Source organism: Lontra canadensis, unplaced genomic scaffold (genome assembly GCF_010015895.1).
Source record: "Lontra canadensis isolate GAN:19392208 unplaced genomic scaffold, GSC_riverotter_1.0 scaffold93, whole genome shotgun sequence".
Classification (NCBI taxonomy): domain Eukaryota; kingdom Metazoa; phylum Chordata; class Mammalia; order Carnivora; family Mustelidae; genus Lontra; species Lontra canadensis.
In genome coordinates, this window is record NW_022631087.1 from 2,375,956 (window position 1) to 2,430,655 (window position 54,700).

At 39.2% G+C, this 54,700-nt stretch overlaps 2 protein-coding genes and 1 pseudogene across 3 annotated transcripts; 1 reads left to right on the forward strand and 2 right to left on the reverse strand.

Moving 5' to 3' along the window:
* Nucleotides 1–15,814: 15,814 nt before the first annotated feature.
* Nucleotides 15,815–32,754, reverse strand: LOC116854548 (annotated as a pseudogene).
* Nucleotides 32,755–32,808: 54 nt separating this feature from the next.
* TMEM263 (transmembrane protein 263) lies at nt 32,809–48,785 on the forward strand. Of its 2 annotated transcripts, XM_032836508.1 has the most exons (4): nt 33,091–33,115; nt 34,457–34,590; nt 41,782–41,848; nt 45,896–48,785. In XM_032836508.1, the coding sequence occupies exons 2-4, from the start codon at nt 34,588–34,590 to the stop codon at nt 46,180–46,182; spliced, it is 357 nt and encodes a 118-aa protein (XP_032692399.1). In that variant the 5' UTR covers nt 33,091–33,115; nt 34,457–34,587; the 3' UTR covers nt 46,183–48,785. The 2 variants fall into 2 exon arrangements, with proteins under 2 accessions (XP_032692400.1, XP_032692399.1); XM_032836509.1 differs by lacking the exon at nt 34,457–34,590 and having other exon boundaries at nt 32,809–33,115.
* Nucleotides 48,786–52,384: 3,599 nt separating this feature from the next.
* Nucleotides 52,385–53,898, reverse strand: MTERF2 (mitochondrial transcription termination factor 2). Its single transcript, XM_032836714.1, has one exon. The coding sequence runs from the start codon at nt 53,755–53,757 to the stop codon at nt 52,600–52,602; it is 1,158 nt and encodes a 385-aa protein (XP_032692605.1). The 5' UTR covers nt 53,758–53,898; the 3' UTR covers nt 52,385–52,599.
* Nucleotides 53,899–54,700: the final 802 nt, after the last annotated feature.

Here is a 54,700-nt window from a genome sequence, read left to right on the forward strand (position 1 = left end):
TTAATAATTCTGAGCCTGTAATATCTGACCAACAGTAAAACCCTCATTGCAATTCCGTGGTCTCAAGGGCCTTTGGGGATGTTCCCAGGCTGCTCCACGTAACAGATATTTGTTGGGTACCTACTCAGTGTGGAGATCCCCGTGCAGATGTGGCAGGGAAAGGCAGGAATTTGGTTTCGTGCAGTTTAGACAGTGTAACTCTATTGGGATGAAGGCTAAGATCTTTTGGAAGCGTATTCCTGGTTAGCCTAAGCAGCTCCAGCAGCTAGCACATACTGGTACGTACCAGGAACTTCATAAATTCTCGCTTTCAGTGAATGAACTATGGAACGAATGAATGGCCTGGAGTTGAATTTGTGTTCCCCGCATAAAACAGTATTTTCTTCCCTGAACTTCTATTTTTCTGGTCTGTAAAATAGAAATGATAACCCTTACCCCAGATTGTGAGGATCCACTGATATAACAAAGGGTGATGTTTCTGTCAACTGGATAAAACTTAAAAAAAAAAAAAAAAAAAAAAAGAGGAGGGGGGGGAGGGGAATCTCTATTTTTTTAAGGCTCACCAAACTATTTACGTTGCATAACTAGGAAATATACTCTCTATTCCCCAAAGTGAGGTTTCCATTTAAGAACTAGAAAATGAGAATGTTTTCTAAGTTTAGCTAAAAGGGATATTGTGGAAATAACCCAAATTCATTCAATGTGAAGTACACAGACTGTTTTTACCACCTCTTCTCCCAAACCCACGCTTTCCTGGAAAATAAGTAGGTTGTGATCTTTGGGTTTTTGTTTTTTGTTGTTGTTGTTTTTTTAAACTTCATTTCCAGGTTTCCATAGGTCAATTGAAGGAGATAAATTAGATAAATTCTAAAGTTTCTTCCTTTTAAAAGAGACTGTTATAGGGACAGTTGGCCAGCCAGGACACCACAGCAGGCCCATCCTTGTGGAAAAACTGTGATATGCTGCCACCTGTTGGTGATGCATTGAATTATTTTTTGATCTTTTTTTTTTGTCACAGCTGAAGTTTAGCATTTAAATATTATTAACTACAACCTAATGAATTTACACAAATATTTACAGTAGAAACTCACTACAGTGCCAAGGGAAAGAGACATTTCCCCCCAGGTATTAACAACACTCGACTCTCAAGCATCCAGTACTAAATGCTACAGGTGATCTCCCACTTCACTAGTCATTGTCACCTAACGCTGAGATTCTTTGACTGTTCCCACTTTACAGATGAGGAAAGGGATGTCACTAGGTAATAGCTTGCCCAGGTCACAGGGGCGGTAAGGAGCAGAGGCAGAACTCAAGCCCAGTCCTCTCTGACAGGGCTCAGGGCCCAGCATTAACAGATACTCCCACAGGTGTATTTTATAGTATTGATTTCCTTGCTTCTGATTAGAAAAGTATTCAACATCTTTGTAGGAATTTTTATAAATCACAAAGAAAATAAAAATAACTTGAAGTCCTAGGACTAAAGTGAAATCAATGCTAACATGTTGTATGTATCTACCCATTTTTAAAAAGTTTATTTACTTATTTTAAAGTAATTGCTACACTTGACGTTGAGCTCAAACTCATGACCCCAAGACCAGGGTCACATGCTCTTCTGACTGAGCCAGCCAGGCACCCCTCTAGTCAGTATTTTTAAGGCTTACATTGTATACCTATTTGTACTTTAATATGTAATTGTTGTCAAAAAATCCCTTTTTCCTTTTAAAAATTCATTCAATTATCCAATTAAATTTAGCAAATGTTTACTTTGTGCCAGGCGGAGATAAACGGAGGAGATTAAAAAACAAAAATATAACCCCCCACCCTTGTGAAGCTGACAGTCTCAAAGAAGTAGACAAATAATCACACTAAAAGAAATACTCAGAAGTATTCCGTTCTGAAAACTGTTTCAGAACAGGTGACAAGGGAAGCTACTGGGAGACGGACACTGGGAGACCAGAGATGCTTTTTGGTGGAGGTGTTTAGAAAGATATGGACAATGTATGTAACGTTTTGACTGCCCTCCCCACTCCCCACCCTTGCCCCCACCACGCACTTATGCTCCCACAACCAACTTTCCAAGCAATTCTTGGCTTCGCAGAGAGGAAACCTGGCCTCTCCATTCTCTCCCCACTGCTCGGGTAGGCACAGGGACAGATGGGTAAGTCCTTCTCTAAGCAGATGAAAGAGTGGAAATAAGATATTAACCTTCTACTCCAGGCACCCTGATATTTACAAATGATTTGGGGGGACCTCCCCTCTCCTGGGTTCAGAGAGAGGAAAGCTTCTCCCCACATAAATTCCCCATTTCTACTTCCACCACTGAAGGAATCTAGCCCCCATGGCTGGTGCCTCTCTTGGGGGAGAGCCAGGAGCCTACAGTTTGCAGCGGAGGTCCTAGTGTCAATGCCTGGGTGACAGAAAAGGCCCACTTCACAATTCCACCACTGGTTCTCAACCCTAACTGCACAGTGAAATCACCTGGGTTCTGGTTCTCAGCCTCAGAGATTGATTTAAGTAGTCTGGGGTCTGGGGGCACTGCCTGGGTCTCTCGGGGGGTTTGTTGTTGTTGTTTTAAGCCATCAACGTGCAAAGTAAGCAGACAACTGTGTCATTTTGGTATTTCTGTAACATTTAAAACTGTTATCGACTTCCTTCTCCCACGTTCTCAAAGGCTTTTCTTTCCTTGGTTTCTGAGGTTGTGCGGTTCTAATGGACTTGTCCCTGCCTCTGCACATCTTCCTACTTTAATGGCTCCTTTCTCCTTCTGGCCCCCAAATGTAGGTATTCTTGTGGTTTTTCCTTCACCTTCTCTGTTTTTACACTTGTTTCTTTGGCATCACATAAACTTCTGGAGATGCAGCTGTCTCTCTCCAGTTCTGGTCTCTTCCCCTAAACCCAGACTCACTTTATATTTTCCTCCTAGACACTGATACCTGGACATCTGATAAGACCCACAGAATCATTACTCCCATTAAATGTCTTTGCCACATTTTAGTTTCCCAACACTGATACAACAAATAACTGCAAATTTTTGCCCCAAACAATATATGTTATCTTACAGTGCTACAGGTCAGGAGTTGAAAACTGGTCTCACTGAATTAAAATTAAGATAAGTCAGCAGGGCTGCATTCCTTGCAGAGGCTTTAAGAGAGAATTTGTTTCTTACCTTGTCCAGTTCCTCAAGCCTGAGTCTGCTGCATTCCTTGGGTTTGGGGTCCCTTCCATCTAAAACCAGCAACAACGTGTTGAATCTTCTGCCTCCCTCTCCCCCATCTAAGGATCCTTGTGATTACATTGGTCTTACCCACGTAATCCAGGATAACCTCCCTAATTGAAGGTCAGCTGATTCATATCTCAGTTCCATCTGCAACTTGAACTCCACGGGTTATGTAACAGAACACATTCACAGTTTCTGGCAGCTGGGATGTGGACATTTTTAGAGGTCACTGTTTTTCCTACCATAGTCATATCTTCACTCCTTCCCGACACCATTGCTTTCAATCACTTTTTTAGATGGGGGAGGGGCAGACAGAGCAAGAGAGAATCCAGCAGGCTCCACACCCAGTGCTGAGCCAAATGTGGGACTAAATCCCACAACCCTGAGATCATGATCTGAGCCAAAATCAAGAGTCAGACGTTCAGCCAACTGAGCCACACAGGCGCCCCCACTGCTTTCATTCTAATGCAGTCCTTCACTTTTTCTCATCTAAATTACTGATTCTAACTTCCTAACTGGTCTTAGTTTCTCCTCACTTAATCTATCCAATAGTGGACTATAAAATCATTCTTCCCAAGGACATTTCAAGTAATACTATCACCTTGCTCAAAAACATTCAGCCTATCCTTAGAGAATTGCTTCACCGATACCTTGTAAAACAATAACATTTGCTAATACCTTCCCTTTGTTTTCTTCTTCAGTTTCAACTTCGTCCCTTCCTTTCCAGGGACAGCCTCACCAAGAATCTTGTGTGACCTTTTGGGTGCATGAATTTCTATATTTCCCACACAAATACATAAATACAGCAATATATAGAATGTTTTGGATACGTTTAAGATTTTTTATATAAATGATACCCACTGTTTGTATCTTTTTGCAAGTTGCTTTCTTCACCATGCTTTTTTTTGTTTTTTAAAGACTTTATTTATTTATTTGACAGAGAGAGAGATCACAAGTAGGCAGAGAGGCAGGCAGAGAGAGAGGAGGAAGCAGGCTCCCTGCTGAGCAGAGAGCCCGATGTAGGGCTCAATCCCAGGACCCTGAGATCGCAACCCTAGCCAAAGGCAGAGGCTTAACCCACTGAGCCACCCAGGCACCACTTCACCTTGCTTTTGAAGTCTCCACTTGTTCATATGTATAGATCTAGTTAGTTATTTTAACTAGAAATAATTAACTTATAAAACTTAATAATTAAAAATAATTGTTATTTTAAATAATAATTTAAAATTATAAAATATTAAAATATAAAAATAAAAAAATAAAAATATTAAAAATAATTAACTTAGAAAACTAATACATAGATTCAATTGGATGAATATGCTACATTTTAGTTTTTGAATATTTTTAAAAAGATTTTATTTATTTATTTATTTGACAGAGACAGCACAGAAGGAGAGTGAGACCCGACTCCCTGCTGAGTAGAAAGCCAGTTGTAGGGCTTGATTCCAGGACCCTGAGATATTGACCTGAGCCAAACTACACCACCAGGTGTCCCAAGGTTTTTTAATGCTTTTGAATGGATAATTCATTTGAATGGTTCAGAAGTGAAAATTATACCAAATGGTACACACTGAGGTCTTGTTCTGCCTTTGCTCCTGTCTACCCACTTTGACCCTATCACTTAAGAGTTTCTTTTATATCATTCCAGCATCTCATTATGAAAATACAAGTGATTTTCATAAATCATTTATTTTCAACTCCTTTGTTTTACGAGAGATGACTACAATATATTCACCCTTTTGTATTTTGCTTTTCATGTAACAGATTATTCTGGAATCACTAATGGGTCTTCTATGGGAGGTACAGGAACCCAAGCTTCTTCACACATAAGACTCAGGGGCAGCAAGACCTTAACAGAAATGGTTTTGTACCCACCTAAGAGCCTTGACATTGGTCCACATGGATGATCTTGTCATGGTGAAAGATGGAGCAATGGCAATGGACCCCACAAAGCAAGCACCTTCCACATTGCCCTGGACTGTTGAATTTGAGAAACCGTCCATGAGTAAGGAAAAGGACACAGAACAGCAAGCAAAGGTAGCAACATGTAGAAATCAGCCATGTCCACACCTACTGTTTGATAAAAGCAGCCCTGACAGCAGGCCCTCAAAGATCACCCCTGAACACAAAAATAACATCCAGAAGATTGTGTACGTCAAAGACCAGAACCCCTACCAGGAAGATGTTTACACCAAGCAACCAATTTAGCCAACAAAGAATTCAAATCATGTTTGAGAACTCGAAAACGGTATCTATGGTCTTGGGATGATCAAGAAAGATTTGATTCTGAGTCAATGAGTTGGTAACATCCACTTTTGCCTCTTAGATAAAAGGACTACAGACAATTTACTACATTCATGCTTCTGGAAATATCATCTACCAGCATGTACTGTTATCAACAAAACAAAAAGAAGCCCAGCTCTACAGATAATATAAAAACTCCTCCAACCACCTGCCCTAGGCATGTGGGGTGGGTGTCTTTATGATAATCACTTGTGACCAACAAAGAACAACCAGACCCTAAAAAGGAAGTAAGCCACGGAAGATGTTATCAATAGATATTAAAAGGATTTAAGTTCCCTGGTTAGCTTTCTATAAAAGACCAACCCTACAGGCCCTCACCGGCAACCTTCTCAAGACCTCTCTTACTCTTGAGAGCTTTTTCTGTATCTTCATTTAATAAACTTCTATTGCTTTGCTCAAATAAATAAATAAATAAATAAATAAAGTAAAATAAAAACTCCTACACTGAACACATCAGCTTTACATTTCTGGCTAGTTGCTTTTTTTGTTCTTTAACTTAACTCTAATTCAGTGGTCTAACTTTTTTCCTTCTTTATGTTAGTTTGTAGCTGCAAATTTGATGTAGTATGCTAATGAAGAACTCCAAAGAAAGTTTAAATTCTACATAACTACCTCTGTAAGTCTAAAGCCAATATTAACTAACAAAACAAAAACAATAAAAAAAAAAACAAACCTAGCGATACATCTTAGAAATCTTTCCAAACAAGTTCAGAGAGTTTGCTCATTCTTTTTTATCTTTTTTTTTTTTTTTTAACAACTTCATAGTATTCCATTGTGTGGGATTTACCATAGTTTAATTATTTCTCTACTGAAATAATTCTGTAATGAATAATCTTGTACATTCAATATTTCATACATTTGCAAGTGGATCTTAAGGATAAATTCCCAAAAGTGGGATTGCTGAGTTGAAGGGTAAATGTATTTGTAATTGTGTTAGATGTTGCCAAATTGCCCTTTACAGGAGTTTATCATTTGGCATTCAACGAGTAGAGAGCAAGACAGTATATATTTCCACAAACGTCTCCAAGAGAAGGTGTTGTTGCGCAACTAGTCTGATAGAGCAGAAAGTATCTTAGTATAGTTTACATTTGCATTTCTCTTACTATGAATGAGGAGTGAAGGTCAACATTGTTTCATGATTAAGAGGCATTTGTCTTCTTCCTTCCTTCCTTGTGTCTTCTTTCTTTTGGAACTCTTCTTATATTTTGCCCATTTTTTCCTATTCTTATTGTGTTGATGTTTCATTTCATCTTAATTTCTAGTAGCTCTTTACATAGTAAGTTGATAGGTAGAGTGATTAACTCCTCTGTCTGTAATTTGGGTTGCAAATATTTTTCCCAGTTTACTATTTATCCTTGACCATGGTTTCTTTTACTTGAAGAGGTTTTTTCTTTTACTTGAAGAGGCTAGATTTTTAGATAGCCATTATTTATCAAATTTTAAATGATATCTGAATTTTGAGTCACAATTAGAAAAACCTTCTTAGGGGCACCTGGTGGCTCAGTGGGTTAGATCCTCTGCCTTCTGCTCAGGTCATGATCTCGGGGTCCTGGAATCAAGCCCTGCCTCAGGCTCTCTGCTCAGCAGGAAGCCTGCTTCCCCTTCTCTCTCTGCCTGCCTCTCTGCCTACTTGTGATCTCTATCTGTCAAATAAATAAATAAAATCTTAAAGGAAAGAAAGAAAGAAAGAAAGAAAGAAAGAAAGAAAGAAAGAAAGAAAGAAAGGAAGGAAGGAAGAAAGGAAAAGAAAAGAAAGAAACACCTTCCTAACTCCAAGGTGATAAAAATTTCACTCATTTTCCCTCTGGTACTTTTGTGAAGAAGGGATCCATTTTTCCCCCAAATGATTACCCAGTTGTCATAACATATTTACTTTACAAAAACATTATTACTCCACAAAATGGAGATGTACCTCTATCATACAGAAAATTTCCATATATATTTGGATCTTCTGAATTTCCCATTATATTCCATTGGTTTGTTGTCCATTAGTGCACACTGTTTTAATCATTTATAGCATGTGTAATATTTGATAGGATTAGTTTCTCCTCATTGTTTTATTTTTTCAGAGTTTTATTGGCAACTATTGCTTATTTTTTTTTTTTAAAGATTTTATTTATTTATGAGAGAGAGAGAGCGAGCACAGGCAGACAGAATGGCAGGCAGAGGCAGAGGGAGAAGCAGGCTCCCCGCAGAGCAAGGAGCCCGATGTGGGACTCGATCCCAGGACGCTGGGATCATGACCTGAGCCGAAGGCAGCTGCTTAACCAACTGAGCCACCCAGGCGTCCCCTATTGCTTATTTTTAAATATTAACTTCAGATTTAACTTGCCTAGATTTTTTTAAATGGTTGCTATTTTGATTGGAATCATGTTAGATAAACATATGAACAGTTACAATCTTTTTAATGTTCAAATTGTCCATCTTTACAAGTGAGAATCACTTCAAGTTGGCTTCAAGTTTTTTTTTTTAAATAAAATAAAAATGGTTAACATGTCATCCAGGTTTAATGATTATCAGCTAACGGCCAGTCTTGTATCATCCATATTCATTTTCAATCTACCCCACCTACAGATTACTTTTAGGCAAATCCCAGACATTATATGTATTATTTAATTCATAAAATATTACATTTGGTACTAAATTATAAAGACTCTTTTTTCCCTTGAAAAAAGAGTCTTTTGAGATGTAATTATCATGTAATATTATTCAAGTTTAAAGGTATACAACGTGATGATTTGATACACAAATATATGAGAAGCGATTAAGAATTTTTTTAGTTTATTTGTTTTAAAGATTGTATTTATTTATTTGAGAGGGAGAGAGAGTGCACACATCCACACAAGCAGGGGGAGGTGCAGAGGGAGAGAGAGAAGCAGACACCCTGCTGGACAGGGAGCCTGCCATGGCCTTGAGGGGCTCAATCCCAGGGATTGAGCTGAGATCATGACCTGAGCCAAAGGCAGATGCTTACTTGCACATGTAATTTTGCTAGATATGATTAAATTCTCCTCCATGGGCTTGTGCCATTTTGCATTCCTAGTGGCAATGTATGGAAGTGTGTATTGATATAATCTAATTGTCAAACTCCTGGATTTTTGCCTATCTGATAGGTGGAAAAGGAGATTTTATTATGAGACAGGTTGAGATATTTTCAAATGCCTTTGTATTTCTTTTTCTGTGAAGAATCTATTCAATATCTCTCATTCATTTTTTCATATGACCCTTGGTCTTTATTTTTTCTACTTGTAGAAATTCTTTATATATTAAGGACATTAACCCTTGTGATATCAGTTGCAAGCATTTTCTTCAGTTTGCCATCTTTATTTTTACTTACTGTGGTTTTTGTCATGCAGTTTGTTATGGGCTGAATTGTTTTCCTCCCAAATTCCAATGTTAGTTCCTAACCCCAAGTACCTCAGAATGTGACTGTACCTTTTTTTTTTAAGATTATATTTATTTATTTGACAGAGGGAGAGAGAGATCACAAGTAGGCAGAGAGGCAGGCAGAGGTGGGGGAAGCAGGCTCCCCGCTGAGCAGAGAGCCCGACGCAGGGCTCGATCCTAGGACCCTGAGACCATGACCTGAGCCAAAGCCTCTGCCTGAGCCACCCAGGTGCCCCAGAATGTGACTGTACCTTGAGATAGATCCTTTAAAGAGGTTATTAAGCTAAAATGAGGTCATATTGATGGGCCCTAATTCATTATGATTGATTTCCTTATAAGGAGATTAGAACACAGACACTGGGGAAGACCATGTAAAGACAGACAGAAGATGGTAATCTATAAACTGGGGAGGGAGACCTCAGAAGAAACCAACCCTGCTGACAGCTTGATCTTATATGTCTGGCCCACATAATTCTGAAAAGTCAAGTTTCTGTTGCTTAAGCCAAGTTGTCTTGTTGCTTAAGCCACCAAGTTGTAATACACTTGTGTCTTAGCTTGCCAGATTTATCAGTCTTTTCCTTAGTGTGTCTCAGTCTTGAGGCAGTTAGTAAATGTCTCCCACTCCCAACAGAGAAATTCCCCCTCACCTTTTTTCTAATATTTGATCATTTCATTTTCCCCTGTAACTGTTTAATTTTATAAGTTTTAGTTTTACAGAAAAGTTGCAAAGACAGCAGAAAGCATTCTTGTATAACCCTCAGCTTACCTTGTGGGTACCATCTTATATTACCATAGTATATTTGTCAAAACTAAGGAACGAATGTTGACACAGTGCCATTAACTAAACTTCACACTCTGTTTTGATTTCATTAGATTTCTTCTGATGTTTCTTCTGCTGTTCGGGATCTCATCCAGGAAACCACATTACACTTACTTTTGTGCCCCTTTAGGTACTTCCAGATTGTGACATTTTCTCAGCCTTTCCTTGTTTTTGATGGCCTGCATCCCAGAGTGCTGCTCATGTATTATGAGGAATATCCTTCCATCAGGGTTTTTCTGATGTTTTTCTCATTGTATACTGGGGGTTGGGGCTGCTGGAAGTAGAGTGTCATTCTCATCACATCATATTAAGGGTACAGGATATCAACCTGACTTATCACTGATGATGTTAACCTTGATCACTATAAAGTTACATTTTTTCCTCCCCTTTCATACCTGACTTCAATTGGGAAGAGGAGTTAAGCTCTTGTTAGAAAAATGCCTGATGAATTTTTATTTAAAGATTGTATTCATTTATTTGAGAGAGAGAGAGAGAGAGCACACGCATACAGAGGGAGAGGGAGAAGTAGACTCTCTGCTAAGCAGAGAGCCTAGGACCTTGGGGCTTGATTCCAGGACCCTGGGATCATGACCTGAGCTGAAGGCAGCCGCTTAGCCAAATGAGCAGACCAGACACCCCATCGGAGAATTTTTGATGACAAATGCCCTACGTAACATTCCACTGCCCAAGCCTCTGCTGTGAGAAATAAAAAACCTGGTCAACCTCTTCAATGCTGGCCAGATTTCAAAAATGTAAATATAAAATCATTCAAATGTGATACTTATTGGTTTCATGGAAACTTAAAGCAATTATTTTAATTAATTATATTGAGTTGTGGGGTGCCTGGGAGGCTCAGTCGGTTAAGCGTCTGCCTTTGGCTCAGGTCATCATCTCAGGGTCCTGGGATAGAGCCCAGCATCGGGCTCTCTACTCAGCGGGGAGCCTGGTTCTCCCCCTTCCCCTGCTCATGCTTGTGTTCCCTCTCTGTCAAATACCTAAATAAAAATCTTTTAAAAAAAGTTATATTGAATTGCTCTTTGAGATAATTTGTTTACTCTATGAAACCACATACTTAATATCTAAGATGATGTGGATTATAGTTAGAATTTGCAACTTTATTGGAAAATTAATACAACTATTTTTCTATAATTGCTATTTCCCTAAATACACACTTTCGAAAACAATCACATTGCCATATAGAAAAAATAAATGTGGTCCTCTTAAGGTTATGTTTTGGAGTATTTATCAGTAACTAAAATTGCCAATAACTGTTGTCAGGTATTGAATTCATTGCCAGAGTTTATTTTTATTCTTGAGCTTTGATTAGTGAACTTTTTTTGAGTTAGTAAACTCGGGAGTTATTCCTGATTTGTATTGTTTTTAGCCAAATGGGTTGTATAGCTCTAAAGTCTACTATTTATGGAAACTACATTAAAAAAAAATCCAGGGGGAGCCTGGATGGCTCAGTGGGTTAAAACCTCTGCCTTTAGCTCAGGTCATGATCCCAGGATCCTGTGATCTAGCCCCCGCAGCATCGGGCTCTCTGCTCAGCAGGGAGCCTGCTTCCCTCTCTCTCTGCCTGCCTCTCTGCCTACTTGTGATCTCTGTCAAATAAATAAATAAAATCTTTAAAAAAAATCCAGGTCAATACATATGTAAATCATGGTTGTCCTACATTGGGATAAGTTGTCAACTCTGCCTTTAGATGAAGTATGTAATATTGTTGCATCAAGTGTACTCACTGGCAACAAATCAGTATCTGCTCTTCAGGGACAAGCAGTGACAGTGCCTTCAACCTGGGGGAGAAAAGGGAAAGGAAAACATCTCATTACTTTGTATACTTATATAGTTTCACTGACAAAGGCTTCTGAAAAAAATCAATTTCTTACAAGTGACCTTGACTTCTACAGTCCTTGATTTTTCTTGAAATTGTGATCTAATTAACTTTTTTAATGACAAATTTAATGTATGTGATTCTCTATGCATTTTAAGTTAAAATGCCTAAAATATGAATTGAGACATACCCATGTGTTTGTGTTATAAACAGTAAGCAATCTGTTTGAGATGTTAGGTTTTTATCACCCGCTGCTGTATTTGTAAACAAAGACAAATGTTGCTCTAAGTTGTAGTTGTAATTGGCTATGGATGTGATACTTGGTTTTTTAAGGATAAGCTTGTTTGCTCTTGTGTATTATACTTAAAAACTTTCTAAACATGTATTTTCATAACTTTAAAAAAGTTTGGTAAGTTCCCCTTTCTTTTTTTCTTTCTCTTCCCCTTCTCCCTATTATCTCCCTTTTCCTTTGTGACAATTCAGTCCAAGACCGCTAGATGCCACAGTGGGCTTCCACAGCAGGGTGAGGACACAGGGTTGGGGGAAGATCACGTGGGGTGGGAGCAGTATGGGATTTCACAGCCCATGTGGAGTGAAGAAGATGTTAGTGTAGCAGGGTGACCGCTCCCGTGGATCAGAAGCCCAAGTGGAAGGGAATGGCCCCAACACAGAAGCTGGGGCCATGCTGGCGATGGGAGATTGATTACATAAATTGTGATTAATCAAATAAGTAAATACATTAAGGTAATGGGAACCAGGTGTCTCATTGTCAGAGAAAAGACAAATATGGAGAAGGAGAAGGCAAAAATGAATCTTGTGGCATTCATTTCAAATCAGAGGTAATGGTGTAAACTTATGGTTGTCAATATAGACATACAGAAATATAGATTGTATTTATTAATTTTTAGATTTTATTAACATATCAATTCATGTGTTTGTACAACCTTACAGCAATGAACCTACCCAGTGCCAGATCTTGGTTCCCACATACCATAGATAAAGCTGGGACATCTTGTATTGGAAGTTAGAAACTGCTCGAGAGGTATGGGGACATGTCAAAAGGTATGAGAGGCAACTTAGAAGGGGCTCCCACTAGCCAAATCTAGGCCAATCTGAGCAGCAAAATAAGTAATGATAACCTACTGAATAAAAGAGAAACCCATTAGTCCGTACTGACTGAAGTAAACAAACTAATTGAATGTTTGATGAGGAATGGGAATATTTACAATCTCACAATACCTCTGCACAAAATACTTAACTATTTCAAGGAAAGAGTAATGTTATAGTAGCTACCACCTTAGACAAGTGATCAAAATAAACATTGTGAGTAATGAGACAGATTGAAATCATGAGCCAAGTGACTGTTCGAAATGCGAAGAACACAGTATCACTTCTGTCATACTGCTGTTCTGGTTATCTCTTGTGGCTTAACAAAGTGTCCTCCAGCTAGTGGCGGGAAACAAAACCATGATTCTCTGGGTCAGGATTTGCATGAGGTGCAGCACAAATGAATTGTCTGTGTTCTATGAGGTTTGGGGTCTCAGCTGGGGAAAAGGCTCTAACTTCTTGTGCCAGGGTGGAGGCACTGAAAGAGCTGAGGGCTGGAATCATCTAGAGTCTTCTTTACTCAGTTTGGCACCTGGGCTGGGATGATTTGAAACCTGCGCTCGGCTGGAGCTGCCAACCAGAGCATCTCCATGTGGGTCTCCAGGTGGTTTGGTTTCTCACAGCCCACTATCTGGATTCTTTTTCTTTTTTTTTAAGATTTTATTTGACAGATAGAGATCACAAGTAGGCAGAGAGGGAGAGAGAGAGAGGGAGGAGGAAGCAGGCTCCCTGCCTAGCAGAGAGCCCGATGCGGGACTCGATCCCAGGACCCTGAGATCATGACCTGAGCTGAAGGCAGAGGTTTAACCCACTGAGCCACCCAGGTAGCCCCTATCTGGATTCTTAAAGGGAGCATCCTGAGAGAGATTCTAGGGAGGAGGGAGTGTTACAAAGGACCTACACAGAAGCCACAAGACTTCTTCTAACCTAGACTTGGAAGTCACCAACATCACTTACACTTCATTGTCTTGATAACAAGAGAGTCCTTAAGGCCCACCCAGATTCCAAGGGAGAAAAATTAGACCCACTTTTTAATGGGAGAGTAGCAATGTCACATTGCAGAAGATCATGGGAGATGAGAAAGACTGGTTCAATATGATAATTTTGGCTATACTTTCTTTCATTCTGTGTTTTGTAGGTATTGTCTCATTGTTTTCTCGTGTTGAATGTTTCTGTGAGACATTATATGTTTCTGAGGAGAACCCAATTTTCTTTTTTTTTAAGTAATTTATTTATTTTTATTTTTTTAAGTTTTTTAAAATTTTATTTATTTGACATACAGAGATCACAAGTAGACAGAGAGGCAGGCAGAGAGATTGGAGGAAGCAGGCTTCCCGCTGAGCAGAGAGCCCCACGCGGGGCTCCATCCCAGGACCCTGCAATCATGACCCGAGCCGAAGGCAGAGGCTTTAACCCACTGAGCCACCCAGGTGCCCCGAGAACACAATTTTCTTTCCCCTAAAAGTGACTTGATGTTTTTATCTGGCTACCTAAGTAATTCCTTATTTCTCTCTCTGAAATAATTTACATACCATAATATTTGCTCATTTTAAGTGAACAATATCATATTTTTTAGTAAATTTACAGAGTTCTGCAACCATTACCATAATCCATTATTAGAACATTTTCATCACCCCAAAAAGATCCCTTATGCCCATTTGCAATCTATCTCTATTCACAACTCCCTGTCCCAGGCAACCACCTTAACTTTCTATTTTCTATCTACTTTCTATCCTTACAAGATTTGCCTTTTCTCTTATTCAACATAGTACTGGAAGTCATAACTGATGAATTAGGAAAGAAAAAAAAATAATACAAGCCATTCAAAACAGAAAGGAAGAAGTAAAACTATTTCTATTTGTAGATACTATATATAGAAAACCCTAAAGACTCCACCAAAAAAACTGTTAGAACTAACAAGTACAGTAAAGTTGCAGGATACAAAATCAATACACAAAAATCAATTGCATTTCTATACATGAATAATGAACTATCACAAAGAGAAGTTAAGAAAACAATCCTATTTACAATTGAATCACAATGATTAAAATACCTAGGAAGAGGGGCATCTTGGCTGGCATATGACTCTTTATCTCGGGGTCATGAGTTCAAGCCCCACACTGGGTGTAGAGATTACTGAGAAAAAATTTTTTTAAAATTTTAAGATAAATAAAATAAAATACCTAGGAATAAATTTAACCAAGGAGGTGAAAGACCTATACACTGAAAACTATAAAACATTGGTGAAAGAAATTGAAAAAGATGCAAATAAGTAGAAAGACATTCCATGCTCATGAACTGAAGAATTAATATTGGTTTTTTGGGGGAAGAATTAATATTGTTAAAAAGTCCATACCACCCAAAGCAATCTACAGACTCAGTGCAGTCCTTATCAAAATTCCAATGGTATTTTTCATAGAAGTAGAACAAATAATTATAAAAATTCGTATGGAACCAAGAAGATCCTAAATAGCCAAAGCAATCTGGAGAAAAAAAGAACAAAGCTGGAGGTATCTCATTTCCAGATTTCAAATTATGTTACAAAGCAACAGTAATCAAAATAGTATGGTATTGGCATAAAAAGGGACATATAGATCAGTGGAACAGAATAAAGCCCAGAGATAAATCCATGCATAGATGGTCAATTAATTACCAAAAAAGGCAAAACTATTTAATGAAGAAAGGACAGTCTCTTCAATAAATGGTGCTGAGAAAACTGGAAATCCATTTGCAAAAGAATAAAACTGGGTCACTACCTTACACCATACACAAAAATTAACTCAAAATGGATCAAAGTCTCAAACATAAGACCTGAAACCATAAACCTTCTAGAAGAAAACATAGGTAGTAAGCTCCTAGACTTGCTCTTTGCAATGATTTATTGAATTTGACATCAAAAGCAAAGGCAACAAAAGCAAAAATAAGCAAGTGGGACTACATAAAACCACAAAGCTTCTGTACAGCAAAGGAAACCATCAACAAAATGAGAAGGCAACCTACGGATTGGAAGAAAATGTTTACAAATCACATGCCTGATAAGGGGCTAATATTAAAAAGTATAAAGAGTTCATACAACTCAATAGAAAAATGATTTATTTTTTATTTTTTGTTTTTAATTTTTTAAAGACACATTTATTCAGCATCATGATCAGACAATTACATTTATCAATCAACAGCATGGGTGAAAAAAAAAAACTACATTAGAACCCTTTGTTGGAATGCTTTACACTTTCCATAGAACAGAAACTAAAATAACCTGTTATACAATCAGTCACAAATACAGACATTGAGTTTTTTGCCCATACACATGAGGATTGTCTAAAACAGGTTTTCTTTGTAATAGCTTGGCCCTGCCACCACTATGTTTGGCTGAAATCACAAATCTGTTGTAACCTGTAGCTTCCCTGTCACTTCTCTGGCTCTCCTCTCCCGCTGAGCTCTGCTTCCTGGAAGCAATGGAAACGTCCCACCACTGCCATTGCTACTGCTACTGCTAGAACCACTGTAGCCACCTTGGTTTCATGGTTTGTAAAGTATTGGCCTCCATCACCACAGGGGCCGAGCTTCAGCCTCCAAAATATCCTCCTTTCATGGGTCCAGATTTTAAAGATTGATTATTATAACTGACAAAATCATTATAGCCTCCACCACCTCCAGAGTTGCTTCTAACATTATCAAATCCATGATAGCCATCCCCACTGTCACTGTGTCTGCCACCACCTTGACTGCCACCTAAGTTTCCTGTATGACCACAGTTGGCATTCTCACCGAAACCACCTCCACGACCAGCACCAAAGTTTCCAGAACTACTTCAACTTCTTTGGCCAGATAAAGCACTCGCCACCTCTTGCTTCGATAGGGCTCTCCTTACTTCATAGTTGGGGCCATTCACCGTGTGGTATTTCTGAATGATAGTCTTGGGTACAGAGTCATGGTCATCAAATGTTATAAAAGCAAAGCCTCTCTTATTGCCACTGCCTCAGTCAGTCATGATGTCAGTCATGTCAGTTTTTCCATACTGTTCAGAATAATTTCTTAGATGATGTTCTTCAGTGTCTTCTTTAATGCTGACAAAAATCTTTTTCACAGTGAAGTAGGCACCAGGTCTTTGAGAATCTTCTCTTGAGAGAGCCCTCTTTGGCTCCACAACTCTTCCATCCACCTTGTGTGGCCCTGCCTTCATGGCTGCATCCACCGTCTCCACAGTGGCGTACGTGACAAACCCAAAGCCTCTGGAGTGCTTGGTCTTTAGATCTGTCATTACCACACAGTCCATAAGTGTTCCCATTGCTCATAATGGCTCCTCAGACTCATCGTTGTTGCCGAGCTCAAACCTCGATGAAGAGCTTCTGCAGTTGTTCAGGGTCTGTGGGAGTCTCTGACTGAGACATGATGGAGGTGGGAGGGGAGACTTTAACAATGCTTACCTGGCAGTGTCCACAGGCAGAAAGGCACAACCTGGTTTTTTAAATGGGCAGAAGATCTGAAGAGACATTTTTCAAAAATAAGGCATACAGACGGCCAACAGGTACCTGAAAAGACGCTCAATATCATTAATCATCAGGGAAATGCAAATAAAAACCACAATGAGATAATCACCTCATGCCTGCTAAAATGGCTACTGTCAAAAAGGCAAGAACTAACAAGTATTGGCAATGATGTGGAAATAAAGGAACCCCTGGGCACTGTTAGTGGGACTATAAATTAGTGCAGCCACGATGGAAAAGAATATAGAAGTTCTTCAAAAAATTAATAGAACTAATACGTGATTCAGCAACCCCATTACGGATTCAAAGAAAACAAAATCACTATCAAAAAGATATCTGCACCCCCGTTTATTCAGTATAGCATTGTTTCCAATAGCCAAGACACAGAAACAACCTAAGTGTCCATCAATGGATAAGGAAAATGTGGCATACATATACAATGAAAAACTGCCCATAAAAAGGGAAATTCTGTCATTTGGAACAATGTGGATGCAACTTGAGGGCAGTATAAGTGAAATACGTCATAAAGAAAAAGACAAATACCGTATGATCTCACTTACATGTGAAATCTAAAGAAACAAACAAGTGTTTAACAAAACGCCACTCACAGATACAGAGAACAGATTAGTGGTTGCCAGAGGTGGTGCGTGAGGGGGCAGGAGAAATGGATGAAGGTGGTGCAAGGTACAAACCTCCAGTTACAAGTAAGTCCTGTGATTTAAGGTACAGCAGGCTTCACAATACTGTACTGCACACTAGAAAGTTGCTAAGAGAGTGGGTCTTAAAAGTTTTCATAAGAAAAAAATGTAACCATGTATGGTGATGGATGTTAACTAAACTTCTTGTGGTGATCACTTCACAATTTATACACCTATTGAAACATTATGTTGTACACCTAAAACTAACGCAACAGTACATGCCAATTATATCCCAATTTTAAAAAGAGATTTGCCAGGGCACCTGGATGGATCAGTCGATAGAGCACAATCTCAGGCTTGTGGGTTTGAGCCCAAGGTTGTGTATAGAGATTACTCAAAAATAAAATCTTTGAAAAAAAAAATCCAAAGGGATTTGCCTTTTCTGGAAAAGTCACATAAATGAGATCATGTAATATGTAGCCTTTTGCATCTGGATTCTTTCACAAGTGGGAAATGTTATTGAGGAATGTTGAAGCATGTAATGAATCGTATGTACCAGATGCACTAGCAGAGGCAGCCAGAGGAGGTGCTGATAAAAGTTATAAAGAACAGAATGTGAAAGTAAGTCTGATTGATTATGAAAATCAGGACTTCAGAGTAAGCCTGATAAATAATTTTAAAAAGATGATGTCAGAGTAAGCTCAATATATCGAGTAATACAAATTAAAAAAATTGCTTTATCTATTAAAAATAAGATGAGGGGGAGGGCACCTGGGTGGCTCAGTTCATTAAGCAACTGCCTTTGGCTCAGGCCATGATCCCAGGGTCCTGGGATCGAGTCCTGCGTCAGGCTCCTCACAGAACCAAAAAAAAAAAAAAGAATGCTGTATAACAACTGTAGCTTTGATTCCAGATAAATAGAAATAAAAATCCACTGTAGCTTTGTAGCCACTTGTGAGTAACTTGTCTACATTGTGGTATTTTTTTGCTCAATAATAAAATTATCTAATTGTATATTATGAATTGGCATTTTCCTTTGGCTCTCAATTTCCCATTCTTCCTACATACACAGCGTGTCTTTGAGGTTCACATATGTTGTTGCATCGATCAGTGGTTTGGTCCTTTTTAACTGCTGAACAGTATTCTGTTGTATGGATACAGAGCCTATTTTCATTATTCCTAGTAGTTATGTCCTACAAAATCATTCCAAACTCTGAATTTAGCGAATACTGAATTATTGACCCTAGGGGAAATGCAGGGTTAGGTTCCTGCAACGTGTCATTTTCATCAACTAATAATATATAACTTTGTTTTGTACGTGTTTCTGTCTAAAGACACCGTATTTACTATTTAGTGTTGATTCATTAACATTGAATTCATGGGGGCACCTAAGTGGCTCAGTTGGTTAAGCAGCTGCCTTGGCTCAGGTCATGATCCCATGGTCCTGGGATTAAGCCCTGCATTGGGCTCCCTGCTCAGCAGAGAGCCTGCTTCTCCCTCTCCCTCTGTCTCCTGGGTTGTGCTCTCTCGCTCTCTCTCTCTGTCAAATAAATAAATAAAATAAATAAATATATTTATAAATAATAAATATAAATAAATAAATATAAATAAATAAAAATAAAAATAAATTAAAAAAAACAACAACATTGAACTCATGGCAAACAGCACTATAACTTATGCCTGAATGAAGCTTCTCTAACACGTCTTCTTCTCCACAAGGCGCATCACAACCTTCTTGTGCCTAGGAATGCTAGCCAGCACTTCAGCCCTAGGCTTGGATGCCTTTTTAAACAAAATCACCAACAAAAAGCACCAAAAAAAAGGGAAAAAATGGCATTAAATAGACTGCAAAAGGACAACTGGGTACAGGAACAGGACTGAAACGAGAAGGCAGAGTGTCACCTTGTCTGACCTCAGCGGGAACATGTTTGTTGGGTGGCTCAAATTTTCTGCTGCTCTGCACATGTGCATATCCAAGAATGGCCTGGAAATCCTGACTGATTTTTGAGGTTACAAATAGGTTTTAGCAAGCAGGGAAATCTGCATATGCGGAACCCATGAATAATGAGAATTGACTACTATATTTTATCTATTCACCAGCTGATGAACATTTTGATCATTTCTACACTTAGGCTATTGCCAATCCTAGGAACCTCTGTGTACAAGTCTCTGTGAAAATATTTGCTTTTCATTTCTCTTGGGCAGATACCTAGGAGTGGAAATGCTAGGTCATATGTAAGTTTGTTTACCTTTTTAAGAAACTGCCAAACTATTTTCCAAAATGGTTGTACCATTTTATACCCCCACCAGCAGTGTCTGAGGGTTCTAGTTTCTCTAGGACTATAGTAAAATCACCATAGATTGTAGCCTATCTTTTAATAATAGCCATTTTTGTGGGTGTGAAGTGGTATCTCAATAGATTTGATCTTCATTTCCCTAATGACTAGTGATTTTACACATCTTTTCAGGTATTTAGGTATTTATTAGTCATTCATATATCTTTTACAGGTAAAATGCTTATTAAAATATTTTGCTCAGGGTGCCTGGGTGGCTCAGTGGGTTAAGCCTCTGCCTTCAGCTCAGGTCATGATCTCAGGGTCCTGGGATCGAGCCCCGCATCAGGCTCTCTCCTCAGCGGGGAGCCCGTTTCCCCCTCTCTCTGCCTGCCTCCCTGCCTAGTTGTGATCTCTCGCTCTATCAAATAAATAAAATCTTTAAAAAAATAAAATATTTTGCTCATTGGGTTTTTAATTGTGTTGTCTTTTTATTAAGGTCTTTCTATATTCTGGATACAACTCCTGTATCAGATATAAGATTTGCGAATATTTTCTCTGAGGTTTGTCTTTCTATTCCAATGGTGTATCATGAAGTGCAAAAGTTTTATTTTGATGACGTCTAGTTTATCAATTTTATCTTTTCTGGAAGTGATTTTGGTGTTGTGTCTAAGTGATTTTGGTGTTATACTTTGTCTAACCCAAGATCATGAGTATTTTATGCTGTTTTCTTCTTGAAGTCATATTCTTTATCTTTTAATGTCCAATGGTTTTAATAAAATATTGTGTTGGGCATTATTGAGCAAATTTTCCCTAAATTATTATGTATCAGTTAAAATGTAGATTTCAGGTTTTTTTCCCCAGAAAAAATACATTTTAAAATTTTGCTTATAAGTATTTCTAATGTTCTGCTGTTCTGCTTTTCTTCTTAGGGGAGAATTAAGTATTTTGCCTGTCTTCTATTATTTGCCATTTGCTCTAGCTTTTTTAATGTCTTTGTTTTATTCTGTTTCATCTTTTCTTTTCTCATTTCTAATCTCTATGCCCCTAACTGTGCTTTCAGTCATGCCTAGTCTTATTTGCAGACTTCTTAACTGCAGACTTCTATAGAGAAGCACTTATATATATAAGCCTGGAGTTCAAGGGAGAGGTCTGGACTAGAGATATTACTTTAGGAGTAATGGTGTATACATAATATTTAAAGCCATGATACAAGAACTAGAGGAGTAACTGAAGTTACTCAATCTAGGGGGTTACTTCTCTTTCTTTCTTTCTTTGACAGACAGAGATCACAAGAAGGCAGAGAGGCAGGCAGGTGGTGGGGGGAAGCAGGCTCCCTGCTGAGCAGAGAGCCCAATGCGGGGCTCAATCCCAGGACCTGAGATTACTCAGCAGAAGTCACAGGTTTACTGAACCACCCAGGTGCCCCTAGGGGGTTACTTTTGATTAAGATATCTGAAGCCTGAGCTGAGCCCTGCGACTTAATGCTTAGAAGTCAAGATGAGAAGGCACTAGAACATGAGATTTGTATGGAGCCCACCAGTGAAAATCTAGTAGAGAGACCAAGAACCCATTCACAGAGCAGCCACCTCTTCTACCTTGCCATGAGGTCATCATGTACAACACACAGCCCCTTTGGGAAGGGGTATGGTGGGGAAGACCACCCTAAGGAGGCTAAGTCGACTCTAAGTTGACTCTTTATTATGGAAAGAGACTGAGTTACCTATAATAGCTGGCAATTTGTGATTTTTCCTCTGCCACCAGAGGGAATCAGAGCATCAAGGCAAGTTATAGGAATAGAGGGCTATATGTTTTCACATTTAGGTATAGTGGGAAAAATTCAGATTCTGCTACATTGATCAACAATTTAGTCAAAGACATCCATGTTTCTCAGCTCCCCTGAAGTTCTGACAGCCCCAGTGGATCCAATGTGCCCTCAAGCCTCAATAGCTTGAAGGCAGAAGATGCTGTGCCTTCAACTCCATCACAATACAAGCAGCTCCTATATACGGAATATTTACTCTGTGGGTAAGCAGTTTAATACATTGTTCCTTGAGCATCATCACAATCTTAGGAGATGAGGACTATCAGTCTACATTTTAGAGATCAGGGAAAAGAAGCCCAGACAGGTAACCTGATCAAAGCAGCAGAGTCACGATTAAAACCCAAGTCTGGTTATAGCACCTGGACTTTGATTCACCATTATCACATTGCTAGTCACATCACCTTGAAACTTAGGTTTATCTACTCAAGGCTCCAGGAATCTTGAAGGAAGGGGGAGCATAATTAAGGCAACACACTAGAGACCAACTGAGCTGAAAGGGTTGGAGGTCACATCTTTCATAAGCGTAGAGGCACTGACAGATATAGCTTGCTCAAATTTTGTCACTCCTATAATCCATCTTCCTAAGAAGCAATGGGATGTGGGACTAGTGGTCTATTTTGGGACTATTAACTAGCACAGAGGCTCTGAAAAGCTAATTAATCTCTTGGCAAATAAATGATTAGACCCCATGTAAGGATGTGCCCTCAAAGCAAAGAAGGAAAGTAGGTCAAGGAGTCAGTGATAACAAATTTTAGCTTGGCAGTTTTAGACCTAGGGAGAGATTAATGTTGGCTCTTTCACACTTTGGTGAAGGATTTGTGGTTATTTCCCTCAAATTCTATGTGAGTATATATGACAGATTTCAAAAGTTGCTCTAAAACAGGGTTTCCTCTCTTGGAATTCATTTGCCTTTGCATATTGTTTGATATTAGTATTTTATGTTAGGAGAAATCTGTCTTCCCTGGTTATAGAGGATTTAAGATCCTAGATATCCTCGGGTTTTTCTTTCTCTTCAGTTGTAAAAGAGAAACCATACCCTTTATAATGCATACAGTATTGCCTAAATCATAAGTGGGAAGTAGCTCCCAAAAACAGGCCTAAATGAGAGGCTCTCTTAATGAAGTCCACACAAATCCCAGACAACCATATCGTGCTCTGGGTCAAAAAGAAAATGTTAACTCAGTAAGTCCCCCATCCCAGGGTAAACATACAGGTTCTTTTAACCTGACTATTGCCAATGATAATACAGACCCTATGCTGCTCTACTGTGCATTTTTCTTAAAGCTTTACCTTGCTCATCTTCACCCACTGACATTTAACTCTTTATCATTGAAAAGGCTTCTGTCAGGTGAACTCTGCTACCATTTTGCGTGCTTTGTCCCAAGGTGAAGTTTTTACTACTAGTTCCCTTTGTGGGTCTAATATTTATACTGGATGTGAGTAGAAAATAGTAATCATTCCACTCTGCCTACTTAAAAGTATCCAGCTCAAGTCCTCGTGAAAGTAGGCACTTAATACTTACTAAGAAATAACTTCCTCCCACCTCCTTATCTTAGAAGCTCTCTGCAGGCCACATCCAGATCTCTCTTTTCTGTATTCATTCAGTCCTCATTGTCAGACCACTCATTTAACATTTATTTGTATTATTCTTCAATGATTTATAAATGCTTAATGTGCCTATGTCTTGCCTTAAGAGCGAACTACCTAGGGATAAGATTTGTATCACCTATCTTCTAGTGCTAAACACACGGATGATATGTAAGAAACGCCCAATGTTTTGGTTAGATTCTTCTGGTTACAAGAAACAAAGGCTACAGCAGTTCCCTCAACTAATAAGAGAAACTATTCAAAGAGAAACCAAAGCCAAACAGCCCATAGGAAGAGCAGGGCCTGCAGCAGAATCAAGCTATAGGATACTTAGCATTCTACTACAACAGAGGGTGGAACCAGGGGTAGAAACCAGATTTAAACAGGGTTGTTTTTAAATAAGTTGTTTTCTCAAGGCAGACTTGAGTCCGAATAATTCTAGCAGCAAAGCTGGTTTGAAGCTAATCTGGTAAGGGATATGGAAAGATAACTTTTATTATCTTCCTCAATCATAGAGAGCCTACCAGTTCAGGGTTATAGACCTTCATGAGATCTGGTTACACTTACTGTCCTTGCCTTCCATAAGATGTCTACACAATCATCTTCCCAATTCCACCTCTGTTTGACTCTAGCTCAAATGGGTTTCTCTCTCTCACAACAAAATGATCCCTTTCTAAAAACCAATTTCCTACAATAAAATGGTTCTTCACTAAGTTCAAGATATAGCAATAGAAAGTATCCACTTTATTTCAACCCTACCATAAATTTTATTAAAATTGTTTTCTGGGGTGATTGGGTAGCTCAGTGGATTAAGCATCTGACTCTTGGTTTCAGCTCAGGGTCCTGAGATCCAGCCCTGCATTGGGTTCTGCACTCGGTATAGAGTCTGCTTCAGATTCTTTCTCCCTCTCCCTCCCCTTCTACCCCTCCTCACTTGCTCTCACTCTCTCTCTCTCTCTAAAATAAATTAAAAAAAATATTTTTAAAAAATTTGTTATTTTCTTTTCAATAATTGAATTCCCCCCTTTTTGGAACTATTGGGAAGAGAAAACACTACCTTTAGTGTAGACATTGTAGCCTGTGCTGTCTCTTCTGACCATGGAGGGGTTAGGGGGGAGACTGCAAAAAAAATGCAGACTACACTGGGCTTGAAAAAATTCTAAGTCATATAAGGAGAGAAGAGCCAGACAAACCTTCAGTGGCTGAAAGAAGAAAAGAAGATCAATTGACAGAAGAAATGAAAGAATCTTTAAGCAATTATAGACGCTCTGTCCCAGCTCTGGGTTAGGAGACTCAGACAGAACTGTAGAACAGGAAAAGGAACTGACAAATGCCAAAGAGGAATTTGAATTCAGGGATTAAAAAAATGGGGCTAAGTCAGAAGGAGATTTTTCTTTAAAATTCACTATAGCTGAGCAGAAAGAAGCAATACCAGGAAAATCTGATGATAAGGAATCCCTAACTAGGAATACACAAATTAAAAATGACTTTATGAAAGACATGGAAGTACAACTGGTTGACCCCAAAGATATACTGGATATGAAATGCTTGACTCCAAAATTTTTCGCCTTCAGGAAAAATTTCTTGAATCGCTGTCAAGATACTTCAGGAAAGCAAAGTCAACACTAGCTACTGATGCTGGAAGAGTTGGTAGATAAACCAACCCGGCACATTGAGACCCTTTAAGCAGACAGCTCTATGGCAATCTGATAGAAGTTTCATACTCACCGAGGGAATTATGAGTGAGGCTGAATTCTGCAAGTGAAACTGGAAGGTTTCCAGGTACTGTGCAGTCTTCTTTAACTGCTCTTAGAAGATGCCTGGAGGACTTAAGCAGAGTGAAGACCCTGGCCACCACTGCCACTGTAGAAAAGGGAAATGAGAAAGTCCATTAAAAGGAGGCCTTCTGGGCACTAGTGGGTGACATCCAGGATGGGCCATTAGCATGGACTGAGAAATTAATCTCAGATTATCCACCTGTATCTCTGCTAGATCTCTACATAACATGATAGAGGTTATAAAAGTATTAGCACATTTGAAATCATCCTTAAACAAGATACTTACCCAAGAGAAATGAAAGCATGTTTACACAAAAACCTGGAGACACAATTTATAATAGCCCCCAAATGGAAATAATCTAAGTGCCTTTTAATTGGTGAATGGATAAGCAAATATTCTCATCTTTATTCCCTTTTCCTAGGTCCAAAGGAGAGCAGCCACATATGCTCCTAAAGGGGAGCATTTCGTAGCATGCCCACTTCATGAACATCCTATCAGTAACACAAGCCGAGTTAAAGATACTCAATTTGCTTCTATGTTTTTACCGACTTTTGCCTACTTGACCACTATTGACCCTGGTAGGCTCTCAAATGCCTTTACCTCTACAGTACAGCACTAGGAAACTCATTTTGCAATGAACATGTTCCTGCAAAGCTGTAAATCAGAGTTTTTGAAATCCAAATATATTTCCCCACAGTTCTTAGTTTCAGAGATGTTTTATCTTAATTTCTGATTCATAATCAGTTGGCAGTGACTTTCAACTGCAGTTTTAAGTTACTCTATTATAAACCAAATAGTTCCTTTTTTTTTTTTAAGATTTATTTATATGAGAGAAAGAGAGCTTGAGCACAAGCATGGGGGAGGGACAGAGGGAGAGGAAGACAAGCAGACTCCCCACTGAGTGGGGAGCCTGACACAGGGCTTGATTCCAGGACCCTGAGATTATGACCTGAGCCAAAATCAAGAGTCAGATGCTTAACTGACTAAGCCACCCAGGCACCCCTCTACAAAAACATTTCAACGTACTATGAACTTACTCTACAAGAAAAAAAGGACAAGTTGTTTCATAATGTGTATTATGCACTAATAATTTATCTTTTTAAGATTTAAAATTTAATTATCAGGTAGGCTACTGTTGTCTTTGCATTCATAGTGCCCTGTGGTCCTACCTCATCTCAACTTTTCTTCCATTTCAACATTTTTCTAAAATCAGGCTTATTGAAATATAATTGACATGCAACAAAATTGCTTCTAAGATTTCTTCAAAACTCTATGAGGGTGGTTTTTTAAAAGATTTTATTTATTTATTTGATAGAGAGAGAGAGAGAGCAAAAGCAGGGGGAGTGGCAGGCAGAGGGAGAGGGAGAAGCAAGCTCCCTGCTGAGCGGAGCCTGCTGTGGGGCTCAATCCCAGGATGCTGCGATCATGAGCCGAAGGCAAACGCATAACTGAGCCACCCAGGTGCCCCAAAACTCTTGAGTTTTGAAAGATACAACGTGTAACCCACATCACATTCAAGATACCGAAGAGTTCCTTCACCCCAAAAAGTCCCTCAAGCCCCTCTATAGTCAACACTTCCCAACTCCCATGCAACCACTAATCCGTTTTCTTTCCATATAGTTTTGGCTTTTACAGAATGTCATATACATGGAAACACCAGTATATAGATATTTGAATTTGCATCTTTCAGTTGGAAGAATACACTTGAGATTAATTTATGTTGTTATATCAGTAGTTTGTTCCTTTTATTGTGAATAGATTCCATTGTATATACAAACTACTATTTGCTTATCCATTCACCAATTAAAAGGCACTTGGATTTTTTCCAGTCTTTGGCTATTATAAAAAGTGCATTCAAGTTTTTGTGTAAACATGTTTTCATTTCTCTTGGGTAAATATCTAGGAATGGTATTGCTGGGTCATATGGTAAGCTTATGTTTAACTTCATAAGAAACTGCCTGATTGGGGCACCTGGGTGGCTCAGTCGGTTAAGCGGCTGCCTTTGGCCCAGTCATGATTGCGATCAAGCCCCATCAGGCTCCCTGCTTGGTGGAGAGCCTGCTTCTCCCTCTCCCTGCTGCTCTGCCTACTTGTGCTCTCTCTAAATCTATCAAATAAATAAACAAAATCTTAGAAAAAAAAAACAAACTACCAAATTTTACTCAAGTGTTGCTCTATTTCCTACAGTCCCACCCACAATGTCTGGGAGTTCTAGTTGCTCCATAACCTCAACAGCACTTGGAATTATTATTATTATTTTTTAAAGATCTTATTTATTTGACAGAGAGAGATCACAGGTAGGCAGAGAGGCAGGGAGAGAGGGGGAAGGAGGCTCCCCGCTGAGCTGAGAGCCTGATGCAAGGCTTGATCCCAGGACCCTGAGATCATGACCTGAGCCAAAGGCAGAGGCTTAACCCACTGAACCACCCAGGTACCCCTGAATTATTTTTATTTTGACCAAAGAGTAATATTTCAATGTGATTTGCATTTCCCTAATGACTAATGATGATTTCTTTTGCCATCCGTTTATCTCCTGTGGTGATCATTCAACTACCCCAATTTTTTAAAAAGATTTTATTTATTTGAGAGAGCAGGAAGGCAGCGGGAGGAGCAGAGGGAGCAGGGACACTCCCTGCTGAGTGGGGAGCCCGACATAAGGCTCAATCTCCAGATCTTGAGATCATGAACTAAGCTGAAGTCATATGCTTAACTGAGCCACCCCAGGTGCCCCAAGTACCCCAATGTTTTAAAAACTGGTTTATTACTTGTCTTTTTATTGAGTTGTAGGAGATCTTCATGTATTCTGGATACAGTCATTTATTAGATATGTTTTGCAAATATTTTCTCTCAGTATGTTATTTTTCATTTTCTAAACACTGACATCCAAAGAGCAGACATTATTCTAAATTAATCTTTTAATGGAACTTTGGGTGGTGTAAGAAATTTTTTGCCTAACCTAGGGTCACAAAGATTTTCTCCTGTTTTCTCCTAAAAGTGTTTAGATTTATGATCCATTTTCAGTTATTTTGTTTTTAGCGCATATCTCATTCCTCCCAATAATCTAATGAAGCAAGTACTATGGGTTGACAGGTTGTTCTTTTCTTCCTGCAAAATAATGTTTAATTATTCCAACATTTTCTTTTCTTTTCATTGTCTTTCGGTAAGATTCCATTTATCAAACACTCTATATAGAATCTACAAAAATGAAGGACAGCATTTAGCTTTGGTGTGACAATCTTATGGCTAGAGATGGGAGAAGAGTTCCCACTTTCTTTGGCAAGAGATGTGTAAGTAGCGTGCTTTCTGCTCTGTAGGTATGCATTGTATAGGACAGTCCAGAAAGAACTATCAGTGCTCTCTAGCCAGGGATCACCAGGAACACATCAGTGGTTTAACAACATACACTTATTACTCATTTTTTTTAAAAGATTTTATTTATTCATCTGACAGAGAGAGATCACAAGCAGGCAGTGAGGCAGGCAGAGAGAGAGAGAGAGAGAGAGGAGGAAGCAGGCTCCCTGCTGAGCAGAGATCCCAATACGGGACTTGATCCCAGGACCTTGAGATCATGACCCGAGCTGAAGGCAGAGGCTTAACCCACCGAGGCACCACCTTATTACTCATTTCAGTGAGGGGAAGCACACACTATGGGCAGCAGTGAGGCATCTCAGTAAGAGGAAGGATTTAAGATTAAGATTTGGATTTGTGTTAGCTCATTTGGGGAACTTTGCTTTAAACTGTAAGCTGTCAGGAAGCAGTGGTAAGTCTATGGTTGAGTATCTTAATAAATCTTTTGTAGAAAGAGGAAAGACTAGCACGAGGCTAAAGCTGTAACTGGTAAAGAAGTAACAGTCACTCACATTATTTGATATTTTCAGTTTGTGTTTTCTATTTGGTGGCTTGGAAAGGTTCATGTTTCTATGTCCAGAAATGGTTATGGAGTAGTCTTATTTTTGTCCTGATCCATCATGATTATGCAGTGGCCTTTTCTGATGTTGACGTTCTCTGAAACTGTTTATGTTCCATAGGAGACATCAAGGCCTAGCTATGCCAGGCCAGCTCCTAGCAACACCAAGACCTGGCTGATAGCACCAGGTCAGCCTCTTGATGTCAGGGACTGCTTTTTTCTCTCAGAATTTGGTGGTTGAGAACTAAGGCCCTAGAGTGAGAAAAAAAAACAAAAACAAAAACATGTTTTATACCAGGATCTGCTCTTTAAGGGCTGTGGGCCCCTGGATAAATTCTTTAACTTCTCTACGTATCAGTTTCCTCATATGAATATGGGGATAACAGTACTTGCTTCATTGGATTATTGGGAGGAATGAGATACGTGCTAAAAACTTGTGTCAAGGGGTACCTGGTGGCTCAGTTGGTTAAGCGTCTGCCTTCAGCTCAAGTCATGATTCCAGGGTCCTGGAATCAAGTACTGCATCGGGCTCCTTGCTCAGTAGGGAGCCTGCTTTTCCCTCTACCTGCCACTCTCCCTGCTTGTGCTCTCTCTTGCTCTGACAAATAAATAAAATCTTAAAAAAAAAACCAAAAAACAACACCTGCCAAAAAACCTTAGTTCTATCACACAAAAGGTTAAGAAAGCCATTGGGGCACAGAAAGGAAAACCAAGAACAGTCCAGGTAATTGTTCCAGGAAAGTCAAAGGACAGTAAGAAATTGAGAATAGAAAAGCAAAATAATTTACATTGGGTGATAATCTATATAAAGCTGTTAACTGTCCAGCTCATTTCAAAATGCCAGGATAATGCAATACATTCATAAAAATATATGATGGAACATAGGAAAATATGTGGACCTTACACCAAGTAATTTGTCATTTAAGTAAATTTACATAGAAGCACTGAGAAGAGTGGTCAACAACTCAATGACGAAAACTATTATTATGCCTATGCTAGGAGGCAGATTCATGTGATGGATAGAAAGTTGGGTTGGGATCCCTTTCAACTTCAATGTCTATAAATAATTTATTTTTTGCTTTCATGTTTCTGGTGTACAGCTTGCTTCTTTCTGGCCCTTACTTTTTGAATGCCCCCTCTTGTTAAGCATGCAATATCACACCTAATTTCTAGTTTTTCAATAATGCAGAAGGCTATTTGCGTGTAACCAACCAGAGGAAAACAGTGATCTAAGAAACTGGATAACTGATAAAGGCTGCATTAAGAATTTGTTTGATTAAAAGAAAGTTATTGCCTAAAGGCTCCAAGGACTCATCATTTTAAGACATTAGTCAATCAAAGTAACATCTAGAAATGGTTTCATTTTAATAATCTGAGAATGAGATTTCACAGAACAGGAAAAAGACCTGAGTGGATTCAGTCTATAAAATGAAGTGGGCCTGAGTTCTTGAGACTCCTTCTGCCATACCACAGTACTCCAAATCAAGAGAGAATTCTCTGTAGAAGCCATTTCATCATGATCATAATATTTTCATTTCAGATCTAGTGGTGGGTGAGCACCAAGTTGTGCTATTCACTTTTACAAGTTTGAAAACCGAGGCAGTAAGAAATGATGGTGTCAGCCTTACAAAAAATACATGACTATCTATACTGGTAGTTTCACAAGGTTCTAGTGGACTCACAACAACCCAACGAGCTTCCCTCCATCTTGGTTGGTTTATGTGGTGGTTTTTAACCACTGCTGTGGATTACGACTTAAATAACTATAAAAATGTAATCTCCCAGGAGCGACCTCAGTTTTATTAATCATTTATACTTTAATAATGATTAAATTCTCTTGCAGAGAGAAAGAAGTGCAAGGGTGCAAGGGAAGCACAATGTAATTGTCCACTTGTCATTCTGCCTAGTGTTTACCCTGGAAAAGTTAGGTATTAGGGACAGAGGTTTCTGTGATAATAATAGAGTATGTACTCAACTCTTCACATTTTGGGTAAATACCGCAATCCTCAGAGTCTGATAATCATCCAAATCATATTTTATTTATTTCTGTAATTTTTTTTTTAGAAAGGGAAGGGAGGAGGGACAGAGAGAGAGAGAGAGAGAATTCTAGGCAGGCTCCACGCCCACTGTGCCAGGGGCTGGATCATGAGATCCTGACCTGAGCCGAAATCAAGTATCCCACACTTACCCGACTGAGCCACCCAAGCACCCCCCCCCCACCCCGCCCTGTCCAAATTATATTTTAAAGTGACAATATTATTTAATTTCCCCTTTAAGTTCTGGGAAACTAAAATGTCCTCATAGTCTTAGATCAATAGTCTAAGTGGATCTGATTTACTGCTTTGATAAATCAATGACTCGGCTGAAACCATAAACTATATTTAGTTCACTACCTTTATGACCTGGGTCAAAGTTAGCCTCTTCCAGGCTGCTCTCTTGGGTTAGCGTGTCCCTTTCTGATCCTGGTCAACAGTTGGTATTCGGTTGCATCACTCTATTTTGCACTGGGGAGGGGGGAACAAAACAAAACATTTTGTGAGGTTATTGACTGGCTGCTTCGCGTGCGTTCTGTCTTGCCGACCGGACCTACAAGGAAGATCTCGGACTTGTACAGGAACCCACATTTTGGAAAGCCCTTTCACACCCACCACCTCTTGATACTCTCAAAAAACCTACGATGGACGTCCTCTCCTCTTCGCGTTACGGTGTGGGAGGAGGGGCAGAGGAAGGTGAGCGGGTCCCATCTACCTAGTTGAGCGGCCTCTGCGCCCCTCATCTCCCCGCGTCGCCACGACACCTACAGTAAGAGTGAGACGCCTCCCATCGCCCAGAGCTCAGGTACGGACAGCGTCGTCTCAGCGCTACATGCGTCTCCACACCTTCCAGAACGGCAGGCAGAGCTTCTGCCGCGGCGGGGAGGCGAGAAGAGGCACCCTGCGAGTCAGCCGGTGGCGAGGGAAGGGCGCCGCGCCACGGTTCTAACTTCCGACTCACTTCTCTATCCACCACCAGGCACCCACTCTCCTCCTGGGAGCGCCTGGCGAGCCCTCGACGCTGCAGGAGGCCCGGCGACCAGCTTCAACAGCAGCGGTTCTTCCTGCCAATTCCGGGCCAGGGCGGCTTGATAATAACGACCCCAACGTCCCTGTCGCCACCGCTGTCACCTGGACAGTAAGGGCGCGCTTCAAGAGCCCCACAGTGAAGGGCTGACAGAAGGCCTAGCTCGTCACTATTCTGAAGGGCAGGAGGGGAGGGAAGAAGACTGAAGCCCAGGGACTAAGAGCCCGAAAAACTGGACACCATCCCACCGTCCCGAGGGGAAAGGTTCTCAATTCCGACCAACCGTTACTTGCAGCTGAACGAAAGCTTCACTGAGCGGCGGGGCGAGCGCTTGAACCCTGAGGCCCGCCGCCAGCGCGTGCCCCGGACTCCGCTCCCCTCGCCCGATCTGATTGGACGGTGGAGGAAAGGGGGCGGGAGGCCCCTGGAGAAGGCGCGCGCGCAGGCGGGCCAGGGGTTCCCGCAGAGGCACCCAGGGGGCCAAGGGGCGGGAGCAGGCAGCAGGGGCGCCGCGCGTGCGCACGTTCGGAGGCGGCCGGCTGGGGGCTGCTGGGAGGGCAGGGTAGTTCGAGAAACGGGTGGGCGTGTGCCCGGTGGGCGCGGGAGGGGCCTGGGGTGCGCCTGCGCGTCGGAGCCGGAGCCGCGGGAGGAGGCGGGAGCTGAGGAGGCGGCGGAGGGGGCGGATCGCGTCCGGCGCCACGTCCGCAGCCAGAGGCCGCTACTGCCGTCGTCGCCAACGGAGTCTTCTGGCTCCAAAGCCTGAGGAAGCGCCTTCCGAACCCGCAGCTGCCCGGGGCTGTGACAATCGCTCAAGCCACCGCAGCGCTCTTCCGTGCTGCCGGCTCCCTCCGCCCAGCCCCGGCTCCAGGCGCCGACCCTCGACCCCGGAGGTGAGTAAGTGGGGCTGGGAGGGCGGGGGGCGCCGTCCCGGCTTCCTGTCCTCCTCTCTGTCGCCTTCTTCCGTTAGCTCTCCTGCACCTCACCACCCCCGGGCCTGGCTTCCCCGAGCAGAGCCTTTTGGGGGGGACTGAGCGGGAAAGGGGGAGGGGCGGGACGATGTTGGGGGCGGACGGAGGTTCGCGGGCTGGGTTGTTATTCTTTACGTGTCCTGGGCTCCCCATCGGTGGTTTGTGACCGGGGACTCTCCTTGGAAGCCTCCACTTCACTTCTTAGCTCCTTGGGTGTCAGCCTGGGGGGATGGGGGTGGGAGGGCGTCAGCAGCTTGGGAGCGGAGAGGGATGCGGCAGTGTGCTGGGCTTCCCCACCACACTAACTCCTGACCTGTTGATAAACCGCTCTCGTGGGTTCAGGCAAACGAGCCTGGGTCCCCAGTGCTCTTCCCACGTAGAAAGGGCTCTACTCTCACGCCTAACCTAAAGCTGAAAGTGTGGTATAGAGAGAGGCGCTGCCGGCACCAGGGGTGACTGGGGACCGCTGGAGCACCCGTCAGTGCCATCATTGCCTCCCGAGTCTAAAGAAAAACCGTGCCTGGTGTGCACACGCAGCTTCGAGACTGGTCCCCGAGCTCCCACTTCCAATTAGATCCCCGCCTAAATAGATCCCCTTTTGTATATGAGAAGACGTAAGATTTCTGGAACCCTGTGGGAGTGGTGGTGTGCTGGGTATACAACGTGGAGCAGAGGGAGGAGGTGCTGAGCTTGGCCCTAGTCGCGGCTTCTCCAGGGTCATTTTCTGCCTCTCCTGCCACGTCACTCCCTCTGCTAAAGAAAAAAAGAAAAAGACTTGCTGTGACTAAAGAGATCAGTGGGGGAAGAAGGGACCAATGGGAAAGGTTTAGAAACACCTAAAGTGGAGAGTTCTTATTTATTACGCTCTTGTGAACACTTGTGCTAATTCCAAATGAAAATGCTTTATCTGCTATATGCGATTGTTTAACCTTTAGAACATACACTGGTGTGGGTGTTCTAAAGGGCTCCCAGGAATACTGATACCACATCAACAGGTCTGTGTTTGCGTGTATGTGGCCATGCCTGCTTTTGCAAAGAACTAGGGAAGTGATGTTTAATAAACTTAAATGCACTCTGTCTTGACTTTTTTTTCCCCCTGCTTTCATTTCTTTAGCCTATGTTATGGCAGATGTACCAGAAACCAAGTTCAATAAAAATATGTCTATATATAGAGGATATTGTTAGAAAAGTTTAAGGATAGATAGAAAATTTCTGTGTGCGTGTGTTTAACTAAAGGAAAATCTTTACCTGTCTTTGTTTTAGTCATTGAGTACTTGCTGTTTTTGCTACTTCCTGAAGATAGCTCACTGGATTACATATAAACTCCTTCAGAGTGGGGCCTTCTCCTGCTTGTTCTAGTTACAACCTCAGTGCCTAACACAGTGTCTGATGACATGGTAGGGACACAAATATCTGTTGAACTAATGAGGTATAATTCGGTGAAGATTACTGGTATACTGGTTATCTTAGTTTATTGTAATTCTGCTTAATGTTTCATTTAAAGGCAACACTTAAAAAGTTGTCATTTTGATACTGTCAGTTGTTACTGTCCCTAAGGTGGTCCCTTAAAAGCTTTACTGACAGATTACTTTTTCTTCCCTGCCAGATTCAGTGCATTTCTTGTAGCCTGCTTTCTGTTGATTTAATGGGCGGGCTTTGTTTAAAAGCAGCCTGTTCAGGATAGTTGGTTAACTAGAGAAGCCTAAACACAGTAAGCTGGTGTTTTAATATACACTGCGTGTTGGTGTATGTCTGTTAAAGTTCTGTATAAATGTATTTTGAAACTCTTAGTAGTTATTTGGCAAAGAAGCTAAAAACGGGAGTGAGGATGTGGCAAAGTTCCTATATATAGAATGTGTAGAAGAATTTAGCTAATTCATTTATAGTCTTTTTCTTATGGGAAATTGGCACTTACTATTTAATAGTAGGTTTTTGAAATGGCTTTGAAGGTAAACTGTTGTGTAATGTATTTTGTAGTTAGGCTTCATATAATGTGTTAGTGCTGTTTAACTTCCTTTAGTACACAAAGGGGGTGTTTAGCTATAGGCAAATTTGTATACTGTTTTCAAATTTGTTTTCACCATTAATGAAAACTTGATGTATCAAATGTAGATATCCACAAACAACACTGATTCATCTATTTTCCTTTAAAAAAAAAAAAAAGGTTCCTAAGAGGCATTTGTTTACTTATTTCTATTATTGGAAGAAATTACCCTCTAGGGAATAGTGTTGTTATTAATCCTTGCTCAATATATTTGCCAGCTGCTATATCTATGATACCGTTGTACAGGACAAGAATTATTTCTCCTTGGCCTAAAATGCCTAAAGTAACTACTGGCGAATTTTAGTCTACAGCAAAGAAGTCTTTCACATTTCACAATTTCTTAAAAAGATACACTTACAACCAGTTTTAGTTGGTATTCTAAATTTGTTCACATGTTAGGACCAAGTGGTAAAACTGATTTATGTCCATAGAAGTAGTTCAGTTATTTGTCCTGATCCAAAGGCTGTTTTCTGTTTTTATTTTTTATTTAAAAAAATTTTTTAAAGATTTTATTTATATGATGGAGAGAGAAACGTTAAGGGAGGGAACAAAAGCAGGGGGAGCGGGAGAGGGAGAAGCAGGCTCTTGCAGAGCTGGGAGCCCGATGAGGGCGGGGCTCCCTCCCAGGACGCTGGGATCGTGACCAGAGCCATAGACACTTAACCAACTGAGCCACCCAGGTTCCCCATAAAGGCTGTTTTCTGTTTTTATTGCCTTCCTTAGAAAGGTACTTTTTAAATAGAAACTTATGTATATTATGAGTTCCTAGAGAGCAGATAATTTTGGGGGTTTTGCATGAAATAAATTAATAAATGCCAAGAAAATGTGTCCCCTTTGGGTAAATTGGTTTATAGAAGTCCTGTGTGTGCTGAATCATGCTGAAATCTCAGAGCCTGACAGGGTGGCTGGCACACAGTAGGGACCCACCTATATATTGAACTAATAATTCAGTGAGTTTAGGGCAAATAGTTTGCATAGAATGAAATAATTTTGTTTAAGGGTAACATTTAAATGGTCATTTTGACACTTTTCCTGCCATTTGTTACTTGTCTCCATGTGTATACTTCTAAATTTTACAAGCAGATTATTTATCTTTCCCAGTTTTAAGAGATTAGAAGTGTGTTTGTTTTCAGAATTCACAATTTAAAAGAAATAAGACCACTGTAGTGATGATAATGTACAAGGTGGTAATATAAAAAATAATTCTCCTTAGTGATAAAGTGGTAGTACCTGTAAAGAGTAATATCACTCAAAGTTAGGCACATATATCTGTGAAGGGGCTGGGAGTGATTTATCTGAGTAAAAAGTGCAGGTGGCTTTATAGATAGTTAAGAATTTTAGCAAAAATACTTTCTACAAGGTATTTGATGCCTTATGATCAAACTGGGAATTTAGAAAACAACAATATTCCAAATACTTGCACTTTTACAAAATTTTTATTAACACTATGAGTTCTGGAGGAATTTTAATACTTCGTACTTGCTGTAAACACCAGTGATGTACAAGAAACTCAGACATTAAAAAATATATCATCAAAACAAAAATCAATCCCTGTGGCCTCTTAGAACTTCAGAGCCCTCTAATAGCAAGTTCCTCTGTTCTTGGTAGCCCTGCTTCTAGCCTGGCAGGACTCCACATTTTCTTTTTTTTCTGCTTATTGATAATCCTTTTGGCAATTATCACTAACAATATTAAATGTGTCTGTGGATATTTCTGTATAATAGTATCTAGATTCCTACATTTCAAACTCTTCTGCCAAAAGTACATCTAACTTAAGAGCAGAATAAATTCATGGGGAATGGGGGTGGGAGTTTTGTGGGCTGGGAAGAGAGAGGTGGTAAATCTGAAAGTATATCCTGAAGAAATTCCTAGCAATAAGGAAATTTCTTGAGAGCCTGGTTATTCTCAAAAACTCCCAAGCACTTTTCAGTTATCTTTTTAATTAGTGTATATTTAAACACAAAAAGTATTTTAAATTACTGTGTAGTAAAATGCATGCATCATCTCTCTCCTGTGGTTCTTGAAGCCTCTGGTGTACTACTGCTTTCTCTTAAAAACATTTGGAAAGCACAATTCTAGCTTAAAGTATTCTTTTTTATTTTAAACCAAAAATTTGGACCATGTATTGGTATGTATCTTTCCTTGTGTTGCTTAAAATTAATGTAGATACAGATGATAATTTTATCCCACTTATTCCACAAATACTCTATGTCAGCTTACAACAAAAACATATTCTAACAAAATGATAAGATTGTAAATAAGATACTCAAATTGCAAACCAACCAGGGAGAATAGCAGTGAGAGCGGGGATCTTGAGATATGGAGTTGGGGGAAAATTGGACAACTAGGCAGGCTTCAGGAACCTGCCCAGGTAAGTTCTGGTTTTACCTGTAAGCTTCCTGGAAGCCAGAGGGAAAAGGAAGATACCACATCTTTCTTTTAAATAGGAAAGTGCGTAGCTCTCAAAGAGAAGAAAGCGTTCTGAGTCTGTTGCGGAAACAAAAGTTTTCCTGAATACTGTTAAAGAAACTTCTTATGTGGAGCTTCCTATCAGAGCTATCGAGTGATTTAGTAGATAATTTCTTTACAGTGCAGTACAGTGTACTAAATAGCTTGCATAAGGCTCTTTGTCAGGGTTTTCTTACTAAGGACATAACTGAGAATTAAACCCAACGTCCTTTTCTTCAAATCAGCATTTTGTGATTTAAGTTTTGTTTTTTTTTTTGTTTTTTTGTTTTTTTTTTTTTCAGATAACCTTGATTTGAGGATAAAAACCTAAAAAAAAAACTAGGATAATTGTAGATGAACTGCTAAATCTTCGGAAATACCCTTTAATGAATATCACTGATTTCTAAGGCTTAAAAATATATAATTTTCTTTAGGTATGAAAGCAATACATGTTTATGGTAGAAACTTAAAATATAGATGTTAAATACATATTTGTATATGTATTATATATATAAATATATATATAGATTTACATATATAACTACATATAGATTTACATAAATAAGAGATTTCTTTCTCTCTGTAGCGTGCTCTCTCTCTCTGTCTCTTCTCTTGCTATATATTTCTACCTCCTAGTGGCAGTCTTTGTCAACATTTTGGTATATTTCGTTTTTAAAGTCTTTTCATATGCATTAAAAAAATTGGGTTATATAATATATTCCTTTTATATTCTCTGAATATAACATTAGCATTTCCCCATAGTATTTGGTCTTCATAAATTATCTTAATGTCTGCATTGTGTGTCTCTAGGAAGCTTATAAAGTCATCTCTTGCCTTCTCTGAGGCTGTAGTCATTTGTACATTTTTCAGATGTATTTTGTATTTTGTTTGCTTTTGCTGGCTTCTCTTTCACTCAGCTCTTAAATATGAGCGGTCCAGTTAAGGTTATCAGTCTTTTTCTCCCTTCATTCTTTTCCTTGATCATATCACCCATCCCCCACATTTGTCACTATCACTTCATACCACTTACAGGGCCTCAACTCTAACTCAGACTTCAAGCTGAGTTTCAGACTCCTTAAATCCAGTTGCCTCCTAAACATGTCATGTAGATGCCCCAAAGGCATTTGAAATCCAGCTGTTCAAAAAAAGGTCCTTTCATCATATGTGTAGTCAACAGTAATGTACACTTCTATTTTAGAGGGTAGATCTCATGTTAAGTATTCTTAGCACAATAAAATAAAAATTTTAAAAAGTCCTTCATCTTTTCTCAGAAGTGGTTTCTTGTCCGCTGTCCCTTGTCTTTATGCTCACACTAGAAATTTTCCATCCTGCATTTTCCTTTTATCTCATATTAATATCCAGGCTCTGTTCTCCTTCATACAAAAATTCAGTTATTTGTCTGCCATGCATCTGGCATTGAAAAAGGCTCTGGGGATGCAGCAAAACCAAGCCTTGTTCTCATGGAGCTTACATTCGAATTATAGGAGACACAAAGTAAACCTATGTGTTTATATATAAATATTTTATATATAAAGTGAAAGTATGAGCACTGAAGAAAATTGATCAGGGTTAGGTGAAAATGATAGGGAAGGGAGTAGGAGGGTGCAAATCTAGTGATCTGGGAAGATCTCTGTTAGGGGACGTTCACATAAAGATCTGAAGGGAAGTAAGGAAGCAAGCCATGAACACTTGGGGAAGAGCCTTTCAGGAGAAGGGTGAGCAGGGAAACCTGGGTTGGTAGACTGGTATGAGAGAGAGGCAGAATGTTAACATCAGAGTGTTAGATGTCAGGCCTCAACTCTGGATTTTATTCTGAACAAAACAGGAAGCAGTTGTAGGGGTTTAAGCAGAGTGTGACATGGCTAGACCCGAGGAAGAGCAAAGGTGGAGGCTCAGAGGCCAGTTAAGAGACTTTGTAGCAGCCCAAGTAAGAGAAATGATAGTTTAATTGAAAGTGGTAGCAGTAGAGGTGATGAGAAGTGGTTGTATTCTGTATTTATTTAGGCAGCAGAATTTACCGATGATTAGATAGGAATGTAAAAAAAAAAAAAAGGGGGGAAATCAAGGGTGACTCCTAGATTTTTGCCCATTTATTTATACAGGAAAAACTGGCAGGGCTTAAACTGTTACTGTATCTCACTGAACTTCTAAAGTAGCCACTTACTGTGTTTAATCTCTCTGTTCTTTTTTTTTTTTTTTTTTTTTAATTAGAAGGAGAGCAAGCATGAGGTGGGTGGCAGGGAGGAGGGACGGAGGGAGAGAGAAGATCTCAAGCAGATGCCCTGAGCGCAGAGCCAGACGCGGGGCTCTATCCCATGCCCCCCAAGACCATGACCTGAGCGGAAGTCAAGAGTTAGCCACTTAACCAACTGAGCGACGCAGGCACCCCACCTTCCTCATCTGTTCTTGCTTCTGTTAGCTTCTTAAAGCACAGATCAGACAGTGTTACTGTCATGGCCCTCCTTTGCCTACCCATAGAAGGATAAAGTCAATTCATATTATATAAATGAATTTGCATATGTCTTTTATGAAGCAGCACCCATCTTTTTAAAATGGTGGTTTTTGGGACGCCTGAGTGGCTCAGTGGGTTAAGCCGCTGCCTTTGGCTCAGGTCATGATCCCAGGGTCCTGGGATTGAGTCCCAAATCGGGCTCCTTGCTCAGTGGGGAGCCTGCCTCTCTCTCCGCCTCTGCCTGCCTCTCTGCCTGCTTGCGTGCTTTCTCTCTCTCTCTTTCTGACAAATAAATAAATAAATAAATAAAATCTTTAAAAAATAAAAAAATAAAATGGTGGTCTTTTAAATTACAAGATATATGTGGCAAAATTAACCTTTTAAAGGGATTCTGAATTAGGAAAAGGTAAGTCTTTTAGTTGGGATTTGTGGGATATATACAGAAAGGCACTTTTGAAATGTAGGCAATTGCTGTCACACCTGTTTTTTAAATAAGCCTTATGACCAGTGTGGGGCTTGAACTCATGACCCTGCGGTCAAGAGTCACATGCTCTACAGACTGAACCAGCAAGGCGCCCCCTCCCCATCACACCTGTTTTTAAAGTCCACTTAACATATGTAAGATGTATGTGTGTATATAATTTCTCTATATTTCTGTACATGATATAGTAGCATCTGTTGATTGGTTGATCAGCTAGATAATCTGGATTTGTATGTGTACGGTATACAGATCCTGGGAACATAGTAGGGAACAAGCTAAACAGTATCTTCTTTTGGAATTAACAGTTCAGTAGGGAAGAACGTGGCTCCACGGGAGTTTTTCATTAGGAAGGGACATACATATTCGGTCCGGGATTTCTGCATATTTTGTTTTAAATATGTTAAGTAGGTTTCTAATACTTGTAGTATTGGACTACAAGTATTCCAATCTTGTTTTAATCTTTTCTTAGTCAAGTGAATATAAAAACAAATATTTCAAGACAGTAAAGGAAATTGGGAAAAGAAAGTTTATGTTTTTTTCATCCCAGTGTAGCTTATTTCATTTCTTAGGTTCCTTTACTACTTGTACTAAGGAGGTAATCACATATGTATTTTTTCATACATTTTGAGTTCTTTTGCTACCTGTGTTTGTAAGAGCTCTAAAAACAATAAAAAGTAATCAGAATCCATCTCTTAATGATTCAGATTGATGATGTCATCTTTATAGAAGGACATCATGATTTTTAGAAAATTTTCAGATAAAACATGTTTTTTAGTCATAATACAGGTTTTCTCTAAGTCTGTTGTAAAATAAATTACAGTTAAGTTAACCAATACTCTGTAGGAGGAAGCACTTAAGATTTTTGTCTACCAGCCCTGACTTTCCAACTTTCTTTCAATTAGTAAGCAGTAGTAACAACATAGGAAAGCTTGTACTATGCTTGTTACTCTTTGGTTGGTGTTTGAGATAAGATTTATATTGTCTACTATTATAAGTAAAAGTATTTCTTAAACACCACAAACTAGGAGAAAAATAAGATGTAGTTTTGTGACAAGTGTTTTAAAATGTTTATCTGAATAAAGTTGATTGAGTCTTAATTTAGCATTTGCTAAGTGGTCATCTCACAGGTTGACATTACAATGAAATGTGTATATGTTTTTTAGGAGATCATGAATCAGGCAGATAAAAATCAAGAACTCCCGTCATACCTTAGTGATGAACCACCAGAAGGTAAGTATGCATCTGACATACTAAGAATGAAAACAAAGGTCCTACTAAATTAAAATTCTGATTGTTTTTATTAAATTTAAAGTAACAGTCTGTTTATCTTGTCAGTAAAGATATTCCAAAAGTAATTGAAAATAAACACTTTTAGCTTGTAAGATGAAAGCACATATATTGCTGAATGGGGACACCATGCAACGGTTTTATTATATAAGATCTATTCTTTTGCTACTCTTTTATTAAGACCATTTCACAAGTTAGAGTATTCTTTCATTTGTAAAGAATGGGTATGGGGGGGGGGGGCACCTGGGTGGCTCAGTGGGTTAAAGCCTCTGGCTTCAGCTCAGGTCATGATCCCGGGGTCCTGGGCTCGAGCCCCGCATCGGGCTCTCTGCTCAGCAGGGAGCCTCCTTCCTCCTCTCTCTCTGCCTGCCTCTCTGCCTACTTGTGATCTTTGTCTGTCAAATAAATAAATAAAATCTTTAAAAAAAAAAAAAAAAAGAATGGGTATGGGGTACAGAGGAAGGATGGACCATGTTTAATTTTTCACGTAATGCATACAAAAACTCAGTTCAAGAGCCACTTGAGATTTGTTATTAAGCTGTTATTTATCATTGGTAGTTCTTCTTCCTATAGTAATACATGGTCTTGGGGTCTGCTTAATTAAAATTCTCTTTTCGTTTGAAAATTGTGACAGCACGAGTCCTTTTCTTACTTAGACTTCAAAAATCGTTGGAAATGCTAACTGCATATGTGACTGTCTTGGCTATATACAGAAAATGACTGCAGGCATTTTCTGTTTATGGTTTTGGTGTAGAACATTTTTCAACTTAAACCAAATAGTAATTTCCTTCGACAACTGCATGTTTGTACAGGACAGCCCTAATCAGTCAGATAGAGAATCAAAGTGAAGACTAAGAGATGAAATGGCCAGCAGACCGTACTGGGGTTGCAGGCAGACTAGTATCTCTGGGAAGAGGGGAGAGCTGGAAGTAGTGATTGGGTATTTTATTTTCTTCTTAGTTACCCACTGTCCAAGCTGGTAGACAAAAATGAAATTGTTAGGAAAACACAATGAAAAGTTTGTACTTAACCCTAAAAGAAGATGGTGGTAACTAGGTGATTAATTTTAGTTTGGTGGAAGAATATCCTGGAAAATTATTAGTTCAGCTGTTTTCTTGACTTATTTTTTAGGTCTAGAACTCTAGAGTTGAAAAGTTAGGGCTTAATGAGAAAGTCAGTAAGGACTTTGTAGGGATAAAGTCAGGAAAGAGAGAAAGACAACTCAGGAGCATGCTTGTCAAGGAAGAGAAAGCTTTGGTAATGTCTTTGTATGGTAACCTGCTAAACCAGAGTAGTCTGCAGAGCAGATAATTTATATGGTGGTAATTAAGAGCACACTAATTAAAGAGTGTCAACAGCATTAATATTTATCTACTTTGACGAAGAAAAATCATCTTTATTAAATGCATGTGCACCAAACTTGGCATAGCAGGGTAATACTAATGAAGGTATTCAGCATGAAGAAGTTATCTGTTCTATTCTCAAATCAGGATTTTTTCCTTTTCCTGGTGTTAGTGACCTTGATTATAAAAGAATTACCAATTATGCCTTTTCATTATAATTTTATAATTAACATACTCAGGGGCGCCTGGGTGGCTCAGTGGGTTAAGCTGCTGCCTTCGGCTCAGGTCGTGATCTCAGGGTCCTGGGATCGAGTCCCGCATCGGGCTCTCTGCTCAGCAGGGACCCTGCTTCCCTCTCTTTCTGCCTGCCTCTCTGTCTACTTGTGATCTCTCTCTGTCAAATAAATAAATAAAATCTTAAAAAAAAAAAAACATACTCAGATGCTTTTCCATATCCTGTCTTTTATCAGCTCTTTAATTTTATTTAAACAAATAATTTTATTTCAGAGAGAGTACATGTGCGCGCTCAAGCATGCAGGGGTGGGTGGGTGCAGAGGGAGAAGCAGACTCCCTGCTAAGCAGAGAGTCTGATGTGGGGCTCAATCCTAGGACCATGGGATCATCACATGAACCAAAGGCAGTTGCTTAACCAACTGAGTCTCCCAGGCGCCCCTTTATATTAACTATGCTTATTACTCAAATAGCTTCAATTAAGAATTTGGTTTTTATAAATTTAGCCATTGCTATATCTGAGCTATTTTGATGAGCCAGTGATCTTTTCATACTTGTAAAACCTCTAAACAATGGAAGGAAAATCTTTATCAAGGTAAATTTGTGCTGTGTTAGAAAAGCTCGATTTTTAGAATTTTTTTCTCCCATCAAATATTACCAGTTTCTTATTGTTGTCTTCTCTGATATATTCTGCTTGGAGTTAGTAGCTTTGGTAGTCCTAGTTGTGCCTATGTACCCAAGAATTTACTTTTCTTGTGTGAGTTGTATCTTTTCTGTGATTAAAGTCTGAACTGTTGGGTGCCTAGTGGCTCAGTTGGTTAAGCAACTGCCTTCTGCTCAGGTCATGATCCTGGAGTCCCAGGATCGAGTCCCGCATCAGGCTCGCAGCTCCATGGGGAGTTTGCTTCTCCCTCTGGTCTTCTGCTCTCTCATGCTCTCTCTCAATGTCTCTCTCTCAAATAAATAAAATCTTAAAAAAAAAAAAAAAAGTCTGAACTGTTTCATGACCAAGTATTTTTCCACAAAGTTTAGAAAAATATAAACACCATTGCTTATGTGTTGTTGCTGCCTAAATCATTAGATTACAAAGGAGAAAAGACCTGTGTTTGTTTGAGGTTGATAACAAGCAAATTTTTATGAAATGTTCCTGTTATTTTATGCCTAAGTTTGATATACGTGCCTATTTGAATTACTATTCAAAATGAAACAAACCAGAGAACAAAATAATGACTTAAATAAATCTGAATTTTTCATATTGATATTACCTTTTCTGGAGTAAAGGAGTTTTTACAGACTAGATATTTAAATGACATGCTCTCTCCTGTAAGAATTACTGGTGTGGTGAAAGTATTAAGTATAGCTGTAGTTTCGCAACACTGTAAAAAATGATTTTAGGTAAGTAACATGATTTTAAGATATAAGTGTTCTATTTTTACATAGCATTAGCTCTTTAAATACATTATTAAAATGCAAATAGAGCAGACACCCACATATATTTAAATTAGTGTTTCTTAAACTTTTTGGCTCTCCCACTTTTAAAAATTGAGGACCCCTAAAAGCTTGTGTCTTCATTGATATTTGCCATATAAATAATAAAAACTGAGAAATAAAATATTTTATGAAAAACCCTAGTAGACCTATTACATATTAACATGATTAACATAGTTTTTGAAAAGCAGCTATTTTCCAAAGCAAAAAAAAAAAAAAAAATTGAACAAGTTGGGTGACCTTGTTTTTAAATTTTTGCTATCTCATTAATGTTAGGGTTAATAAAAGAGCTAGTTTCTCACAGTTGCTCTGTGTTTCATCTTTTGTGTTAGTCTGCACATCATTTAAATTCTGGAAAATTCTGTAGACTTGTGAATGAATGTGAAAGAAAAAGTGAAAAGATAAATCCTGTGTTAGTATTATTATGAAAATCATTTTTATCTTGCGGAGCCCCTGAAATAGTCTTGTGGATACCCAGGGGTCCCAGGCCATACCTTGAGAACCACTGCTTTAAATGAAGAAGGTTGTTTCAGAGATTGAATTCTGTCAAGGAAACGACGGCTAAATATATTTGTCTTCCTATTTTTTCATGTCCTTTTAGGATATAAAGATTTTTATTAACAGCAACAAAATTATAAATTAGGGAAACATTTAAATAGTTTAGATTCTATTTGATCAACGTTATCTAGTCCCAAAAGCATTTTTTCTCATAGATACTAAGACTTAGCATTGGACCAAGATGTTTTAAAACCATGTACAACTATAGTTTTGAGGGAAGAGGTTTTTAGTGTCTTGATCAGGTTTGGATTTATGTGGTTCGTCTTATCAAAACAACCTCCTGATTGTTAGGAAATCTTAGGACACTTAATGATTTGAACTGCTCTTGTAAAGACTTAAAATTGGCTGACTTCTTGTTTTTTCTTATCAGGTTCAATGAAAGATCACCCACAGCAGCAACCAGGCATGTTGTCCCGTGTGACTGGCGGTATCTTCAGTGTCACAAAGGGGGCTGTTGGTGCCACCATTGGTGGTGTGGCTTGGATTGGTGGGAAGAGTCTGGAGGTGACCAAAACAGCTGTTACAACTGTGCCTTCCATGGGAATAGGGCTGGTGAAAGGGGGCGTGTCTGCTGTGGCTGGAGGTGTTACAGCTGTTGGGTCTGCTGTTGTAAACAAAGTGCCCTTAACAGGAAAGAAGAAAGACAAATCTGACTAAAATATGGAGATACACTTGCTCTCCACAGCATTATGATGCCAGTGGCATTGAATTGCTAAATTATGGACTACAACGAAGTCACCTGTTTGGACGTTTATCTTCTAAACTGCTGTGTTGAAAGTATTGATGACTGGCTTTTGTCTAAAAAGAAGAGACCAATACTAGCACAGTGTATGAAGGTTTCTCATACTTAAATTCCAGCTTTTTATCTGGTAAAATGTTACTCTTATTCAGTTGTAACTGAAGATATGGTATATTTGATATTTACTATAAGTCTTTCAGTTTAACTAAAAAATGTGAAAGTTGAATTTAGTTGATGATCTTTACAGTTCCGTATGTATAATGTGCCAGGTAACTCGTTTGCCCCTTAAGAAGGGAACCTTGAACTACATAAACTGTACCTTTGATGTGCCTAATAGTTTCAGATGTCTTAGTTTTTTTTATAACCATAGTTGGTTAGGCCAAGAGGCATTCTTTTCTTATTTAAGCTGGTAAAAGTAGCAGGAATTAGAGAAATTTAAAAGAAGAGGTAAATGGTTTTATGATACTGAGTGTTCACCATCTTTTGTTAGATATGCATTACATTAATTTAATCATCGATGCCTTATGAAACATCTTTTTTAACCCTAACCATGTGCAGTTCTTAGAACTATCTATGGATTCTTTTAAAAATTGTGAAATTAGCTTTCCCTCTTAAGAATCTCAGGAGTGGTGGGTTAAAGGCATTTCTTGCTCTCAGCAGCTAAGGTAGTGCTTGTAGGTGTTTTGTTAACTGTCAGTGTAGTTACCAGCCGAACGATACATTTCAGTCTGGTTTCATGCTCCATCTTTAATACACCTCACAGTGCCTAAGGAATATTTCTTTGCTGGTCATAAGCTCTCTTGGAAGTTTCACATTAAGGAGGAACAGATAATTTTAAATTCTTAAGAATCACCTAAAGCATCCCACATATAAAAAAATCTTCACATCAATTTTATCTTTAGGATGGCTTAAAATGTTAGCAGTACCCCTTTTTAAAAACACAGTAAAAGCAGCCACAAATATGGGGGAGCTGACTTTGAAATTGATTGAAATGGGCTCCACAGATTAGTTTTGAATGTAAGATATGTATACAAGTGCTGTCAGTGGTTTATAGGCTTTTAAAACATTATCTTACAATCAATCCTTAAAGAAGTTGTAGACTTTGTACCATTTCCAAGTCAACTTCAGGCAGGGAATTGAAGTTTTTGATTGTGGATGATAAAGTGCGTCATGTCTTCTTAACATGTCTCATCATGTCTCATTCATTCTCAAGGAATATGACTTAGCTGGAATTCATCATTTTTTACATATTCCGTTTCATGAAAAATTTTTAAAAGTGGCACATATATTTGGTATAACTCTTAACTGAGGGTTATAATCCAAGTCTGAAAAATCTTAGTTTTCTTTATACTTAAGTCTGGAAATTTGCCTCCATTTTGCAGAAGCGTGTGTTTGTGTAGCAAAGGAGGTGATGCTCTGGAGTAAGTCAGAATACATCCTTGAGAACGTAAAACAGATCACTCTAGCATCCAAGGCTTAAATGTCTTTCTGAACCACTAAGAGCTTTACATTAATAATGTGGAACAACAAATGGATAAGAATATAACTTTTTTAAAAGCTTTCATAAACACCAGGAGGGATCTTAAGCAAACCTGCGAAGGTTCTTGAACCTATCATTTTATACAGAACTGAAAAGTTGAGTTCATCGTAAATGGTCATTTATTTCATGCTCTATGACTTAAGGTATTTTGGGTGGTGTATCTGGTCAAATGTCATAATCAGCAAAAGGGATTTTTAAAAGTGACTCCAGAGTTAATTGATGAACACTAAATAGTGATCTAAATAATGGTATTGGAGAACTTGTTTCCTGCTATTTGAAAGAAATGATTGCTTCATTGCTAGTTTATATTTCTAATTTATCTTCTATAGTCATAGGTTCTGCTGTGCTTTGTACCTGAATTTCTAAACACAGACTTTAGTTTACTGTGTGCTTGCATATTTATTTTTAACCTTGTCTTTAAAATTGCTTGAGGAAAAATGGTTGTGATTTCTGCCACAGAAAAGCCTCCTGGTACATTTTAGCTCTGAACTATAACTTTATTCAGGAGAGGCTTTTGCAAGGATGGCAGAGAAGTGTACAAAGGAACGGTTAAGTTACAGAGGTTCTTGTTGCAGTGAACTTGCCATTTGAGGACACATACAGTTGTACACTTGAGTATTCTCCAGTGTGTTTGCATAGACGGGCAGTTTGACCTGTGAAACAGTACTGGTTCACTTCAAGAAACTAAGGTTGATACATACACTTGGAGGCATCTGTTATTCAGTGTATCTTTTGAGTGGTTATTTGGCACAATGAGGATGAACTTGTGTGACCCACTTGAATACCTGATCTAATAATGTTGCATTATGAATCCTGTACTTAGTGAAATGTCAGATGAAGATGATTGGTGATTGAATAAAAATTTTTTTTGTATAAAGGAATGGGAAAAGAATACATAAATCCGTCAATAAACACTATGATCTGCAAAAGATGAAATGTTTCATAAAGATCTAAGGAAATAAAGGGAATTTAAAGGAAAAACAGGACAGTATTAAAATTTTTAGTTACATAGTTCAGAAAGTACTGTAGTCAGTTTTTTTGATACTAATGCACAAACATGACAAAACATCTTTGAATATGTATTTTGATACCAAGACAGTGAAATGCAAATACATTTTAGTCAACTCTGATGAAGATTAAAAATGCAGATTTTTTAGGTTTTATCCCAACTTTCTGAATCTCTGCAGGTGGGGCCCAGGCCTGTAGTTCAGTATCCTCCACAGCTGATTCTTGTTAACAATTTTGGGATCTGATGTAGAAGTAGGGAGCATTTTACCCTGTCCTAAGTAACTATGGAACCACCTTGCACCCCTCACTGGACAGAAGTGATTCAGAGAGATGGGAACGAGTTGGAGGAACGTAGAAAATTGATACATACTAGGTATCTACTTACCTGCCAGGTGCTGTGCATACATCATCTGATTTAATCAGTACCGCAGAAGTATCTCATTTTACAAATACGAAACAGGCTTTCAGTGTTAGCAATTTTCCCATGATCACTTTTGAATTCAAGTCAATCCCTTCTGCAGTTAATACCCAGAAACAGAAGCGGGGCTACTCAGTAACTAGCACTTCATTCTGCTGTTGGCAGTCAGTGCTGACTGTACGCTTCATTTACCAGGCTCACCAGAGCTCTCCGGGAGTCTTACAGGTAATCCCACTTAGTTTGTCAGCTCATTACGTTTGTCATTGAAATGAATTTAGTGTAATTATGAACTGTTGAAGGGAAATAATTTTGTTATTAGAGCCTTTTCTTTACAGAGGAAATAAAATTTGACTCTAGTGTTTTATGTTAAGGATGTCTCTCCTTGCTATATTGTTGACTTTGAAGTTTCAAATTAGGGAAAAAGAAAGGTTCAAGGGCTAAAAACTAATGGAACAGGATTTGGTCTAAGGAAAAATAAAGTCAGTAGGTTACATGTTTGGTCATGAATGTGTATATTTTCTAAAAATTTAGGTCAGGTGAGCATTAAGCTACAAATGTATTTCTATAACCATAAATGCCTCTGGTTTTCCACGCCTGGACCTGGCACAAGTTTGCTGATGTACTGACTATAGGCTTTTTACAAATTAATGGCCACTGAACCCTGCCATACTTTCTTATATACCCTCTTGTTATGTTCGTTTTCTTACTCCTCAAAACAACCATTTCATTCCTTTTCTTTCCAGCCCTCCTGCAGTACTCCCTCCCATTCCACTGCCCTTTGTCAAAAGAGGCAACCTGACAGCAACTCTCCTCTCACACCACTTATTCCATCACGTGCCCGCATCCATCCCCAGGACTACAATCCCTGTTCTGATCCTAAAAGTCAGTCCCACTTTCACTTCCTGCAGGAGTCATCCTGCAGTTTTTCCATCTCTCTCCTGGGTCATATCCATGAGCATATAAACATCTTCTGGTATTTTTTTTTTTAAGATTTTATTTATTTATTTGACAGAGAAATCACAAGTAGGCAGAGAGGCAGGCAGAGAGAGAGGTAGAAGCAGGCTCCCCGCTGAGCAGAGAGCCTGATGCGGGGCTTGATCCCAGGACCCTGAGATCATGACCGGAGCCCAAGGCAGAGGCTACTTTCTTTAAAGAAAAAGTATGCCTAATCCTACAACCTTCATTTTCCTGCTTCCCTTTGCAGCATTTTTGAAAAACTTTATAGTCTCTGCCTTAGTCATTTCCTGCACCCCCCTCCAGGTGCCTTCTTACCTTTCTCATTGCACCAGTCACTCCTGATAGGGCCAACCAGTGATTTCTTTTTGGCCAAATCCATTGGTCACTTATCTGTATCTTAGCTGACCACTCTATGGCATTCAATATTATTGGCCATGCCCTCTTTCCTCGGTAGACCTCTTTTGGCCAAATCCTTCCAGGCATGGCCAGTCACTACTACAAATCTATAATTTATTTCTGGGCAATCTCATTTACAGTCTTAGCTTTAAATACCATCATAGATACATAGATGATCCCTGAGTATCTCTAGTTCTGACCTCACGGTTCCAGACTTTGCCATTTACCCGTTTGACATCTCTGCTCAGCTAGTAGGCATCTCAATGTAAAACAAAACTAAGGTAACCATATAAATGTTCCAAACTAGGACATTTCTGAGAGTGGAAGATAAGCACACCACTGATAATTAGGTCAGGACAACAAGCAAACTAAACTCTTTCCGAAGGTTTCCCATCACACTTAGAATGCGATCCCATTCCTTAGGTGGACAGGGGACACTCCTCCTGCCCCAACTGTTGCTGCCATTCTTTTTCTTGAACAAACATTCCTGTTTAACTTTGGGTAAGTGACACCCTGTCTGTGCCTGCATCTCCTCATTTGTAGAACAGTAAATGGTGGTTCTCAGCTCTAAGCGTTCTAAAGCACAACATGCCTGGCATTTAGTAGGTGCTACATGAGACTTGTTCACTACCCCAAGGAACCAAACAGATTTGAACACTGAAGGTTACTTGCATTTGCTAAGTGAATAAAGACATGGCGTGTATTTTTAATTGGGTTTTCATTACTTAAGAAAAGGCCATGCACACATAGGACACGGATGGTGGGAGTGTTAGGGTCAACTGTTTGGTGGTGGTATTTGTTACAAAATTCAAAATCCGCAGCTGGAGGTGAGCCAGTCTTTATCTGGATAATGTTTATGTTGGAACAAGACTTAGAAATTTGGAATGCTATTAAAACCGGTACCAACCATCACACATTTCCCCTTTCAGAGCCAGACCTGGATTTTCAGTTTTCTAAAAAAGCTGCTTTGTTCAAATGTATATAAATTAGATCACTTCATATTTAAGGAATTTTACAAAAAATTCCTAAGTTTGTTGTTGGTCCTCCTTTGTCATGTCAGGTAAAGGTATGGTTTTTTTCTTTTAAAAAGACATTTATTTGAGAAAGAGAGCGCAAGAGGGGGACAGGGCAGAGGGAGAATATATCCAAGCAGACTTCCTGCTGAGCCTGGAGTCACGAGATCAGGACCTGAGCTGAATCCGAGTTGACACCCAACCTACTGTGCGCCTCAGGCGCACCAGGTTATGGCTTTTCGTAATGCCAACTCCTAAGCAATCCTTTCTCTAGTCACAGGTTTGAACAGAAGTCAGATCACAGTAAATCTCGACCCTATCACTTGGCAGGCCTCTCTAAGCTTGTTTCCTCATCTATAAAATGGGGAAAGTAATGATGCACATAAAAGTTCTATGAGAGGAGATGGTCCGTTTTAAACTAAACACACAAGTAAGCTCTCTTCTTTTCGAATGAGAAATACTTCATTCTCAAAGACACGCATTTATCCCAACCAAGAGATGAAATCAGCTTTATCTAAAAAAAAATGTATTAGAAGTTTGCTAATTCTAAGCTACAGGTTTCAGACCACAGTAAAATGATGTTTCAGAGCCGGTGGAGAGGAAGAAGAGGGTCTGTGTCCCAGATGAAATGTGCTATATAAATAAAAAATAAAATAAAAAATAAATAAAAACATATCCATACTTTGAATTAAGGGAGTATACTTGGCAATTTCTTAGAAATGATTCACTTATAAAGTTATCACTCTGATGGGCCATTTACTAGTCCAGGAGTTTTTTGAAATAGTTCGAGGTAAAGATTACCAACTTTATTTAAAATAAATGCGGCTTATAGTTTAAAATATAGAAAATACGTCAGAGATGATATACTTAAAGGTAACTTAGATACAACTCAGAAGCTAAGTGGTTTCTTCAAATTACTAGTGCCTATAAACTGCCTGAATCACTTAAGTCTTCGCTACTTAGCTTCACTCTACAATGCTGGAAAGCAACAGCAGTCGGCAAGTTACTCTTCAACATTTAATGGTGCCACAGGGTTAAATAATGGCCTTCCTTTCTTGGCCTGAATCTTGCCAAAGTTAGCCTCAAACTCTTTTTTTGTTCCATTTAGATTTCCTAGATATCCATCCTTTATCCTATAGCCTAGAGAATTCAGTTTCCTTATCCTGTACTGTACTATCTGTGGAGTTAATTCAAGTACCATTGGTGTCTCTTTTATCTGACCTATGGAAATGCCTTCTTCCAGTAATCCCTGAATTCTCTCTTCCAAAACTGGAACGGAATAATATAAAATGGCAGGACATTTCAAAACTAATTGCTTCAGGTCATGATCTGTGCATTTAAAAGTATCTTTAGAGAAAGACATGCTGTTCTGTATACTTCCTGGGCAAAGTTGAAAAAGAAATCCTTTGAGTTTGGATAGAAGCTGGAGAATTTCAGAGTTGGCAAAACCTTGCTCCTGGAGAAATTCTAATGTTTCCTTAATAGCTGCAGAAGAATTTAGCAAAATAAATGGATTCTGGCTTAACAATTTGAGTAACCAAACTTTCATGTTGGCCTCAGAGCCACCCAAATTTAGATAACTCTCCTGGAGAATACTTATCATTTGCTTATTTTTCTCAATAGGATTATGAAAAACATTAGATGCAGTTGTCAAAAATCTGCTAATGACCACATTTTTGAGTCCCAACTCTTGAAAGAACTGAATGTTCAGCCTCTGGGTTTCCTGGTCTTTAACGGTAAAGAAAGATTCTGGAAACTGTTCTATTAATTTGACTAACTCTTGCTCGTTTTTGCAAACCAACTGCCAGAGTGCTCTCTGGGTGTTAAAAGTGGCTGGACTGCAGACAATTGCTTCTGGGCAGCGTTCCAAAATACTGGCTATAGCAGCTTCATCGGCACCTAGTTGTTGTAAAACGTCTGCAATTTCTTCAACATAGGTTTCCTTCTCAAAAAGTATCCATCCTTTTAATCTGCGAATTTTCCTGACATCCACTGAAAATTTATAGAGCTTTTCCACTGTTCTTTTATTTTCTTGGTTTGATTGATGATCAGTTGTATAGACGAAGCATGCTAAAGGGGGTCTGGATTTTGAAGCCAATGGCATCTTTCTGAAAGAACACAGCCTGCAGGGCTGGGACCTTAGCAGCAGCTTCCACAGCATGTCTGCAGTCCGTTGGCTAATTCCCACTGTCCTGGGACTCAGAATGTACTCATTGTACCTGTAACAATGAAAACATAGGTTTTAACATAAGGGGTGTTGACTTTAAGAATGCAAACACAAATGTGGGTTCCAAGCAGTAAGCACAGAAATAACGTGGATTTAAATTAGACGGGAAAACTGAATTTTGCCAAAGTTAGTCTCAAACTTTTTGTGGAATATTAAATATTCCTCTTAAAATAATTTACAAAGTAACTAATATACCTCCTTCACAACTTAGATGTCTTATACATTATAAACACACTGTCTATGTGAGCTTTGCCACAACCTTGTGAAGTAATTTGTTTTACATTTTAAGAGTTCAAAGATTCAAAGACCTCAAATGTTATTCTGACATGAATTCCCTTTCCTACAACTGTTATGTTTTTCTTTAAGAGACATGTTTTATTTCTACAAACACACACACACACACACACACACACACACACACACAAGGTTCTCCTTTTTTTTTTTTTAAACATTTTAAATTTTCAAGTTTATATTTAGCTAAAGTAAATACTTCTTGGGGAGGAGAGTCATCTCTAATATTATATTTTAGAGTAAATATTTCTGTTGAGTAATTATTATCCAAAGTCAATCTGTTTTATTTAAAAGGAGTTAATTAGTATACACTTGTTTTATGAGAATTATGTAAAAAATCCTTTTTATGAATCCAAAATTAAACCAAGTCTTAGCCAGACAAAGTGAGGAATGCTGCGTGACTGGCCCAGTAGAGCAATGGGCAATCAAATTAAGTGGAATGGGGACCATACTTTTACAACAGTCTAACCAGCTGTCCCCACTTGACAGCTTTAGGTCCCGAGAGATGGCTATACTGTGGGTAATGCCTTATGGACTTTGGCACTATTTTTCTGTTATCTCTGGTAATGTAAACATGCCTAGTTTG

Coding starts and splice junctions, on each gene's coding strand:
- TMEM263 (XM_032836508.1), top strand. Junction 41,849..45,895: donor TAGTGATGAACCACCAGAAG/GTAAGTATGCAT, acceptor TTTTCTTATCAG/GTTCAATGAAAGATCACCCA.
- MTERF2 (XM_032836714.1), bottom strand. CDS start 53,757: ATGCTGTGGAAGCTGCTGCTAAGGTCCCAGCCCTGCAGGCTGTGTTCT.